At 48.4% G+C, this 71,520-nt stretch overlaps 2 protein-coding genes and 1 pseudogene across 2 annotated transcripts; all 3 read left to right on the forward strand.

Moving 5' to 3' along the window:
- Positions 1–4,929: 4,929 nt before the first annotated feature.
- LOC139839287 (uncharacterized) lies at positions 4,930–23,713 on the forward strand (annotated as a pseudogene).
- Positions 23,714–24,664: 951 nt separating this feature from the next.
- LOC127294964 (uncharacterized) lies at positions 24,665–27,145 on the forward strand. The gene is made up of 3 exons (XM_051324879.2): positions 24,665–25,164; positions 26,377–26,484; positions 26,851–27,145. The coding sequence occupies exons 1-3, from the start codon at positions 24,781–24,783 to the stop codon at positions 26,971–26,973; spliced, it is 615 nt and encodes a 204-aa protein (XP_051180839.1). The 5' UTR covers positions 24,665–24,780; the 3' UTR covers positions 26,974–27,145.
- Positions 27,146–30,619: 3,474 nt separating this feature from the next.
- On the forward strand, positions 30,620–32,536 carry LOC127347504 (uncharacterized). Its single transcript, XM_071829333.1, has 3 exons — positions 30,620–30,715; positions 31,535–31,817; positions 31,891–32,536. Exons 1-3 carry the CDS (start codon positions 30,620–30,622, stop codon positions 32,367–32,369), a joined length of 858 nt encoding a protein of 285 aa, XP_071685434.1. The 3' UTR covers positions 32,370–32,536.
- The last annotated feature ends 38,984 nt before the right edge of the window (positions 32,537–71,520 follow it).

Below are 71,520 nucleotides of genomic sequence, written 5' to 3' on the forward strand. Positions count from 1 at the left end.
TGAAAAATAGACGACCCCACTGGTCATTGGCTGCGGCAGCCCTATAGAGCGGCCCAATTTGTCATTGGCAGCACCGCGTATACAATTAGGAAATAAAACGGCCCATGCGTAAGCGATAGATGGATGGCTACCCGTCAGTACGAGACAGTCAGAGAGGAACTGCCCTCTATGCAGCCCCACCCGTCAGATTAACGGTAAGGGTAAGGCTTTTGACCTGACAGCAACCCTCCCGTCTGAACGTCTGCGAGGGGTTTCAAACTAGAGGGAGGGGAAAACTGAGGAAAAGTTAAGAGGCTGGGGAAAACTGAGCACAACTAACGAATCAGGGGCACGAAAATAGAAATCCCTGTTCAGTAACATTGTAGAGATGGCGATGGTCGTATGTTTGGACAATTTTCGAACCCTTATTAGATGGGTCTTTGTCAATCAAATAGAAGACCTTTTTAGATTGAGTAGCCAGAACATAATCCTCATCCGTCTTAGCGAGCTTTCCCACATTGATGCTCTTGAAGTACCCATTATTTTTTATCCGATCTTTGCCTTGCATAAACCAGTCACCTTTAAAAATAACAACTGACCATGTTATCATTGTACTGTAAGCAAATAATCTCCTTAAGGGTTCCAAAGTAATCGCTGTGATCATTGTTTGTGGGATTTCTAGCACCGGGTAACATGATTCCACTATTCTGTGTCTTCTCATTCGCATCACGGCTGGTAGTGCTAAACCGAACCCCATTAACTATGCACGCTGTGTATTTCTTAGCCCTGAAATCCGGAGAACATACCAACGCGAAGAGATCCGGATTTACATTAATTCCTCTTTTCATCTCCTCCTTAAGTTGCAACACCACAAGCAAAGAAATATATGACAAATCTTCAGTGACAACAGATATAAAAATAGATCTAGCAGCACGTGAACGAAGAGCAAAAACTAACCTCTTTCTCGAACCAATCCGCAAATCATGTTCTCATTGCTCTGTCGATGTCTCGAACCCTTTTCTGGGTTAATTTATTTCTGTCTCGACTTTTTTTTAAGTCAGTTGTCCAGACATAGTTAAGTATGGATGTATAAAAGTAGGCAAGCTAGCTAATATGTGAAAACATACCGTCTATATTTACCGTTTCATCACTGTTGTGAAAAACATAGCACACCATTTTTTTTAACTTCTGCAGGATCTTCAACATCATAATCGGCTGCCGAAATAAATTTAACTCCGTGCCCAAAAACTTCAACATCATAGGACTCAAGATCTTCAAAAGCTGAATTTCTTGGTTCCTTGTTATACACTGTGTGGACATCATCCATGTATCTCGAGCAAAATGTGAGACATTCATCCGCAATACATCCCTCAGCAATAGAACCTTCTGACCGTGCCTAGTTCCTCAGATAGCGCTTAAAAGTGTACAGCCGCCTTTCAACTGGGTACATCCACCCATAATGCACAGGACCTCTTAGGCGTGACTCTTCAGGTAAATGCAATGCAAGGTGCACCATCACATCAAAGAAAGCTGGGGGGGAATGCACTCTAGCCTGCACAAGATCTCTTGGATCTGTACCTCTAGATCTTTCAACACGGTCTTGTTTATAGTTTTGCTGCACAGTACCCTGAAAACCTGCCTAACTGAGCAATTGTCTCATATATATCCTTACTTACCTATCCTCTCAATCCAGCAGCTAAGATGGTTTACAAAAGAATGCGACAATCATGTGTTTTTAGGTCTTGTACTTTGGTCCCATCATGACTTACACATTTTGCAAAGTTCGAAGCATATCCATCTGGAAACCTCAACTCCTGTAGGAATTTGCAGAATGCACGCGCAAGTTCTCGAGAAAGGGCATATGGAGCCTCTGGCCACTCATAGTAGTCATGTGAGTCCTCCTTCGTTAAGTGTAGATGTTTTAGAACATTCAACTTATTCTTCGCGATGTCGAACCTAGCATTAAGGTTGTCCTTATTTTTCGAATCCATTTTGAGAATTGTTCCAAGAAGATTGTCACAAATATTTTTCTCAATGTGCATGACATCAAGATTATGTCTCAGCTTCAGGGTGGGCCAGTACTCCAAGTCCCACAAACTCATCCTCCGGCCCCAAATTAGCGCACGTTTGGGATCACTTTTCTTTGTTTTTGGTGGGCTGCCCTGGGGCTCGGAGTGGCATGATAGCTTCCTTTTACTGTTGTCTGCTTCTTTATTTTTATCTTGCTAACTGGCCGACTTCTGCTTCTTTTTCATGGATGCACTTTCCTTCCTTTTCATGGCTGATTGCGCCTTCTTTTCCATGGCTGCCACTTGTAATTCCTCGAGCGAAAGTTGTCTAACCTTCTCCAACAATTCTTTCAGCTCAACTACAGTGAAACGACATGGCTTCTGATGATTCTTATGAGCCTTTAGATACATATTTCCTTTGCGCATACGATGTTTCTTTGGAAGGAAACGAAAGTGCCCAAAATACCCATTTTTCCTTTTAGTGGTCTTGAAAGAGGATCGTTGTCACAGTGAATACAAGCAGCATAGCCTTTTGTAGTACGTCCTGAAAGAGTGCACAGAGCTGGGTAGTCGTGAATACACCAAAGAATTGCTGCTTTAAGAGAAAACATTTTATCCTCAGCTTCTGATAGAGCATCAGCGGTATCCACACCTTTCCAAAGTAATTGTAATTCTTCCATAAGAGGCTCTAGAAAACATTAAAGTCCTTCCCAGGTGATTCAGGGCCTGGAATCAGCAAGCACATCATGAAATTTGACTGCTCCATACAACCCCAAGGTGTAAAGTTGTATGGAATAACAAAGACAGGCCACATGCTGTAGCTTTTGATCATGTTGTTATAGGGATTGAACCCATCAGTAGCAAGGCCAAGTCTAATGTTCCTGGCATCTGCAGAAAAGTCTGGCCAATTTTTGTCAAAGTCTTCCCAAGCCTCGCCATCAGTTGTATGGCGCATTTCACCCAAATCTTCTCCTTCCTTCATTTGATGATTTTTTCATAGAAAAAACCCTCTGCAGCCTAGTTATCAATGGAAAATGCCTCAACACTTTCTGCGGAGTCTTCTTTGCTTCAACATTTTTCCATGTTGACTCGCCACACTTGGGGTAATTATCAAAGTCGGCATATTCCTTTCTAAAGAGAATGCAATTTTTGATGCACACATGTATTGAAATGTATGCAACCCCTAATTTACCGATAACAGCCTTCGCTTCACAAGATTACACTTTGAAGCCACCATAATGATTTCAGAACTTTGAAGCCACCATAATGATGAATGAAGAATTGGACGAAATATACAAGATTACACTTTATAATTTCATCCATAGCATAATATGGTGCTGCGTCACCTTTAGTTTTGGGCCAGGCCCATGTCATTTTCGCAGAAATTAAGTCAGCCACTTTAGAGTCCGTATTGGAGGGGGAAAGGCCTTCTAGGGTTTGGTTCGGCCACCATATGCATGGCTGGCCAAAACCACACCTTTTCCTCCTTTAAATACCCCCATAGCAGTCACGATTAGACTCGGATTTTGATTAGATTAAAAGTTAGCAATTGCTGCAACTCTCGTGTACCTCTTTTGAGGCCAACGCCCAGAACAAGACTGACTATTCGGAATCCCACCTTATTCAATAAAGCTTTCATCTATATACGCAATATTCTGATTGCATCATTAGTTCTTACTTGTTCTTGATTTCAGGTAGGAATTAAGACCCTCGCTGGTCAGGTTGATCGTGCATCCGCAAGATCAGTAACTCCCAGAGATTGTCCTAGCGATTGCATTGGCGCACAAGCTTTGCACGTGTAGTCGGATCGTCAAGCACGAACTCCACCAACAAATTGATTTATCCATGTCTCATAGAAAGATCGGCCACATTTTCCCTATCAAGTGGTATCAGATTTCAGGTTGCTCGGTGAGATTTTACAGTTTTCTTAATGTAGATTGCATCTGCCATCATACCCATAAACCATGAAAAAGCCAAAAATACATTAGGGTTTTAGATCATCGTCCCATAAACCCGCTGGCACGCCTTGCATTGTCTTTTCAGTTTTGCATAGTTAAATTTGTGTCTGCATCTTCGTGTCGAGTTGCTGGTCTTAGCGTCTAGTTCCCTTAAAGTTTCGAGTTCTGGTCATATTAGTCACGCCGCCATCGCCGCTCGCACCATACGTAGATCACCACCACCATATACTTCCGCCATCGCCATATACACTCGCCATATACTTCCACCATCGCCATATACACCCGCCATATACTTCCACCACTGCCATATACATCTTCCATATACCCTGTTTCCTACCGCGACATGATTTCGTGATGTTTCTCTGCCGCGACAGAGTCCGTATAGACTAAGGTTTTTCTGTTTTCCTTAATAGTTGTTGCCTTCTAATTTCATCCGTGCCGTAGAAAAAATTTCGTGAGATAAGTTTCGGCCGCCGGTAAAGAATTGTGAAGGAGAGCAAAAAAAAGTCTGGAACCGCCTCCGAAAATAAATTCTGCCTACAATAGTTTTCGACTGTCGAGATCACTTTTCGCCACTGGCCGTTATAGCGAAATTTTTTTATGCATGCGCGCTTTCTGGAGCACTTTTCAGAAATCCCGACAAAAAAAATTCTGAGGCTATATTGTTTTTAGACCTCTGGGATCAGTTTGAGACATTGCCATCATAGTGATTTTTCGCATCTCGGTTCGCTGCGTCATCGCCACCTCATCGCTGCTAGTTTCTTGTGTGCCGCGTCGTGACTTTGCCAGTGTTCTAGGCTCGCGCCTCTAGTACGGTCTAGCCTAGGACCAACACAATACCGTTGTTGAGCATACTTTCAATATTGCATTGCTATTTTTGAAAATTGCTGTTTTTGCTACCATATTAGCCTTCCTACAGCTCTACATATTGTCTCCATGTGCTTTGTGTCGACCCCTGGTAATCGCCTTGACAATCTTTGGAGATGCTGATCCTTGCTGGTTGCCACATCGCCTTCCTCCTGTTTGGTAAGAACTTGTAAGAGCTTCATATTTTTCTTGACGGATTACGCGTGAACCACCATATTCCGTAGTTTGTTGGCATATACATTTGTGCTTTTTGAGTACAAATCATGACAGGACCTACATCGGCCGCTGTTGATCTGGCCAAGATGACGAGTGAGGAGTTGCATGCTCACTTCACCCACCTTTTGGGCGGACATGCAACCGACGTGGATGCGCGTCTTGGTGATGTTGATGCTAAACTCACCGACGCGTTGGACAAGATGGATGGTCTCGAGGCAGCTTTCAACTCCAAGCTCGACGCCAAGTTCCAGGAGGTGTTGTCTCGGTTACCGCCGCCTCGCGACAACGTGCGACGACGCGCGCGCCGTGTTCCTCGTGTGGAGGTGCCTGCGGGTACTGCTCCTGCTGCAGCAGCCGCACCTGACGCGCCTTCTGATGAAGGATATGAAGATTATGGAGGGGACGAGGACAAGCGGGTAGATGAGAACATGTTGGACGATGAGGAAGTCGAACAACCTGCACCTGGTCATCCACGGCAACTGAACTGCAACGCTCGCCCACCTCCACGACCGGTACGTGATGATGATCATGTGTCAACATCCGGATTTTTAAGTCTGAATGCCTATTATGTCATACATCGCAATCCCAGGAATATTGTTGTTGCGAGGCATAATAGTTAAGTATCACAGTCATCATTCATTACAAACCATATTGTCTTACAACTTGAATCACATGATCCATATTACACAAATAGTTGATCTATTGATCAACGAACAAACACAAGTTCATAGCGGAAGCGTAAAGATAAAAGGACTCTCTAGTCCACAGGCCAACGCTTGACGTTAGAAGCTCCTAGTTGTGGTAGACGCCCTGCTGGTCGTCATCCTCGTACTGCTGCTCGGCTTCATATTCTGGCCATTTGAATAGCCAGGGACAAAGCCGTGAGTACTTTCAAGTACTCGCAAACTAATACTAATGTAAGTACTAACATTGCTATTTGAGAGTGTTCTAAGCTCTAAGGTTATTTGCATAAAGCCAATTTTAGTTTAGAAACATTTTAGTAAACAACTCCTCATGTGCTAACTAACTCAAGTGGGAACATTAGTGTCATTCCCACAACTCTGGTGTGATTCAAAAATTCAAAGTCACCATTCAAGTTCAAAATTCACCAGTCACAAAGATATAAATTCTGATGACGGAAACAGTATGGCCTTTCCAACTGTCCATGACCGCGGACGCGGCTATTCGAATCGGTTTACACTCTGCAGAGGTTGCACACTTGTGCCACAAAATTTGATTACATCTGTCAGGGATAAACCCCGAATAATCGTAACTCAGTACGCGGATCATCAACTGTTAACCTTTCACTTACACACTCTAGTATAGGCACCTCTCCCCATGAGCTTGGCCTCCCAGTGATAGCCAACTGTTATCCCGGGAACTGCACAGGGCTTGGCCGTACAATTCACCTCAATTCACGTCATTTCACTTTCAACGGAGGCAGCCTCGGCATAACCTCTATGACGCTTGTTTAGAGGGAACCCATACTAAGACACATAAATTTCCAGCTAAGCCTTACCCATAATCAGGTATTGTGGGGGTACTCAAACATTGGAATGGTATCGCATCCAACTCAATCATCAGTTTTTAGCCATTTCACCAAGTCAAATTCATGTCATATTCACCTTCGAAATCTTTCAATGGAAATGACTCATCATTCCAAGGTTTTCAACATCATCATTTCACAAACATAAGTTCCCATCTAGAGTAGTCAATTTTAATTTAGCACTAGCATCTAAGTGTGAGGGGTGCTAAGTAATCTGCTTTGCTTCTAGGCTAACTTTGATACTCTTGTACTAATCCAAAACTAACCAAGTGAATCATGAATCAAAAGGTACTTTGATAAAACAAAAGTAAGTAAAGCTTGTAAAGTAAAACTGGGAAGTAGGATCATAAGCATAAAGTAAATGGGGTAATGCCTTGCTCATGGTGAGCTTTGCACTTTGCAAGAGTATTATCTTGCCTTGGTTGGGGAATTGGTCAAAGTGGTCTTCTTCTCCTTGGAAGTAGACCTCCTCCTCCTCTTGATACTCCTCGGTACTAGCGTCTAAAATACGAATACGGGGTACACAATCATCATACTAAACTTATTTACTATACTAAGCTCACACATGATTCACACATCTTAAACTAGCATCACACATTACTATTAAGTTGGTGGATGTGTTTTTCTTATTTAAGAAAAATAATTTCCTCTCATACTAACTTATGTGTTATTTTCAATTACTTAGAGAAATAACTTCTTCTCATTATCTTATTAAGATTTAATTTATCTTATGCATAATATATGACCTAGGTTGAACAAAATCAACCTCTTCATACTTATCATTTAAGAAAATAATTTAAATGAGGTGTAGCACCTCATACCATTTAATCCTAACATGGTAAAGATTTAATATCATCAACAATTCATATGAGACCTAAATGACCAGAGTCTCTACCTCATTTTGAATTTCTCATGAAAATATTTAAATGAGAGAAACACTCCCATATGATTTATTAATAGTTTTGGACAATATCCTTGACTAGAATTAGCCATATAGTCCTTTAATTAAACTAGGCCATGATCATTCAAAGTAAGCATGGCATATTTTTGCATAAACAATTAGTACAAGTGAAATGTGAATTATAGGAGTTGGAATCAACTCAAAAGCATTTTTGGTTGATTTTTAATAATTATTCTAAGGCAGAAACGTCCATGTCTTGTTTATTTTTCTACTTTAATTATATAATAGATCTAGGGTTCAATCCAGTGGCATCGTATAGATAATATTCTAAGCTTTCCAAAAATATAAAATTTGTCAAATTTGGCCCAGTAGATTTGTCCCTATTAAATTTTAAAGTTTACATCAGATTGCATTATTTCTCTATTTTGAAATTTCGAATTTGAACAGATGGGCTGGCGGGAAATAAAAGGGCTGTGCCGAGCGAGAGGGAAATGTGCCGGCCCAGGGAAATAACAGCCGTGCGATTAGAGAGGAGATCTACGGCCGAGGATGGTCATCTTCTCCGGCGAGAGGAAGGCTTACGGGAGGCGGAGGTAGGGGGTCGGAGCGGTCGCCGGAGCACCGTCGATCGTCGGAGTTGTGCGCCGCGACGTTGGAGTAGATGAGGAAGCTCCTGGAAGCAGTTGCGTCATGAGGGGCGGCCTCCTTCTCCGGCGATTGCTGGCGACGGTGAGCGGCAGGGATCTTGCGATTGGTGGCCTCCGGTGGCTAATCGAGTGAGGTAAGGTGGCGAGGAGAGGCGGTGTGAGGAGAGGAAGTTGTGGGCGTGCTCAATTTGTGAAGGGGAGTGCCCTTTATATAGTGGAGGGAGGTGGCCATGGAGCTCGGCTAGGGTCGCCGTCGTCGTCGCCGTTCCAGGGCTATGAAGAGGCAAGGAGTGGGCGCGTCTAGTTGCTGGTGTCCTGGCGAAGCTGACGCGCGTGATGGTGGTGAAGACGAGGCTCGGACGATACGGCGAGGTCGACAGGAGCTTGCAGGCCCGTGGCGCGTCGTGTCGACAATGACGATGGCCACGGCGTTCCTGCGGTCAAAACGACGGTGTTTGCGAGCTTGCTGTCTGGCGCGTCTACTGGCGAGAGATGGAGTGCGGAGGTGACGCGAGCGCTCCGGGCGGCTGATGCTCTGGCGTGCCCAGGGTGAGTGCCATGCGCGCACTGGCGCGTGCATGGGCGTGTCTGGGCGTCTCTGGCCACGGCGATTTTTGCCCGTTGCGATGTGAGTCTTCGTCGAGGCAGTGGCTGGTCATGGTCAAGGGAGTGAGAGGAAGTGGCTAGACACGGCAGGGCGTGCTAGATTTGACCAGAGAGAGAGATGGCCGGTGAGTGGCATGACATGCCACAGCATGGCATGTTCTTGTCAAGTTGAGCAGCTCCAGTGCTTGGCAGGTGAGGGAGAGGGTGCAGTGAGGTGAGAGGAAGCTCCAGAGGTGCAGGGGAGAGCCAGGGCTTGGACTTGGTCCTCTCCATTTTCCAGCATGGGCAACAATTGATACCCTGCATATCAAGTGTTTGATGAAATGCCCGCAAGAAACTTATTTTTGACTTTTGCAAATCTTTTTGGTGGGTTGTGATCATATATTATTTGAAGTATATTGGTGGTGGTGGTGGTCAAAATGGAGTTGAATTGCAAAATCTCATTTTGCATATGATCTTGTATTTGTTTCAATGTCTCCACTTGGCTTGCTTCTAATTTGAATTTGAGACAGAGTTTGAGGTGATGGTTTCGGGCAAAGTTGTTATCCTTGATGGTGTCTTGGATGAGGTGCAAAGAGTTGGCAAAGTGTAGAAGAGAAATCTCAAAAACCAGGGGCTCAAAGTGTGTATCATGCTGAAATTGTCACAAATGACCATAATCACATGTGAGCTCAAATTTGATTCAAATTTGATTTGAATTGAGTTTGATTGTTTCCAAAAGTGTTAATAAGTGTTTAGTATCCATTTGCAACCAATGGTGCAAACCAAAATGGTCTAGGTTAGAGATTTGCAAAAATGGCATAGGCCATATGTGTGTGTGGAATTGATTTTTATATTTTCTTTGTTCTTGGATGATCATGAGATCATGGTGAGGGTTTTAGAGTAATTGTAAACACACAAGCAATCATCATGGAAGTGCACACTCAAATAATTAATAAGGTGAGCTATATGCATACTCCTATATGATGAGAAAAAGTTTTTGTTGGCTCTGATTTTTGGATTCTTGGAAACTCTCTCTTGCTTCTTTTATTGAAAACTTGGGATGTTACAAACCCTTCCCCCTTACAAAAGATCTCGTCCCGAGATCTAAAGAAAACTAGGTACTAAAGAGATCTGGGTATTCCTTCTTCATATCTTCCTCGCGTTCCCAAGTGGCTTCTTCTTCGGTGTGATTGTTCCATTGAATTTTCAGGAACTTGATACTCTTGGTGCGGGTGGTCCTGAAAGCTTCTTCAAGGATGCGAATAGGCACTTCACGGTATGTTAGATCCTTGTTGATATCAATGGCTCTGTGGTCGATGTTCTTGAACACTTCGGTCTTCTCCGGTACTTCTAGGCACTTCCGAAGCAGTGAGATGTGAAACACATTGTGCACAGCGGACATTTCTTCCGGTAGTTCAAGCTGATATAAAACTTCTCCTCGGCGACTCAGAACTTTGAAGGGTCCGACATATCTAGGGCGAGCTTTCCTCTAAATTGGAATCTCTGCATTCCTTTGAGGGGTGAGACTTTGAGATACACAAAATCTCTGATCTCGAATGTCATATCTCGGCATCTCTTGTCGGCGTAGCTCTTCTGTCTTGACTGGGCGGTCTTGAGGTACTCGCGGATCTTGTGCACCTTCTCTTCAACTTCTCGAAGAATATCGGGGCCGAAGACTTGACTATCTCCGACTTCCGACCAGTTCAGAGGGGTACGACACTTCCTTCCGTGCAGGGCTTCAAAGGGAGCCATCTGTAAGCTGGCTTGATAGCTGTTGTTGTATGAGAATTCTGCGTAAGGTAGGCAGTCTTCCCATTTAGATCCATACTCTAGCACACAGGCTCTCAACATATCTTCCAGTATCTGGTTGACTCTCTCGGTCTGTCCGTCAGTCTGCGGGTGATAAGTTGTGCTGAAATTCAGAAGGGTTCCTAGTCCTTCATGCACTTTCTGCCAGAATCTTGAGGTGAATTGCGATCCTTTATCTGACACAATTGACTTGGGGGTTCCGTGCAGGCTGACTATTCTGGAGATGTATAACTCAGCTAGCTTTGGGCCTTGGTATGTGGTCTTGATGGGGATGAAATGTGCAACTTTGGTTAACCTATCGATGACTACCCAAATGGAGTCATTTCCTCTGCTAGATTTGGGCAATCCTGTGATAAAGTCCATACCGACAGAATCCCATTTCCACTCAGGAATCTGTAATGGTTGCAACAGTCCGACGGGTCGTTGATGTTCTGCCTTGACTCTTTGACATATATCACAATTGGCGATGTAGCTTCCTATCTCTCGCTTCATTCCGTGCCACCAGAATTGTTCCTTCAGGTCTTGGTACATCTTGGTTCCTCCGGGGTGAATGGAATACAGTGTATCGTGAGCTTCCTTCAGAATGACTTGCTTCAACTCTGAATCTAACGGTACACACAGGCGTTCGTTGTACCAAAGAACTCCTTCTTCATCTATGGTGAATCCCGGTGCCTTTCCTGCAGCTATCTGACTCTTGATTCCGTCAATGCTGGCATTTCCCTTCTGGGCTTATTTTATTTGGCTCATCAAGGTGGGGCTTATTTTATCTGGCTCATCAAGGTGGGTTGGAGCTCAATGCTGGCTAAGAATCCTTCGCTCACTAGCTCTAGTCTGAACTGTTCAAACTCTTGATACAGGCTGGGTTGCTCTATTGCGATCATGGAGTTCAACTGACACGGCAGTCTGCTCAAAGCATCCGCTACCACATTGGCCTTGCCGGGGTGGTAGTGAATTTCCATGTCGTAATCCTTGATTAACTCTATCCATCTGTGTTGTCTCATGTTCAGCTCCTTCTGGGTGAAAATGTACTTCAAGCTCTTGTGATCTGAGTATATCTCGCATCGATTACCCATGAGGTAATGACGCCAAACCTTCAGGGCTAAAACTACGGCTGCTAACTCCAAATCATGAGTTGGATAGTTCTGTTCATGTTGCTTCAGTTGCCTTGATAGGTATGATATCACCTTGCCTCCTTGCATCAACACACATCCAAGACCAATCTTGGATGCATCACAATAGACATCGAATGGCTTGGTGACATCGGGCATGATCAGTATTGGGGCTGTGGTTAATCTGAGCTTGAGTTGCTGAAAGCTTTCTCCACATTTGACATTCCAGTCAAACTTCTTGTCCTTCTTCAGCAGTTGAGTCATTGGTCTTGGGATGCTGGAAAATCCTTCCACGAATCTGCGGTAATATCCCGCTAATCCCAGGAATGCCCGGACTTCAGTCTGGGTGGTCGGGGCTTTCCATTCCTCAACGGTTTTGATTTTAGCGGGATCTACGACAATACCTCCTGCAGACAAGATGTGTCCCAGGAATCCTACTTCCTTCAACCAAAACTCGCACTTGCTAAACTTGGCGTACAACTGATGCTGCCTAAGGGTTTCTAGGACCACTTCCAAATGTTGCTCATGGTCTTCTTCTGATTTGGAGTAGATAAGAATGTCGTCGATGAAGACAATGACAAACTTATCTAGGAATTCCATAAAGATCTTATTCATGAGATTCATGAAATAAGCGGGGGCATTGGTCAGTCCAAATGACATGACATTGTATTCATACAATCCATATATGGTGGTAAAGGCAGTCTTCGGAATATCTGTTGCTCGGATCTTCAGTTGATGGTAACCTGTCCTCAGATCAATCTTCGAGAATACTTGGGCACCGGTGAGCTGATCAAATAGGTCTTCTATCTTTGGCAAGGGATATTTGTTCTTGATGGTGACATCGTTAAGCTTACGGTAATCCGTAACCAAACGAGTGGCACCGTCCTTCATATCCACAAACAAAACTGGTGATCTCCAAGGTGACGCACTTGGTCAAATCAGACCTTTGTACAGCATATCATCCAGTTGCTTCTTCAGTTCCACTAGCTCTGTGGGGTTCATGCTATAGGCTCTCTGGGCTATAGGTCCTGTTCCAGGGATTAACTCGATGATGAACTCGATATCCCGATCTGGGGGCATACCGGGTAGATCCTCCGGAAACACATCAGGGTATCGGCAAACGACCCTGATCTGATCCAAGGTTGGCTTGGCTAGACTCTGGTTGCAGGTGAATTTTCTGGGTAGTCTTTCAGACACATGTTCTATTATTATTCCGGTTCTACTAGTCATGGTGATGGCCTTCTTGGCGCAGTCTATCAATCCATGATGTTTCGACATCCAATCCATACCCAGTACTACTTCCAATCCTTTTGTTCCCAGAACAATCAAGTTTGCATAAAAATCTATTTCATGAATTCTGATGGGTACATCTTTGCAAAATTTTCTAGCTTTAGTTGTTGATCCAGGTATTTGAACTATCATGACATGTTTCAAGCTGATTGGTTGAATCTTACTAGTGCACACAAAATCTTCTGTGACAAATGAATGCGATGCTCCAGAATCAAACAACACTTTTGCTGGTATTGAGTTAACAGAGAACATACCCAGCACCACGTCTGGTGCTTCCTGGGCTTCCTCGGCGTTCATGTGGAAGAGGCGACCTCCACGGTTGTTCGGGTTGTTGGGGGCGAACTTCTTGCCGGTGGAGACACGGCGTTGCTGCTGAGCAGGTGCAGCGGTGTTGCCTGCGAGCTTGGCCAGCCTTTTGGGGCACTCATTGGAGTAGTGTCCCACAACTCCACATTCATAGCAGGTGATTGTGGCCTTGTGCTTGGTTGCAACGGGGATGGCGTTGCTCCCAGTCCTTGGTGCGGTGTTGGTGTTGTTTTTGTTGTTGGGGGCTCTCGGCGGAGCGCGGTTGAAGTTGTTGTTGTTGTTGTAGTTGCTGTTGTTGTTGTAGTGGCCTCCTGGCCTGGGTTTCCTCCACTCCGGTTCTGATAACCCGGACGTGATATTTGTGCATTGGGCTTGTTGTTCCTGGAGGTGAAACCTCCGCTTGAGTTGGGGCGATACCTTGGGGCATTGCTGGGGCCACTCTGATTCATCATGCGGCGCTTGCGGTTCTCGCTGGCTTGATGCAGTTTGCCCTCCATGTGGATGGCGGAGTCAACAAGGGCTTCGAGGTCGGCGAAGGAGATGTTGATCAACACGGTCTGCATCTCATCATGCAGGCCGTTCAGAAACCTTTCCTTCCTCTTCTCAGTAGGATCAGTCTCATCCGGGGCGTACCTTGACAGAGTTAGAAACTTGTCGTGGTATTCCACCACGGACATCCGGCCTTGCTTCAGTTCACGGAATTCATCTCTCATCTTCTTTATCAGACCCGGGGGCACATGGTACTTGCTGAACTTGAGCTTGAAATCTGCCCAAGTCATGAACTGTCCCGCGTTCATGGCACGGGTGCTTGTCCACCAAGCTCTTGCTGGTCCTGCTAGGTAGTGCGTGGCAAACATCACTTTCTCATTTTCCTCAACTCCAGCTACTTCTAGATTGTTCTCCATAGTTTGGAGCCAATCATCTGCATCCAGGGATTCCTCAGTCTTGCTGAAAACTGGCAGGTTTGTATTCTGGAAGTTCTTAAGCTTTGATCCTGGGTGATCATGATGGCCTTAATTGTTGTTGGCAAGTTGTTGAAGTGCTGCAATGTTGGCTTGCCTTTCAGCTCTTTCTGCTTCTCTATCTTCCAACATAACTTGCAACATCTGCATCATCGCGTCTTGATTCGCGTTGCGAGTTGGAGGGGCCATCTGAGCATTGAGATAGATCATGAGATAAGAGGGAAATTCTCTATGGCTTGTTTTGAGTTCAAGTTAAAAAGTTTGAAAATTGAAGTCTTTTCATGATAACACAAACATACATTCATTCATAACAACACACATTACAAGGTAACACACTAAGGGTTTTAAGAACCCTTCTTCTCCAAGCTACAATACATGGGGCGGGATACAACTTACACCTATGATAGTGCACAAGTGAACTACTCCTCATCCTCATCAACATCTATGGGGATGTGGTCATCCTCTCCGGCGTCCAGGAACTCGTAGTATTCCTCCTCGGTGTTCTCATCCTCCTCGAAGTCGTCGTCGTCACTCAGGAAGGCGCTTCCTCCCTGAATGTCTTCTCCATCTTCCTCCATCTTCTTCATCTGCTCCTCCTGGTTCTTGACAGTGGCCTCAAGTGCTGCTATCTTCGCGCGGAGGCGAGTGATGGTGGCGTCCTTCTTCGTCCGCTGCTGGCGGAGGGCCTTGCGATCATTGTTGAGTAGCTTGATGGCTTCGCCTTGCTCGATGATGTGGGCGTGAGTCTGGTTGGCGTACTCACGCGTGTGGTCGAGGTCCTGCTGAGTGTGGTACAGGATGACGTCGAGATGCTCCACATGGTGCTTCAGCTCCGGGTGGGGCTGCATGTCCATGGGCTCTCCAGCAGAGTTACGCCTCGCGAGGTGAGAAAAGCGAGGGCTCTTGAGTGCCTCCCCGCTCATCCCGCTCAAGCGTGCGAGTCCCTCATGAAGGGCGCGGGCAAGTCCGTCCAGCCATTTGCTCTCCCTGAAGGAGAAAAGGATCCTCTCAGAAGTGGGAGGCTCCATCTTGCCCCTCAAGTCAGCGGTGATGATCCACTGCAGCTCTCCTCCTGGCTGTTCCGTGACCTGAACTCCCTGGAACTCCAGGTGCGGGCGATCAAGATGATCGGAAAGGGCGTTGAGGTCGTGCTCGAAGATCAAGTTTCCCCCATTCCCGAGCTGGTAAAACTTCGCGTTCACGGGCTCCATCTGAAAGTGAAGTGAAGGATTAAGTTAGAGAAGTGAATAAGTGTGGAAAAATTTTAGGTACATTTCTAAGGAAGAGCATGACTTCTTATTTTCCAAAGAACTCAAAGAGAAGGCAAAGACTTAGTTTTTCAGAAATACTTCATTCGTTTTTGAAAATAAATTTTCAGAACGTCCATTTCTAACTAGGGTCTCCTAAGGTCAAACAATGGCTCTGATAGCAACTTGTCAACACCCGGATTTTAAGTCCGAATGCCTATTATGTCATACATCGCAATCCCAGGAATATTGTTGTTGCGAGGCATAATAGTTAAGTATCACCATCATCATTCATTACAAACCATATTGACTTACAACTTGAATCACATGATCCATATTACACGAATAGTTGATCTATTGATCAATGAACAAACACAAGTTCATAGCGGAAGCGTAAAGATAAAAGGACTCTCTAGTCCACAGGCCAACGCTTGACGTTAGAAGCTCCTAGTTGTGGTAGACGTCCTGCTGGTCGTCATCCTCGTACTGCTGCTCGGCTTCATATTCTGGCCATTTGAATAGCCAGGGACAAAGCCGTGAGTACTTTCAAGTACTCGCAAACTAATACTAATGTAAGTACTAACATTTCTATTTGAGAGTGTTCTAAGCTCTAAGGTTATTTGCATAAAGCCAATTTTAGTTTAGAAAATTTTTAGAAAACAACTCCTCATGTGCTAACTAACTCAAGTGGGAACATTAGTGTCATTCCCACAACTCTGGTGTGATTCAAAAATTCAAAGTCACCATTCAAGTTAAAAATTCACCAGTCACAAAGATATAAATTCTGATGACGGAAACAGTATGGCCTTTCCAACTGTCCATGACCACGGACGCGGCTATTCGAATAGGTTTACACTCTGCAGAGGTTGCACACTTGTGCCACAACATTTGATTACATCCGTCAGGGTTAAACCCCGAATAATCGTAACTCAGTACGCGGATCATCAACCGTTAACCTTTCACTTACACACCCTAGTATAGGCACCTCTCCCCATGAGCTTGGCCTCCCGGTGATAGCCAACTGTTATCCCGGGAACTGCACAGGGCTTGGCCGTACAATTCACCTCAATTCACGTCATTTCACTTTCAACGGGGGCAGCCTCGGCATAACCTGTATGACGCTTGTTTAGAGGGAACCCATACTAAGACACATAAATTTCCAGCTAAGCCTTACCCATAATCAGGTATTGTGGGGGTACTCAAAAATTGGAATGGTATCGCATCCAAGTCAATCATCAGTTTTTAGCCATTTCACCAAGTCAAATTCATGTCATATTCACCTTCAAAATCTTTCAATGGAAATGACTCATCATTCCAAGGTTTTCAACATCATCATTTCACAAACACAAGTTCCCATCTAGAGTAGTCAATTTTAATTTAGCACTAGCATCTAAGTGTGAGGGGTGCTAAGTAATCTGCTTTGCTTCTAGGGTAACTTTGATACTCTTGTAATAATCCAAAACTAACCAAGTGAATCATGAATCAAAAAGTACTTTGATAAAACAAAAGTAAGTAAAGCTTGTAAAGTAAAACTGGGAAGTAGGATCATAAGCATAAAGTAAATGGGGTAATGCCTTGCTCATGGTGAGCTTTGCACTTTGCAAGAGTATTATCTTGCCTTGGTTGGGGAATTGGTCAAAGTGGTCTTCTTCTCCTTGGAAGTAGACCTCCTCCTCCTCTTGATACTCCTCGGTACTAGCGTCTAAAATACGAATACGGGGTACACAATCATCATACTAAACTTATTTACTAAACTAAGCTCACACATGATTCACATATCTTAAACTAGCATCACACATTACTATTAAGTTGGTGGATGTGTTTTTCTTATTTAAGAAAAATAATTTCCTCTCATACTAACTTATGTGTTATTTTCAGTTACTTAGAGAAATAATTTCCTCTCATTATCTTATTAAGATTTAATTTCTCTTATGCATAATATATGACCTAGGTTGACCAAAGTCAACCTCTTCATACTTATCATTTAAGAAAATGATTTAAATGAGGTGTAGCACCTCATACCATTTAATCCTAACATGGTAAAGATTTAATATCATCAACAATTTATATGAGACCTAAATGACCTAAGACACGTAAAGATTTGTCCCTATTAAATTTTAAAGTTTACATCAGATTGCATTATTTCTCTATTTTGAAATTTCGAATTTGAACAGATGGGCTGGCGGGAAATAAAAGGGCTGTGCCGAGCGAGAGGGAAATGGGCCGGCCCAGCTTCGCAGCGGGCCAGCTGACAAGGTGGGGGCCACCTGTCTGTGGGTTGTAACGCGTGAAGCAGTACGGGGAAATAACGGCCGTGCGATTAGAGAGGAGATCTACGGCCGAGGATGGTCGTCTTCTCCGGCGAGAGGAAGGCTTACGGGAGGCGGAGGTAGGGGGTCGGAGCGGTCGTCGGAGCTCCGGCGATCGTCGGAGTTGTGCGCCGCGACGTTGGAGTAGATGAGGAAGCTCCTGGAAGCAGTTGCGTCCTCAGGGGTGGCCTCCTTCTCCGGCGATTGCTGGCGACGGTGAGCGGCAGAGATCTTGCGATTGGTGGCCTCCGGTGGCTAATCGAGTGAGGTAAGGTGGCGAGGAGAGGCGGTGTGAGGAGAGGAAGCTGTGGGCGTGCTCAATTTGTGATGGGGAGTTCCCTTTATATAGTGGAGGGAGTTGGCCGTGGAGCTCGGCTAGGGTCGTCGTCGTCGTCGCCGTTCCAGGGCTGCGAAGAGGCAAGGAGTGGGCGCATCTGGTTGCAGGTGTCCTGGCGAAGCTGACGCGCGTGATGGTGGTGAAGACGAGGCTCGGACGAGACGGCGAGGTCGACAGGAGCTTGCAGGCCCGTGGCGTGTCGCGTCGACGATGAGGATGGCCACGGCGTTTCTGCAGTCAAACGACGGTGTCTGCGAGCTTGCTGGTCGTCTGGCGCGTCTACTGGCGAGAGATGGAGTGCGGAGGTGACGCGAGGGCTCCGGGCGGCTGACGCTCTGGCGCGCCCAGGGTGAGTGCCATGCGCGCACTGGCGCATGCATGGTCGTGTGGCGTCTCTGGCCACGGCAATTTTTGCCCGTTGCGATGCGAGTCTTCGTCGAGGCAGTGGCTGGTCGAGGTCAAGGGAGTGAGAGGAAGTGGCTAGACACGGCAGGGCGTGCTAGAATTGACCAGAGAGAGAGATGGCCGGTCAGTGGCATGACATGCCACGGCATGGCATGTTCTTGTCAAGTTGAACAGCTCCAATGCTTGGCAGGTGAGGGAGAGGGTGCAGTGAGGTGAGAGGAAGCTCCAGAGGTGCAGGGGAGAGCCAGGGCTTGGACTTGGTCCTCTCCATTTTCCAGCATGGGCAACAATTGATACCCTGCATATCAAGTGTTTGATGAAATGCCCGCAAGAAACTTATTTTTGAATTTTGCAAATCTTTTTGGTGGGTTATGATCATATATTATTTGACGTATATTGGTGGTGGTGGTGGTCAAAATGGAGTTGAATTGCAAAATCTCATTTTGCATATGATCTTGTATTGGTTTCAATGTCTCCACTTGGCTTGCTTCTAATTTGAATTTGAGACAGAGTTTGAGGTGATGGTTTCGGGCAAAGTTGTTATCCTTGATGGTGTCTTAGATGAGGTGTAAAGAGTTGGCAAAGTGTAGAAGAGAAATCTCAAAAACCAGGGGCTCAAAGTGGGTATCATGCTGAAATTGTCACAAATGACCATAATCACATGTGAGCTCAAATTTGATTCAAATTTGATTTGAATTGAGTTTGATTGTTTCCAAAAGTGTTAATAAGTGTTTAGTATCCATTTACAACCAATGGTGCAAACCAAAATGGTCTAGGTTAGAGATTCGCAAAAATGGCATAGGCCATATGTGTGTGTGGAATTGATTTTTATATTTTCTTTTTTATTTTCTTTTTCTTTGTTCTTGGATGATGATGAGATCATGGTGAGGGTTTTAGAGTAATTGTAAACACACAAGAAATCATCATGGCAAGTGCACACTCAAATAATTAATAAGGTGAGCTATATGCATAGTCCTATATGATGAGAAAAAGTTTTTGTTGGCTCTGATTTTTTGGATTCTTGGAAACTCTCTCTTGCTTCTTTTATTGAAAACTTGGGATGTTACATCATGTTGCTAAACTTAAATTGAATATTCCGCCATTTGAGGGTAGATATAATCCTGATGCATATCTTACTTGGGAATTGGAAGTAGAGCAACGCTTTGCATGTTTACGATATCCTGATCATTTGCGTGTTAGTGGTGCTATTTGTGAGTTCACATATTTTGCATCTATTTGGTGGTTTGAACATTGTAGAGTACATCATGCTAATATTCGTACTACCTGGGTTGGTTTAAAACTTGCTATGCGTACTCGTTTTGTTCCTCCACTATCAGCATAATTTGCTTAAAAAATTGTCTCGTTTAGAACAAGGAAAAAATTATGTAGAGGACTATTATCAAGAATTGCAAACTGGCATGATTCGCTGTGGTATTGTAGAGGATAATGAAGCTATGCTTGCACGTTTCTTTGGTGGTTTGAATAAAGAGATTCAATATATTTTAGATTATCAGGAGTACAACACTATTACTCGCTTGTTTCATCTTGCTTGCAAAGCTGAACGTGAAGTGCAGGATCGTCAACCACCATGGAGAAGAACTAATATTTCTGCAGGTCGTGCATCGTCGTGGTCTCCGCGACAATCAACGCCACCATCTCGTGGGACTGCATCAACACCTACTACCTCCAAGTACACTGCGCCTATATCACGAGCACCACCTGCTGCTACTCCACCACCATCAGCTGGTCCTCCTCAGAGTTCCTATTCGATGGCTTCTACGGGGAAGATGCGTGACATTCAGTGTCGCAAATGCTTGGGTTTTTGTCACATAGAAAGAGAATGCAGGACCAAACGTGTCATGTTGGTGCGTGAAGATGGAGAATATGATTCTGCAAGTGACTTTGATGAAGATACATTGGCCCTTATTGTTGCACGTGATGGAACCAATTTTGATTCTGAGAGAGAGATGGAGGTAATGGAAGCTGACAATGCTTATCAGTACAACAACTTAGTTGCACAACATGCGTTGAGTGTGCAATTGAGCAAATCTGAGCATGATCAACGCCACAATATGTTTCAAACAAGAGGCGTTGTAAAAAAGCGAGCTATACGGATCATCATCGATGGAGGGAGCTGCAATAATCTGGCTAGCGTTGACATGGTGGAGAAGCTTTCTCTACCTACGAGACAGTGCACATATCCATATTACATTCAATGGTTTGAGAGCTCTCGGAAGCTCAAGGTAACAAGAACTACACGTGTGCATTTTACTATTGGTACATATTCTGATTTTGTTGATTGTGATGTTGTACCTATGCAAGCTTGTTCTTTGTTACTTGGTAGACCTTGGCAATTTGATAGAGAATATGTTCATAATGGTAAAACTAATCAGTATTCTCTTATGCCTGATGGTAAGAAAATTGGTCTCAAACCTATGGCTCTTGAACAAATATTAGAAGATGATCTTACTAGAGCTAGTAGAGTAAAACACGAGGAGAAACATAAGAGTGAAAATCAGATTGTTGCTGCAGATTTTGTGCCACATAATCCTTGTTTGCTTGCTAGAAAATCTGATATTGCTGAACTTGATGTGAACACTACTCAATGTTGTGTTATTATTTGCAAAGAAGTTCTATTTTTATTTGAGGATATGCCTCCTTCTTTGCCACCTACGGTTGCTAACCTTTTGCAGGAATTCATTGATGTGTTCCCACAAGATGTTCCACCTGGACTACCACCTATCTGTGGGATAGAACACCAGATTGACTTGATTCCAAGTGCTTCTCTGCCGAACCGTGCGCCATATCGCACCAACCCTGAAGAGACGAAAGAGATTCAGTGACAAATTCAGGTCCTCCAAGATAAAGGTTACATTCGTGAGTCTCTTAGTCCATGTGATGTTCCTATTATTTTGGTACCTAAGAAAGATGGTTCTTCGCGCATGTGTACTGATTATAGAGCTATTAATAATATTACCATTCGATACCATCACCCTATACCACGTTTGGATGATATGCTTTATGAGTTGAGTGGTTCTATTATGTTCTCTAAAGTTGATTTGCGTAGTGGTTACCACCAAATTCGTATGCAATTAGGAGATGAATGGAAAATAGCGTTTAAAACTAAGTTTGGTTTATATGAGTGGTTAGTAATGCCTTTTGGTTTAACTAATGCACCTAGTAATTTCATGAGACTGATGAACGAAGTTTTACGTGCTTTTATTGGACGTTTTGTGGTGGTATACTTCGATGATATTCTGATTTTTAGAAAATCTTTGAAGGATCATTTGGATCATTTACGTGCTATTTTCAATGCTTTACGTGATGCACGTTTGTATGGTAATCTTGAGAAGTGCACCTTTTGCACCAATCGACTTGCGTTTCTTGGCAATGTTGTTACTGCGCAGAGTATTGAAGTTGATCTAGCCAAGGTTGAGGCAATTGAGAGTTGGCCGTAGCCCAAGACGGTCACACAAGTGTGAGGAGTTTTTTTTGCCTCGTGGGTTTCTATAGGCGCTTTGTGAAATATTTTGGATCCATTGCTGCGCCGCTGAATGAGCTTACAAAGAAGGATGTGCCCTTTGTGTGGGGCGATGCACAACAAGAAGCCTTCATGATATTGAAAGATAAGTTAACACATGCTCCATTACTCCAACTTCCTGATTTCAATAAGACTTTTGAGCTTGAATGTGATGCTAGTGGAATTGGTTTGGGAGGTGTGTTACTACAAGAGGGCAAACCTATTGCATACTTTAGTGAGAAATTGAGTGGGCCTAGTCTGAAATATTCTACTTATGATAAAGAATTATATGCGCTGGTTCGGACATTAGAAACTTGGCAACATTATTTATGCCCTAAAGAATTTGTTATACATTCTGATCATGAATCTTTGAAGCATATTTGTAGTCAAGCTAAGTTGAATCGTCGCCACGCAAAGTGGATTGAATTTATTGAGTCTTTTCCTTACTAGTGTCTACTAGGCTTGAAATTGTGCCGGCTCTTTTTGGGGCGCGCTGGTGCGAGCCTATTTTTGATTCAGCCCCCCAAAATGCTACCGGGGCCGCCGGTGGAGATGCTCTTAGAACCCATATATTATCCCATTTAGAGCATCTCCGGTCCCCTCCCAAACGAGATCTTAACTTTTTGTTAGATTATTCGAAAATACAACCATTTTATTAAACATAGCATACAAACAAATATGTTTACTAATTTGTTTTTCAAATTAAAATACAACAAACAATAACAAACTAAACAAATATAATAAAACTCGGGCTAGATCAAGATGCCGCCGCATTTGCTGATAATCCTTTGACCCTCCACAGATTCTCAAGGAGATCATTTTAAAGTTGCTCAGGAACATTGCTGTCACGGATCTCTACGTGCATGGCGATGAAACCAGCAAAATTCACAGGCACCTCATGACGAACCTCCGTAAGAGGACCCTGTGACATGTGTGCTCACGTGATTCTTGTGACCATCCTCGATGATCATTTTGTGCATGCATCAACTCCCATATTTGGTCGTGAGACCAGTTTAGAGCAGGGTACTGAACAATAGCAAATTGAGCTTGAAGCACACCAAATGCCCGCTCGACATCCTTCCTGCAAGCCTCATGTCGCGAAGCAAAATGGTGACCTAATGGCACCGGGATTATTTTGACAAAAGTTGCCCATTTTGGATATATATCATCGGCTAGATAATAGCCTTTGGTATATTGGTGGACATTGATCTCATAGTTGTATGGTGGAGCATGAGTTTCCACTAGTTTGCTAAATACCAGAGTCCGCCGCAACACGTTGATGTCATTGTGAGATCCCGTCATGCCAAAGAAAGAATGCCAAATCCATTGGTTAGAATTTGCCACAACTTCAAGCACCACACTGCAATATCCATGACGCTCTTTGTACATACGTTGCCAAGCAAACGAGAAGTTCTTCCATGACCAGTGCATACAATCGATGCTTCCAAGCATCCCAGGGAATCCTCTCGCTGCATTTTGAACCATGATCCTTGCAGTCTCTTCTTTAGTTGTCCCTCCGAAGTAGTATTTACCAAACTTTTCCACCACACCTCGGCAAAACTTATACATGCACTCAATGGCAGTATACTCATTCATATGAAGGTAGTAGTCCTGTGTATCAACAGCTGATCCGTATGCAAGCATCCTCATGGCGGCAGTACTTCTGAATCAACGAGAATCTGGCTGTGCCAACAACATCGTGCTTTAGCTTGAAGTAGGGGTCGAACTCTCGAACATCATTGAGGATATTCATGAACAAACCCTTGCTCATCCTATACCGGCGCCGAATTTTTTTGGTCGGTGTTGCGCCATCTGTGAAGTAGTCATTGTGCAGCAAGGTATGCCCCTCCATCCTCTGCCAGGCTTTGACCTCTTTCTTCCCGCCTTTGAACCTCTGCGGCGCAACCCTTCTCCGTGTCGGCGTAAAGCATGTTTTGGAGGGACGTGATGATCGACAAATGCTCCCGAAGGTCGTCGTCGAAGGCTTGCTCGTCCTCCATCATTTGGACGATCATCTCGTCCCCGCTATCCATTTCTGAAGCAAAACAAATGGTTAAAATTCATCCGTGGACGAGGAGGCAACGAACAGCGACCTGTCGCGCCTACCAGACAAGCCGCCGAACACCTTCTGTGCGCGGAGGAGGGACAGATTTGCTGGCGCGTTCTTGAACACGTTGGCAAAGCAGCATCGGCGAAAAAGACGTCGAGGGAGCCATCCGTCATGATGGTGCCCGACTCAGGAGAGACTGGCTGTCGAGGCGGCCAGCAAATCGAGCGGCGATGGAGGGGATAGGCGCGACAAGAAATAAAAGGCGGGAACCAACCGTTCTGGATTCAGTCGCCAACAGATGGGTACCCGCCTGTTTTCTTGTTCTGTCTGGCGCGCCTGGAGTGTCCCTGTGAAGCGGGACAGACTTGAGGCACCGAACATCGTATTGGATCTGCATGAGTCCGATAAAATGTCCGGCGCGTCCAAAAATTCATTGCGGGAATGGCAGTCTTCCGCAGGCACAACCCCGACCAACCATACGCGTACACGTGTTTCTCCCGCTTCCTTGCGTTCTCTCCATTCGTCGCCAGCCGCACGGACCCTCTGCCGGATCCCACCATCCATCCCGCCGCACAGCGAATCTTGACACTAAACCAACGGTACGATCTCTCGCCGGGAGGCCACCAGAAGTCGCCAAGTCCAGCCGGGCTTGCCCAGTTGCCCTCCTCCGACCTCCACGCAGCAGAGATCGAGCAGCACACGAAACCAACCGAAGGAAAGCAACCATGGCCATGGCCGTGATCCACCTCGTGCGACCGGCCCTCACGCCGTCGCCTTTGCTGGGGCCGCGTGGGCGGCGCGTGTTGCGCCTACGCGTGAGGTGCCGCGTCGGTGGGGACGAGGGGGATGGGGGCCGGGGCGGCGAGGATGATGCGCCAGAGTCGCTGTTCGCCAAGGAGCTGAGGCGAAGGGGGATGTCGGCGCGGTCAGTCCCTTCGGGGGAGAAGGCGGGGGCAGCGGCAGAGGCGGAGGCGGAGGAGGGAGGGCTTGGGGGAGAGGAGGGGAGGAAGCGTGTGGTCGGGGCGGCGGCCGCGGAGTTCGAGAGGGCCGCAGCCGGGGCTGACGGGCAGAGAGAGCGGTCCATGGCGCTCAACAGCGAGGGCATTGAGGTGCGGCTTTCTCCTTATCTGGTTACTTCTTAGCTTCCATTCTGAATTTGTAGTAATGGCAGGCCGGTAGTAAACTGAAACGCAAACTTAAACGGGCCTGTTTTAAAAATTAACTGAAAATGGAGCAGCCAATGCTTTGCTATCTGGAGATGGTAATACATGCAGTTGAAATAATCTTGATTCACTGGGCTTGCTTAGTTTGGCTGACGAAATCTGCAAGTGCTTCTGGATTACTTCAATAGATACACAAGCATTAGTGTCCAAAGAATTTGGCATGCACCAAATGAGAAAGAGAATCTTTTTTGTTGTGAAATTGTCATATACAGTTCTCTGTGCTTTTGAAGAACACCACAAAATGAGCCAACTATTGAACCAATGTTGTAGCTTTTTTATCAAGAAATAATCTTCATGATCCCAACAGAGTAGTGACCTTTTTTCTTTCATCGGTATATTGGTCTTGGTGGGACAGTGTGTATCTTTGTTTCCCGCAAAACGCTTTTCAATAGTTGAAATCATGCACTGGAGTTAGGCCATATGCAGCGCGTACTACTTGATATTTAGCATGTTTCTCGCATTGTCCTATTCTCCATTTTACCATCTTGCAATAATTTTTCCCTTGTTATGAATATGATTTGTTCCTCAACCAATATCATCTAGCATCAGCATTTACTTTGTTAAAAAAAAAGATGCGGCTAGTTCTCAGTTGACATAGAACTAACTTAATTCACGGTCACCCAATTTCATGTGCAATTAATGTGTAAGTTGGAAAAAAAAAGTGCAATTGCATACCCACGTGTAATTGCACACCCATGTGTAATTTTGATATGCACGAATCTCCACACAAATCTAATGGTTTTGGAGTTGACCTACAACTAACTTAATTCTCGGTTAACCTAGAACTAACAAAATGGTAAAAAAAATCCATGAATATTTCCGGAACATTTGAATACGGTATCTGATTCAAGATGTTTTCTATATCAACTGTAGATTAGTAACCACTGGTTCAGTGATATAATTGCTTCAATTTGTTCTAAATGATGTGTGCTAAAAATTGCATATGTAAACAGTAAACATTCATGTTTCGTTACTTCATAGCCACTGAGCCACTACTATGAATGTCCATCATAATTTCTTATCAGTTTGCAATGATGATATGATAATGATACAATCACCAAGTAGCCTTCCCCTTATCATATATTTATCTATTTTCAGGGTCTAGTACCACGGGCAAAGTTGTTATTATCACTAGGTGGTACTTTCTTCCTGGCATTTGGCCCTCTGATTATTGTCACAGTTTCTCTTTTTGCTGGCCTTTATCTGGTAAGCATCTCTTTTTCGGTTAGCCCGCACTGAAATATGTAGTACTTATGTGATTTTCCTCAAATTTATCTGTGTGTATGTAGCAATTCCTGGATCCTATTATGAAATGGCATACATATACGTTGTAAACCTTCAGTTAGTATCTAATTATATGCAAATAAAAATCAAGTGAACACCTTAAGATCATATACAGACTTTTTCAAGCTCAGATAGACACCTCAGATCAGTATAATATCACCAGTGTGTGCTTTGCTCTTAATTTACCTGTGTAGTACTTCATGGACTGTACTCTGAGCCTCTGATATTGAGTCTCAGAAACCCTAGAATATCCTGTGACACTATGGTTGCTTTAAATTTTTATTGCAGTGTTTTGGGCAAAGCTTTATACATGATGGGAGCAAGAAACCCGTGACACCACCACCATACATCGATCCATATGAGCTACTGGAAGATGATAGGATCTCCCGGCCCTCAATGGATGTGTTCTGAATCTCAAGGACACAAGAACAGTTGTCATAGATAGCTCAATATTTTTCTTGCTTTACTAGATATGTAGCTGTAAATGCAATGCTAGCTGTAGACCTGTTATTATCTAACATTTCAACATAATATATGTGATAAATCTCGCGCCAAAACCCAACAGTAGGGAATTCCTCTGCAACCTCTTATGTTACGACAGTCTTCTCTGCTTTCTATTATGATATATACGTAGAAATCCATAATAACTGTCAAGTTTCATCAAGTTGGATCTCCGTTTGCAGCAATATCAATCGTATCAGAAGAAAAATATGTAGGGGTTTGCCCATTATTTGATCCAATTCAGACCATTTAGTTTATAATGGAGAAGAGGAAACTGGAAACATTCAAAACCTAAAGAGTGGCTGTTCCATACATATACCCACAAACTGCAATTCTACTGTCTCATTCTCCCCATTTAAGCAGCGGGATGTTGTCCCAAAAAATGATGTTTAAAAGGTCTAGAAACAAATATGTTTCGGCACAGTTACACCCAAATGAACATCCATTGTTAGTAACGAGAGTGCTTTTGTAGAAAAAAATATGGCAACGGAGTTATGTGGAGATATTCAGATGTTAGTAAGCACACGATTACTTAGAGTGTTTGCAAGACTTGATGTAGTCTAGATGCGTTTATTAACTAGATACTAGATACATTTGTATCTAGATAAAGTTGAGTCAATTAATATGAATCAGAGGGATTAGAACGAGGTGCAACCATGTTTTAGATGAAAAGGCCCCGGCCCCATTCCATTCTAGAAAGAGACAAACGAGTCTTTTGTTCACCTAACAAAACTACGAGCAACATGAAGTAAAACGAAGATCTGAAAAGAAAACTACGAGTGTTTTTTGGAAAAACCCTCTTCTCCCTCCCCCTCCCATTTCTCCTCTCCCCGTCTCTGAGCGTTGACCAACTCTAGCCGGGCCGATCCCAAGCTATTTCCGCCGGATTCGCCGGCCGGAGATGGCGGAGGAGAGGCGTCAGAATAGGATCTAGGACTAGGAGTAGGGTTTTCGGCTGTTTGCCGGTTTTTAGGAGTAGGGCAACTAGATCTCTGGCCAGCTGGTTCTTCCGGAGGTGGAACTGCGACGGCGAGCTCCGGTTGTCGGAGCAAGCTCGGAGGTTCTTCTGGTCCGGGATCTCCTTCAATAAAGGGCTCTTTAGGCGTCTCTCTCGGTGCAAGCGGTTGGAGGCTTCCTTGCTTCATCTGGCCGGCCGTGGTGGCGAGGAGAAGAAGTGCGGCGACATTGAAGTCATCAGGAAGCTTTGTTCCCTGGCCGGCCATGGAGGCGAGGAGGGATCTTGTTCTGCTGCTGCTTCTTCTTCTTCCCCTGCTAAGAGTGCGACTTGTAGGGTTGGCTGGTGCTATCTTTGGAGATGCTGCAGTGCCTGTCGAGGGTACTCGCCAATGCCCTCCGATAGGGGCTTAGGGTTGATGGAATCCTGTAGGCTGACACGAGACATCGGTTCACAGACAAGCGGGGAGAGCGATTTACCCAGGTTCAGGGTCCTCGATGAGGTAAAACCCTTACGTCCTGCCTGTCTGTTCTTTGATTATGATGATAATGGGTTACAATGGGGTGCCGAATAGTTCGGCTGAGATCTAGTCGAGATTGCTATTGCTAGGGTTACCTAGCTCTAAGCTTTTCCTGGCTAAGATTGCTAAGATTGTTCGTATCCGTCGGCGGCCCCTCTCCTAGTCTTTATATAGGAGGCCAGGTCTCAAGGGTCCTAACCGAGTACGACTAGGTTTACAGTACTTTTTAGATCTAATCTTTCCTTGTTGGCTGCTTCCTTGTCTTGCCTGCCAAGGTTTCCTCCGGTGCGCTGTCCAGGTGGCCCATCTAGCCTTCGGGTGTCTTCATGCGCCTCCAATTAGTCAATACTGGATAGGGCAACGTCGGTTACTCGAAGGGTAGTGCCCACGTCAGTAGCCCCCGAGTGTCTAGCCGAAGTTAGTTCGGGTAGAGACTAATGCATGTCTTCTCATGATATTCTTCTCCTTCATTGTTCTTGTTCATCTTGAATTTGCTTCATCTTCTTTTTATCGGGTGCGCGTCAGCGCTCCCGATGGGAGTAGCCCCTGAGTCTAGGTACGGATGCTTGCAATCCGTGTGTAGACTCAAGTTGTACTACTCGAATACTTTCCTCTGCCGAGTTTATCGTAAGTCTTCATGGGTCATCCGATACATTTTCTTTACGCAAAGGATAATGAGTAACGTGCTCAACTTTTTGCTGGTTAACTTTTAACGGGTGTGCACCACGTCCTCCCGATGGGAGTATTTGTCGAGTCTGAGTACAGACTCAAACCTTATTCCTTCGACTGCTTATTCTGTCGAGTCTTCTTTTTATCGGGTGCGCGTCAGCGCTCCCGATGGGAGTAGCCCCCGAGTCTAGGTACGGATGCTTGTAATCCGTGCGTAGACTCAGGTTTTTCACCCAACAACTTTTCATGTTTCCTTCGAGTGCTTCTAGTTTCTTTTTTTATGACGTCATGGTTGTGGGCCGATTGATGGGATTTGACTTGACGTGTAACTGCCGTGGGCCAATTGATAGGACTTGACCTGACAGGCCCACCCTAGCTCTGCGCAGGCAGTTTTTAGGTCTTGACTAGTGCACGCGCGGCGATCGAGGTGTCTCCTCAATTTTCGCGCGACGTGGGAATAATGGGCCGCCGATTCCACTCCTTCAAGCGCCACGTGTACAGTCAGATCTGCTCCTCCCCCCACGATGTATTGTGGAGTTATGGCCACGTCGGGGCTCAAATTCTTATGGGATAAATAGAAGGCCCCCTTTCTTTTTTACCTTTTACCCCGTTCACTGCTCATCTTCTCCTTCAAGCCTCCTGTTCTTCCTCCTCTCCATCAGAAGCTTCGTTCACCATGGGCAAAAAGAAGAGTGGTAGCACATCGGAGGCGGCCAAAGTTAGCCGTGACTGGAACGCCTCTTCCATTACCAACCGCGACATCAACAAACTTCGTGCCCTCGGCTTCATCTTCGCATCTGAGGATGACATTCATCTCCCAGGTTCGGTTTCTCGCCCAAGTCTCCCAAATGGCTTCACCGTCATGTTTGTCGCTTTTCTGTTCCGTGCCCTCTCTCTTCCGGCGCACGAGTTCCTTCGTTCCCTCCTTTTCTTCTACGGGATTCAGCTCTGGCAGCTGACCCCAAATTCCATCCTCCACCTTTCCATTTTTATCACCGTCTGTGAAGCCTTCCTCGGCATTGAGCCCCACTGGGGCCTTTGGAGGAAGATCTTCTATGTGAAGTCATAATGATAGCAACGGCCCCCCCGTTGTCAGCGGCGTTGGCTTCGTTGTCAGGAAGGAGGTCGACTACTTCGACTATCCGATGAAGGAATCCGTCCAGGGCTGGCGCAACAAGTAGTTCTACCTTCGGGACCCTGTTGTTCCTGGGCGGCGTTCAAATCTCCCTCTTTTTGACGATGTCTTGGTGGCTCACAAGAAGAAGTCTTGGAACAACGCCCTTTCTCCCGAAGAAAAGGCGACATCCGATGAGCTATTCAAGCAAATTGTCACTTTGAAGAATTCAGGAGGCATGACGATGTGCGGTACTGAAGTAGTTTCAGTGTTCCTACAACGTCGAGTGCAGCCGCTGATGTCTCGCCCTCACCAGCTGTGGCTTTTCACTGGCAAAAACGACAATTCGAGGGTCAACTCTGCCGACCTATCGGCAGATGAGCTCCAGAACGAAGTTCGTCGCCTAACATGCCTCAGCACCAAGGACACCATTGTCTTGACATCGGCGCGCCCTCCTTATGATTTCAAGCATCTTCCGTCCGAGGTAACCTTATCGTTCTTCGTTTACTGTCATTACTTCTTCTTTATGTTTGTGCCTTACACATTTTTTATCCTTCCGCAGGTTCCCGCTGTCGCCCAATGTTATCCTCCCTCACCCGAGAGCGGAGTGGTATTAGAGGATGACGATGACGATTCTGAGGGAACCGAGGATGCTCAGCACGCCCTTCAGGACGGCGATGTCCAAGAGGAGGAAGCTGCTGAAGATGACGCCTTTCTCAAGAGCAGACGTCGCAAGCAGGTACATGATGATCTTATCACTTCGGCTGAATCAAGTCCTAAAGGAGGAGATAATGATGCCGACGAAGCTGCTTCGCCTCCTCCTGCTAAGAAGGGTTCAACAAGTTTCTTCGTGGACGAAGATGATCTGGACCTGTGAGCATTTATACTCTTGTTACTTTTATTTCTTGTCACCTTGTATGCTAACTGCGCGTCGTACTTAAACAGCTCTGTCGATGACGATGACGATGTTCCTCTCGCAAAGAGGGCTAAACTAGCTTCTGAGAGAGCAGCATCGGCTAAGGAATCGAACCCTTCTCCTGCCAAGTCGACACCTCCATCCCGAACGGGTGTAGAGAAGGTCCCATTATCGAGAGTTATTCCTCCTGATGATGCTCCCACCCCGCCGGCTGGCCGTGATCACGTAAGTACTTAATCTGTCTGGCTTTGCTGAATTTCCATCACCTGACTCCTCTTGATTTTTTCCTAACTGCAGCCAATTTACGCTACAGTCGATGCTGTGGCGGATTTTGCTGAACAATTTACTCGCCTAGAGGCCGAAAACGCCCAACTTCGGAAGGCCGTCAAGTCTTCGGCTGATCAAGCGGTCGAAGCCAACAGGATCGCTACTGATGCCAAGAGTGAGAACGCATTGTTGAAGGAGGAGGTAAAGAGGCTGAAGCGTCAGATGAAGGATGATCAAGATGCCAGGCGTGCAGCGGCGGCTGCAATTGACGAGAAAGAGGGTGTCCTCCGCGAATCCATCAAGGATTTACTGGGTAAAAATCCTTATGGTGTTCCGCTCCTTTCTTAATGCTTTTTCCATTGATTACTGATACATCTCTTTTTCAGAGGCCGCCAACTTAACTGTCAGCCGACGCCATCAGCTTCGGGAGGATTCCACAGCCGACGCTTTGTCACTTGCTGCTGAGTCAAATGTCCAGATTCTTAGGTTACTGCAGAAGTCCAAGGGAGCTCTGTCGAAGTTATACTCGATGATCTTCCCAAAGGCGAAGCTGGACAAAACTCTCGACGAGATGGCGGAAGCTTTCCTTGTCGATCCTTCCGAGCCTGTAGAGGTACTGAAACGTCGCAGCCGCTTGATGGGTGCAGTTCTTACTTTCCAGTTGCTTATGGGCCACGGGATGGGATCGGAATTGGAAGAGTTCTCTAAGGCGCTGCCTGTTGATGATGAAAATCATCTAGTCAACCTTGAGCCTTTCAAGAGATCGGCAATAACTTGCGCCAACCGGCTTCTGAAGTTGGTGGATGAAGCACAAGCCGAGCCCGTCCCTGAGTCAGCCCCTGGTTCATCGTCGGCGAATCCTTGAACCGTTATTTGATTTGTTGTACATAAGATTATCGTAACTCTTTCAAATTCGGCTCTGTTGCCAAACATCCTTTTGCCTGTATGATGTGCACTCAATACTCCCGATGGGAGTTTTTTATATTAATGCTTGGTCTGAACTGAAGACGTACTGCAGATTCCTTCATCTTCTTCCCGTGCCGAGCTTTTTCCGAATTCTTCGGGGAATGACGAATCAGGCCTTGTTCGTCAGTTACGCGACCAGGTGTCTAGTTTGAATAAAGACATTACTTCCCTTCGCGCGATGGCTGCCTTGGTGAAAAGAAGGGAGAAATAGCGACTGCCGTCGAACAATACGCTCTTGATGGTCTTCATGTTGCTTCCGAAAGCTTAGGCTGTGAGTGTTTAGCCTATCTTCTGACTCCGGGTATAACTTGAATGTTCTAACATTCGTTCCTTTTCCAGTCGTAGCTTCGGATGCAGCTGAAGAGGACAGGAGGATTCATGAAGAGGTTGAGGCGATGACCGACGTTGCGCACCCAACGCACGGTTTATGGCTGCATCGTCCGAAGGCCGTCATCATGGCAAAGTTTAAGTACCGGGTGATGAAGGCACATTACTATTTTGATAAATACTATGCCCTTCTTACGATGGTTTGGCACACCTTATTTCCTCTGGATCAGGCACCCGAAACTTTGTCTGGTTTGTTCACCCGATTCAAGTCTCCCGAGAGGATTCGGCTGCTGGTGCGGAAAGAGCTTCTAGCTGGTGCTGAGCTTGCCTTTGCTTCAATACTGGCATGTCATCCATCTTTGGATTTAAGAGCCGTGGCAACCACTGAAAGGGATTTAGGCCAATACTATGATGTTGCTCGAGGTCCTGCTCACACCATTGTTTCTCGGATGGAATCATGCCTCGAAAAGGAACTAAAGGCCCATTGGGACCGGGGATCCCGATTATAAACGTAATAACCTTGTATTCGCATAAGATTGTTTACTGCGTACGCTGCACGCTTATGTTATTTTGATTGATATTTTGTTGTCGAGTGCGGCTGAGTGATCAGTTCAACCTGCTTACTCGACGACTTCGTTGTATTTTATGCAATGTTATTGCGAAGTCGATATGTAATTTATGCAAAAGCTCGGCTTCGTCACACGGTGCACCGGTTTGACCCTTGTTTTAATGTAACCATCGACTGTAGCACTCGCGTATTTTCCGAGGCTTGGATTGGTTGTTTTTTATGTGTCATTAATCTTAGCTCTCGCTGAGAGTATTTAATTAATGTCATCGTGTAAACACGTTTCTTTAGGGCCAATGCTCCCGATGGGAGTTAGAGCCGAAGGAAAAGGTTCCGAACGTTACGTTCGGGTGTCAAAGCCTGAAGCAAAAAAGGGTAACAGAAATCTGATTAGATCTTTATTCATAATGTAAAGCAACCTTGTAGGCCGTTGACTGAAAAAACAATCGTATCCTATGTATAAAACCGTCGCAATTGCGCGATGTTCCACGGATTTTCGACATCTTTTCCTGAGGCTGGATTTTTGAGCCGATAGTCTCCTCCTGGTATCACTTCGGTGATGATGTATGGTCCTTCCCATGGGGATTCTAGCTTCAAGGGTCTTTTTTGCTTCAACCGAAGTACCATATCTCCAACACTAAAATTTCGACTGCGTATTCGTCGGCTGTGATAATTTCTCAGCGCTTGTTGGTAGACTGTTGTTCTTGCCAAGGAGATATCTCGTGCTTCGTCAAGGAGGTCGACAGCATCTTGTAGCGCAATATTGGAGGAGGACTCTGTGTACGCTGTTACTCGAGGTGCTTCAAATCGGACGTCGGCTGGCAGGACTGCTTCGGCTCCGTACACCAAGAAGAATGGAGTGTATTGAGTCGACCTATTAGGGGTGGTACGCAAACTCCATAGCACATATGGTAACTCTTCAACCCAGGCTCCGGCTGCACCTTTAAGGCGTTTCTTTAAACCGTCCCCTATTAAACCATTGATCCTTTCCACCTGGCCATTGGTCTGGGGGTGAGAGACTGATGCGAACTTCAATTTGATTCCTCCATCATCACAAAATTTCCTGAACTCCTCGGAATCAAAATTGGAACCGTTGTCTGTGACGATGCTGTGTGGCATACCGAATCGACAGGTTATTCCTTTGAAGAATTGAACCGCCGTTTCAGCCTTTTGGTTGCGCACTGGTACTGCCTCGATCCACTTAGTGAATATGTCGACTGCAACCAGTAAGTACGTGTGTCCTCCGGGTGACGATCTTGGCAACGGTCCAACTTGATCGAGTCTCCATTGAGCAAACAGCCATGCCAAGGGTATTGTCATTAAATCCGTTGCAGGAGCGTGTGGTTTCGACGAGAAACGTTGGCACGCATCGCACTTCATGACTAGATCCCTGGCATCCGATGCTGCCGTTGGCCAGTAAAATCCTGCCCTAAAGGCTTTCGCCACAAGGGCTCTGCTTCCTGCATGATGCCCACAGGTTCCTTCATGTATCTCGCGCAACAATGCTTTTCCATCGTCAATGGCGATGCACCTTTGGAAGATTCCTGAGATGCTACGCTTGTAAAGCTCGCCGTTTATCACCGTGAAATCCTTTGATCGTCTGATGATTCGCTTAGCTTCCACAGGGTCTTCCGGCAGCTCTTGCTTTGACAGGTACGCTAGTAATGGTTTGGTCCATAATGGCTCGAGGAGGAGAACTTGTTTGGTTGGGAGGCCTGGAGGTTCTTCAGTCGAAGGCTTTTGTAGTGAGCTTTTCTCTTCAGCTGATGGTTTTGCAGACGGCTTTTCTTTGATTGATCTTTGGGCGATCACTTCGTAAAAAACTCCATCTGGAATAGGAGAGCATGTGGACCCGATGTTTGCCAGAGTGTCGGCTTCCTCGTTACTGGCTCTGCCGATATGCTTAAGCTCACATCCTTCGAATTTAGCCTCCACATTCTGATACAGCTGTCGATAGGCAACCATGTTGTCGCTTACTGCATCGCACAGGTTCATCGACTGCTGGACCACCAGGTTTGAGTCTCCGTAGATTTCTAGACGCGTAGCACCACATGCCTTCGCCATTTTCATCCCGTGTAGCAGTGCTTCGTATTCTGCTTCATTGTTTGTCGGCAGGGGGAAATTCATGCGTAGTATATACTTCATCTTATCTCCCTGTGGTGATATCAGTACCACTCCTGCCCCCGCGCCTGTACTCCGTTTTGACCCATCAAAGTACATCACCCATGACCCTGACATATCGGGTGTTGCTGGTGTTTGTGATTGGATCCAATCTACCACAAAATCTGGGAGAATTTGGGATTTTACCGCCGTTCGATTGACGTAAGTTATGTCGTGTGGCGCTAACTCGATGGCCTATTGAGACACTCGACCCGTGGCTTCCGGATTGGTCATTATGCTTTTCAGGGGTGCTTCGCTCACAACTTTAATCGGGTGCTCCGTGAAGTAGTGCCTCAGCTTGCGAGCCGACCTCCATACCGCATATGCCAACTTCTGGTGATGAGGATACCTCTGCCTTGCGGGGGTGAGTACTTCACTGAGGTAGTAAACGGGCCTCTGCACGCCATGAACTCTCCCTGCTTCTTCTCGTTCGACAACCAAAACGCTGCTGAAGACTTGAGCTGTAGCGGCTATGTACATCAGCAGTGTCTCCTTTTCGTGCGGAGTCACGAGCACCGGGGAGGTCGATAAGATTGTCTTCAAGTTGTCGAAGGAGTCTTGTGCTTCCTTTGTCCACTCGAACTTTTCTGACTTTTTCATCAAGTTGTAGAAGGGCAGAGCTTTCTCTCCTAGTTTTGCGATAAACCTGCTAAGTGCTGCCAATCGGCCTGCCAACTGCTGCACTTGGTGCAGATTCTTTGGCGGCTCCATGTCGAGAATGGCTTTGATCTTCAAGGGATTAGCCTCGATCCCTCTGGCTGATATGAAGTACCCGAGTACTTGCCCTCCTGGCACTCCAAAGAAACACTTCTTGGGATTTAGCTTAATTTTGTATCTGTCCAGATTGTCAAAGGTCTCCCGCAAGTCATCGATGAGTGTGGCTGGGTGCTTTGTTTTTACCATGATATCGTCGATGTAGACTTCAATGTTCCTTCCAATCTGCTCCGCGAGGCAGGCTTGCATGCAGCGTTGGTAGGTAGCTCCTGCATTTTTTAACCCGAAGGTCATGACGTTGTAACAGAAAATGCCGTGTGGAGTGATGAATGCGGTTAGCTCCTGGTCCTCCTTCTTCAGTTTGATCTGGTTGTACCCGGAGTACGCATCGAGGAAAGAGAGACGATCGCACCCGGCTGTAGAATCGACTATCTGATCTATTCGAGGCAGTGGGAAATGATCTTTCAGGCAGTGCTTGTTAAGGCTAGTGTAATCGATGCACATGCGGAGGGCGGTTGTGTCCTTCTTCGGCACCATGACTGGATTAGCCACCCATTCAGATTCCTTAAGCTCTTAGATAAATCCCGCCTTGCGGAGTCGATTAACTTCTTCGCCGATTGCTCTTCTTTTAGGTTCGGAGAATCGCCGCATCGACTGCTGTACTGGCTTGGCCGTCGGGTCAACATTTAGGGCGTGCTCAGCGAGTTCCCTGGGGATACCTAGCATGTTGGATGGCTCCCATGCAAATATCTCCCATCGCTCACGGAGGAACTCGATGAGCGCGCTTTCCTATGCGACAGCTAGGTCAGCCGAGGTGTTGACCGTTTTCTTCGGATCAGTAGGGTGCACCTGCAGTTTCTTGGTTTCCTTTGCAGTATCGAACTCATCGGATCTTGCGTTTCGATTGTCGGCTGGTGGCTGTGTGTGATCTGTAATGGCGTCGATCGCGTTGAGTTCTTCCTTGGCTCCAAACTTCGAGGCGATCTTCTGAAATTCCCTGTCGCAGTTGTCTGACCGAGCGAAGCTGCCGTGAACGGTTATTGGGGTCCCGTTGTTGCCTGGCATCTTTAGTTTCAGGTATGCATAATGAGGCACGGCCATGAATTTGGCAAACGCAGGTCTTCCGAGGATGGCGTGGTACTGAGATTCCCAGTCGATTACCTCGAACTCGACCCTTTCTTTCCTGAAATTACTGGGCGTGCCGAAGACTATGTCCAACGATGTTTTGCCCAGCGAGTAGGCGGGTCGAGTCGGTATAATGCCGTGGAACCCTGTGTCGGATTCTTTTAGCATGTCGACTGTTAAACCCATTGCCCTCATTGTGCTGGCGAATAACAGGTTCAAGCCGCTTCCACCGTCCATAAATACTTTGCCCATATTGTATCCTCCAATCTGTGCTTTCAGGACAAGGGCCGCGTGGCCGGGCCTTGGGACGGCCTTCGGGTGATCCACCCTGCTGAAGGTGATGCTCTGATCTGACCAATCGATAAAATCCGGCGTATCAACCATGGCAACTTCCGCGTATTTTACTTCTCGGGAGAACTTTTTGATTTCTCTTTTCGAAAAGCTGGTTTTGTGGATCATGTTGATCTGTCCACGCAGTGCTGGGAATGCCTCGACTGGTTCATATTCGTCTTTTTCCATTGGCTCATATGGTTTTGGTACATATGGCTCTGGCTGATGACCATAGGACCTTGCTTTCTCTTCCATTATGCGAACTCTTGATGTGGCTTCAGCTCTAAGATCGTCGCAGAACTGCCGAATCTCTAGGAAGTGTCGGCAGTTCCTTAACAGATGGCTGGACTTCTCCCGACCATCCTTAGGATCGAAATAAGAGTGGAGATAACATGGCGTCTCAAGTTGCTCTGTAGCTGAGAGGTGTGGAGAACGGGTGCGTCCTCTGATTGATGACATGTCATAGCATCGAGAGTGGACTACTGTTCTGCCTTCCTCTTCACGGTGCGAACTCCTTCGTCTCTTTCTTTGCCCAGCTGCGGCGTCGAGATTTTCCCGGTTGCTCTCTTGTATGCTTCTGGACGAAGCCTTTAGGGTTGCTGCCGAAGGGACACCCTCCTGAGGCACGGCCTTTGAGTGGGACGCGCCGGCCCCGGGGAGGCGAAGAAAACCTCCGGAGTCGACGACGAAGTGGACGCCACCGAAAACAGCTTCCGTGTTGCGAGATGATGCCATAGAGTTCGGGTGAAGCTCTTCACGGCGCGGCACGAATTCGAAGGATCCGCAGCGGATCGGATCTCTTGGCTTTGCTGGTGTCGGCGACTCGAGTAAGAACGCCGCGGACGTAACTGGTGCTGCCGATGACCTGCCCTGTGCCGACAGATTTCCCACAGACGGCGCCAATTGTCGAGGGTACTCCTCGCCAATGCCCTCCGATAGGGGCTTAGGGTTGATGGAATCATGTAGGCTGACACGAGACATCGGTTCACAGACAAGCGGGGAGAGCGATTTACCCAGGTTCAGGGCCCTCGATGAGGTAAAACCCTTACGTCCTGCCTGTCTGTTCATTGATTATGATGATAATGGGTTACAATGGGGTGCCGAATAGTTCGACTGAGATCTAGTCGAGATTGCTATTGCTAGGGTTACCTAGCTCTAAGCTTTTCCTGGCTAAGATTGCTAAGATTGTTCGTATCCCTTGGCGGCCCCTCTCCTGGTCTTTATATAGGAGGCCAGGTCTCAAGGGTCCTAACCGAGTACGACTAGGTTTACAGTATTTTTTAGATCTAATCTTTCCTTGTTGGCTGCTTCCCTGTCTTGCCCGCCAAGGTTTCCTCCGGTGCGCTGTCCAGGTGGCCCATCTAGCCTTCGGGTGTCTTCATGGGCCTCCAATTAGTCAATACAGGATAGGGCAACGTCGGTTACTCGAAGGGTAGTGCCCACGTCAGTGCCCTACTTCATTCTTTGTCCAGCCGTGTAGGCGAGTGTTGAAGAAGGGGTGGAGCGGTGGTCTTGCCTAGATGGCGCCGACACTTTCCACGGTGGTTCATCGACGACGAGAGCAACCACGCAGTCGGCACCATGGCCCCGCTGCGGTCTACGACCGACAAGGCAGCCCTTGTTCAACCTCCATGGTGGATGCATTTCTCCGTCTCTGCTGAAGCTTGACGCATCCTCGCCACCAAGTGATTCGTTCTCGTCGGCTAGGAGCTGACTAGGGCGGCAGTTTTTCGCCGGAAGAAGGAGTGCGAGTGACCTCTCCCTCTTCCTTGGCGGCGACTCTTCAACGATGCCGGCGAGCGGTGGTGGAGAAGTCCCAGGACCTGATTGATTTTGTACTTTTTATTCTGGGGTGTGTTTTGTAAATATGCAGGCCTTATCTTCAAATACTAGGTTCTATAGAGCGAGTGTTGTAAGGGGCCTCTCTGCAATTTGTACCGGCCATATGTTACTTCAATGAATTACCACCTTATTGTTCAAAAAAAGAAAAGAAAACAGTACTCCTAGTTTTAGCTACCTGCCGACACATAAAGGAGCTGCCAACCAACGGACCAGAACAAGGCCGAGGAACAACGAGGAAAGCTAATGCCGATCACAAAAGCAGGACCTTAGAGCATCTCCAGCTGTGTCCCCCAAAGGGATTTGGGGTGCGCCGGACAAAAAGATGTTCCCAACCGCGTCTCCCAAAGCCTCTTTCTGTCCAGCGCGGCCCGATACGGTATCCGGCGCCCCGAGCCCGTCCGCGCCCCACAGGGGACGCTCCAGGCACGTCAGACACAACGAAAAGCGAGGCGGGCTCCCACCTGTCAGTGACTATTTCCATGAACCATTGGTTCGCGCCTTTTATTTGTCGCCACGCCTTCCCTCCCGCGCCTCCCACCCCTCTGTCGCCGCTGGATTTCTTGGCTGTTTCGACGGCTGAACTCTTCTGAGAGTCGACACCATCATTGCAACTAGCACTCTCGCCGGACGTTTCGCCAGCGCGTTCCAGAACGCGGCGTCGAATCCGCCCCACCTCCACGCACACAAGGTGTTCGACGACTTGCCGGGTAGGCGCGATTGGCCGCTGTTCGTTGCCTTGTCTGCTGCGGCGCAATTTTAACCATTGATTTTGCTTCAGACATGGATAGCGACAACGAGATGCTTGTCCGACTGCTGGAGGACGAGCAAGCCTTCGATGACGACCTCCGGGAGCATTTGCTGATCATTGCGTCCCTCCAGGACATGCTTGACGCCGAGGCAGAGAAGAGGAAGAGGCCGCGCCGCGGAGGATCAAGGCCGGGGAGAAAGAAGTCGAAGGCCCAGCAGAGGATGGAGGGGCATACCATGATGCACAACAACTACTTCGCAGATGACGCAACACAGGCCGACAATTTTCGGCGCCGGTATAGGATGAGCAAGGGTTTGTTCATGAATATCCTCCACGGCGTTCGAGAGTTCGATCCCTACTTCAAGCTCAAGCACGACGCTGTAGGCGTTGCCGGGTTCTCTTCAATTCAGATGTGCACCGCCGCCATGAGGATACTTGCATACGGAGCACCTGCCGATACACAGGACGACTACCTTCGCATGAGTGAGTCTACTGCCATTGAGTGCATGTACAAGTTTTGCCGAGCTGTGGTGGGAAAGTTTGGCAAATACTACTTGAGAGGGCCGATTGAGGAAGAGACTGCAAGGATCATGGCACAAAATGCTGCCAGCGGATTCCCTGTAATGCTTGGAAGCATCGATTGCATGCACTAGTCATGGAAGAACTGCCCGTTTGCTTGGAAAATTCTATACAAAGGGCGTCATGGATATTGCAGTGTGGTGCTTGAAGCTGTGGCAGATTATGACATGTGGATTTGGCATTCTTTCTTTGGCTTGGCGGGATCATACAATGACATCAACGTGTTGCAGCAGTCTCCGGTGTTCAACAGACTAGTGGAAGAACATGCTCCACCATGAAACTATGAGATCAATGAACACCAATATACTAAAGGCTATTATCTAGCTGGTGGTATATATCTAACATAGGCTACTTTTATCAAAACAATCTCGGCTCCATCAGGTCAGAAGAATTCCCACTTTGCTGCACGAGAGGCTTGCAGGAAGGATGTCGAGCGGGCATTTGGTGTGCTTTAAGCTCAATTTGCAATTGTCCGGTACCCTGCTCTAAGCTGGTCTAACGACCAAATGTGGGAGGTGATGCAGGCTTGTGTGATCATGCACAACATGATCATCGAGGATGACCGCAAGAATCATGCCATGACACATGTTGGTCCCTATGAGTGTCAGGACCCTCTTGCGGAGGAGGTTGATCATGAGTTGCCTGCAGATTTTGCTGATTTTCTCGCCAAGCACGCATAGATCCGTGATAGCAATGTTCACGATCAACTTCAAGCTGATCTCGTTGAACATATGTGGAGGATCAAACGATTATCAGCAAATGCCGCAGCACCTTGATCTAGCCACATTTATTACATTTGTTTAGTTGTTTTATTATTTGTTGTACTTTAATTTGAAAACAATCTCCGCAAACATATTTATTTTGTATGCTATATATAATAAATGGTTGTGTTTTCAAAAATCCTTTAAAAAAAAGTTGGAGCGGCGTTTAGGGGACGCGGCTGGGGAGTGACGTCCCCCAAACACGATACAAACAAAACATGTTCCCCAAATACTCTATCCAACGCTGTTTGTAGATCGCGACTGAAGATGCTCTTAGAAAACCTATCTACTCTCAGGCTAGTGGGACATAAGACTACCACCATGCCAACGAAGCCAACTCCTCAGAATGCTTTTTGTCTTCATCTCGCAGCACCTTGATGAACAGCGACAATCACAACACCACGTGCTCGGAGTGATCTTCCGGAAGGGCCTTGATATACTCCGGTGATGCACCCACACCATTGAGACTTCATCAGAGGAGTGTCAGGTCGAAATCCAACCAAAACCATTGCAGGTCGTCGTGCCGGCAGGCAGAGAGGCTATTTTTTTGTAGCTTGGTGAGGCCCGTCTAGATCTTTAAAGGTCACCTTCCAGTTTCTCAGGAAAGAGAGAACCAATCGCCACTCGTGTTTTATACTAATCCAAGTAAAGTCAAGAGTTGCTAGACCTAGGATAGTGTGGCGGGACTTTTTTTTTCCTAGTTTTTTTTTCTTTTGGTTGTGTGTATCCGTACTGCCATTAAAATGTTGCGTTGTTGTAGAGACTGAGTGTAATTGATATTTTTTTATATTAATATATTCTCTTTATCGAAAAAAATAAAGTCAAGATTATTTCTATTTATGCACATACACCCCAAAGGATGGTAGAGGAAACTACAATAAAATGCATAAATCTCTTATTCCATAGCCGTTATTCAAAGTTAGTGATATAAATACGAAATACTTGTAAAACATTATCCCATAGCAGTCTAGAGATAAGGGCATCTCCAACACGGCGACCCACCCCGCGCCAGCGCGTCCGGATGGGTTCAGTCGGACAAAAACCCGGCCCAGCGCGCGGACCCATCCCTAAAACGGATGGCCGCGGCGTCCGGGACGATCCAAACCCGGCCCAAATCTGGGGCGAGTTTGCGTGGCCGTGGACGGAGATGGCTGGCCGCTCGCGTCCGCCCCTTGTCCGCCCCTAGCCCGCGTGTCATACACATAAATATTTTTTCATTAAAAAGTACCCATTACATTTTTTAGCCTATTACTTCTATCCTAATACGTACGGGGCCGGCGGCCTCGCCGGCGACTCCTCACCGGCTCGCCGTCGGGGCCATGGATTTCACTCGACGCGGGCGGCCTGTACGCGTGAGGATTCCACTCCAGCTTACGAGCTGGGTGGCGCGGCGGAGGCCTTCATCCTCCTCCTTTCCGTCTGCGCGCCTCGGGCGCGCTCGCGCTCCGCCTCCTGCAGCGGCACCATCCGCTTCCCGCATAGCTCAAGCTCCTACAGGGCGGCGCGTTCCAAAGCGGTGCGCGCCTCCAGGCGGACGCGGCCGGCGGCCTGGGCCTCGTGGTTCTCCTTCCGCCGGCGCATGCGCTCTTGCCGGCAGCGCTCCGCCGACGCAGCAGCCTCCCGGGCGCGCCGCTCGGGCGAGGGCATCTGGATGAGGTGACGGGCTGCTCGCATAGCGAGCAGCTCGTTCTTCTAGCCGAGGAGGTCGCCTAATCGGCGGCGGCCGGCCCGATAGGTGGCCTCGTGCTCCTTCGTCACGCGCGTGAGGTCGGCGAGGCGCTCCTCGATGGCGGCGTTGATGTTCACCAGCGCGAGGTCCTCCTCGTCGACGGGCTCCTCCTCCGCGGCGGCCGCCCCCTCCTCCGCGGCCTCGTACCAGCCGTTCGCGGTCTCGTGCCAGCCGGCCATGGCCGCCTCCACCATCTCCGCGTCCCCTTCCTTTTTCTTCGCCGCCGCCTCGGCAGCGACGTGGAGCGCCTCGTCGTCGGCGACCCACCGCGAGTCCGCGCGCTCCTCCTCCTCCGTCCGCGGGAACCTGGCCCGGGCGGCGAGGGAGAGCTTGGCCCATGTGGCCTGCAGGGTGCGCGGCATGGCGATGGAGAGGGCGCCGGAGAAGGTGGAGGGGGAGAGGACGGCGGAGCGGGTGTGATGCGGTCTGTGAGACCGCCGCCGTCTTTTATAGCCGACGGCCTGGCGGGAAACTTGGGTGCGAGCGCGCGCCAATAGCCTTTTCGCGTGCGTGGGAACCTTGGTGCGCGCGGGAACTTTCCCGCGCGTTCCACCGCCCACCATTGCTGTCCCGTCGAGGCCTGCCATGGCGCAACGCCGCGCAAGGAAGATGAACCACGTGGCGTCTTTTTGGGCCGCCGCGATGGGCAGAGCGTGCGACCAAAACGGACACGCGGACGCGGGCCGCTATCCGCGTGTCCGCTCGGCCACCCAAACGGCCCAAAACGGACGGCCCAACGCGTCCGTTTGGGTCGCTCGGTTGGAGATGCCCTAATGCATTCAAACATGAGATGCTTAGCAGTTTCAATTTCTTTGCACAACTCGCACTCCATATGTTTAGGCACGCCCCTAGCTCTAACATTGTTCCTAATCATAATCTTATTCTTGGAAAATAGCCAAGAAAAAACCCGAATCCTGGTACAAATTTTAAGATTCCAAAGAGAAGGCACATAGAACAGTTTGATCCTTCTAAAGTTAATAATGGAGTACATCTATTATATAATTAAAGCAGAAGACAAAAGACAGTGGGGATTAAACGATGTAAAACCAATGGATTAGATTAAAACTCTACGCAAGAAAGAAAAAGAGAACGTGCACCGCTTAGAAGTACGTCCGCATACGTACGTGATAAAAGATCCAAAATAATTGATCTCAACAAAAAGAATATCCAATCGATCTATCCGGAATTCCCGACTAACTTCAAATCTTCTCTAAACTAATCGGTGCAGTCAGAACTGCACCTAAATATCTGGCCTACCCCAGAACTCCACCCTTACTATCGATGCCATTCAATATATATATAGCTACCAGATGCGAGACCACGAAAACTACCCAAAACGTCATCATGAGCAGCACCACCGCTGCCGCCATGGATCTGTTGTTGCCACGAAGCCGACAGCCGATCCCCTGTTCATCTCCCATGAAAAGCGCATGCGCGTTGCCGTTAAGCGTCGCCCCATCGGCCAGAAAAGATGGCGTAGGAGCTGGAGGCCGGTGATCATGGAGCAGTATCTCGGGTCGCCGATCCAGCGCCGCGCCTCCTCTACGATCGCGGCTCCCTAGCCAGCATACACCGCCGTGAGCACAAGTTGTTGGCCAGGCGGACCGGCGGGGCGCCGTCCACAACGTCAAATAGAAGAAGTCAGTTGGGTGGATAGCGGGCATGGGGCCGACTGCTCTGCACAAGATGTCCTCCGTGCTGCTCAGCCTCCGCGGGCGCGTCGTAATCGGCATCGCCCAGACGGTATCTGGTAGGATCGCCGCCTTATCTGTTTCCTCCGTTTGATGCCAACTGCCAAGTCGTGTGGCTGCTGAGATCCGTTTCTTCCGTTTGATGCCAACTGCCAAGTCGTGTGGCTGCTGAGATCCGTTTCCTCCGTTTCGTGTCTGGTTGGCAAAGGAAACTGCGGATTGTATCAGCGCATGTTTCATTTCCTGCTTGCATCCTTCGGCACGAGTGGAAAACGGTCACAGCAGCACGGGACCTGGCCCTGCAGAATTTCACGCAGATATGATTTGAGCCTTGATAACACTATTGAACGTTCTAAAGACCTAGAGCAAAGAATCGATAGCAATCCAGCTCTTGGAGGATCATAGACTGACACTTCCAACTTCCGGCATCAAGGCCGGCGTGAACGCGGTGGTCGATCATATCATATGCATGTTTTAAAGGTTTCAAACAGTTATAGGCCCCACAAAACGCCCGGCAGCGGCCGCGTCCAAGGCATGGACATCGGCGAACCCAAAAGCTCAAGACGCCAGGGCACTCAATAGATCAAAGGCACAAAAAGCAACATCGTTGGTTTTGGGTAATATCTGCAAGTCTTCCTTGGTGTGTGATTAGCTGTTCCAATCCCTACATGTCTTAACAATTTCCATATGGTAGCAAGATCAAAACTAATCAACAATTGATGGATGGTTCCAATGTAAATGAAAAAGAGCTAATATAGAACAAAAAGTTGAGGCAGACGATCGAATAGAAGGACACGCACATTAAGGAATTCGCTCCGGCTTATATGTTCCTTGGCTTTCAGTTTCCTGAAGCAAACGCAAGACATGGTCAATCGCCAACCCATGCGTCGGGATCCAAGATCAGACCGGCACATGTCGGCATGCCGCCAGGCTCGCTGTCGCACACTTAGTCCACTGTCTGGCAAGCGATAGTCTAAACTGTTATTAACAGTCCAATCTGAATTTCCAGCCGCACTTGAACGACCCAAATGATTTAATAGCGTCGACTAATTAGCATCTGCAAGCATGTACCAGCTTGCTGCTAGCCTACATGCATGTACTTGAAATATGCATGGACGTGGTTTAATTTTCTACTCGGATATGCATGAATGCATCATGCATGTGTGAGATCATTTGGTTTTGAACATTTATGAAGGCTCATGCGTTAGACTTTGCCTTATAAAATGTACCAGATTAAAAATTAATTAATTGCACGTGCCAGCTAACATGTTATGAGGTGAAGGAAAGCATAACAATGATGTGGCAGTGATTCGAAGTAACAACATGATCAGTAAGACATCTCATCCCACTTTAAAGATCCTTAGCAATATTCTAATATACTAATATATTTTCACCAAAATTTAACTATGTTGATTACAATTAACATTTTTGCAATAATCTTTTTGTTGTAAGTATAGTATGAATTCTTTACAAATTCTATTGGAACAATGAATTGAATTGAGTAATTAATTCCAGAGAAATTCATGAACTCTATGTTTAATTATATGATAATAACTAACAAAATAAATCACATATATAGAATAAAACATAGAGCAAATCTAGCCGCGCAAATGCGCGGGTAACCCAGCTAGTTGAGCTAGAAGAAACACACCTTTAGACTTACACTGCCAGATAAACTGATCTTCTTCATCAAATAAAGTAATAGTCCTAGGTATTTCTAACACTTCATGCCACTAGCATATCATTAGTAAAGGTTCTCCTAAAAGTACCTCTCCAGCCAGCCTGCTCAAAACCTTTTGCCCCGGCACTATCCTGCCTATGACCGTTCGGCAGCTTTGCTGGCCGGCTAGAACTTCTGCACCTAGGAGGAGAACGTCCAGACCTCGCGTTTTCTACATATAATAGTTGCATTTTATGGGCACCTATTTAAGGGGTTATATTCCCCAAAGGCACACTACTTTTTGAGCTTGGTTTTTGCACCCACCATTGAATCTCTTGAGCTTGGTACCTCACTCTCCCTCACATGATTTTTGCACCCATTTGAGGGGGAAAAGAGAGAGGGGATGTAGATCTACAAGTATACCAATCAATATCTCCTCATAGTAAGGGGATCCACTGGATCAAGCTCTTGGAGAAATTTGTTGTTATCCTTTGTCCGTCCTCTCTTATCACCCCCCCCCCCCCCCCACAAATAGATTTTGTAGTTTTGGTGGAATTTGTCGCGGAACTCAATCATTGAAGTGTAATGCTCACAGTGGATTTAAAAGCCTCTGATTAAATTGTGGAGATTGCCCCAATCTTGTACAGGTTCGGTGACCACCCTCAAGGGTCCCCTAGTGGATCGTGGTGTCTTGCATTGTGCAAGATTTGGATGCATCATTGTCTCCGCGCTCCCTCTGTTATTCCTATACCCAAGCTCTTACTTGTGCACTTTACTTTGTGATAGCCTTCATGTTTGAAGTTATATATCTTGTTATCACATAGTTGCTTGGCATAAGTTGTTGGTGCACATAGGTGAAACCCTAGTTTATTAGGTTTTGTGGTTGACAAATTAAACACTAGGTGTCGAGGGTACACCTCGGCAATGCCCTCCATATGGGGCTTAGGGTTGATGGAATCCTATAAGCTGACACGAGATATCGGTTAACAAACAAGCGAAGAAGGCGATTTACCCAGGTTCGGGGCCCTCGATGAGGTAAAACCCTTACGTCCTGCTTGTCTGATCTTGATTATGAAAATATCGGGTTACAATGGGGTGCCGAAGGTTTCGACTGTGATCTCGTCGAGAGTCTAGGTTTTGTTGGGGCGTGGCCCTAGATTTACGGTGGCTATGGTTGCTAAGATTTGTTGTGTCCTCGACAGCCCCTCTCCTGGCCCTTATATTGGGGGCCAGGTCTCAAGAGATATGTCCGGGTATGTCTAGGTTACAAAGAGTCCTAGTTCTAAACTTTCCTTCTATTCTTCGTCTTCTTGCCTTGTTCTTCAAGAATTGTCAACACCCGGATTTTTAAGTCCGGATGCCTATTATGTCATTCATCGCAATCCCAGGAATATTGTTATTGCGAGGGATAATAGTTAAGTATCATAGTCATCATTCATTACAAACATAATTGTCTTACAATTGGAATCACATGATCCATATTACACGAATAGTTGATCTATTGATCAACGAACAATCATAAGTTCATAGCAGAAGCGTAAAGATAAATGGACTCTCTAGTCCACAGGCCAACGCTTGACGTTGGAAGACTCCTAGTTGCCGTAGGCGTCCTGCTGGTCTTCTCCTTTTTCATCTTCATACTCTGGCCATTTGAATAGTCAGGGACAAAGCCGTGAGTACTTCAAGTACTCGCAAACTAATACTAGTGTAAGTGCTAGACAAATCTAGTAAGGGTTGCTAAGCTCTAGTTTATTTGCATAAAGCCAATTTTAGTTCACAAGTATTTGAGAAAAGACTTATTCATGTGCTAACTAACTCAAGTGGGAACATTAGTGTCATTCCCACAACATTTGTTGTGATTCACCACAAGTCACAAATTCACCATTCATTTCACCATCATTTTCAAGAATCTAACATCGGAAATTGTATGGCCTTTCCAACCGTGGACGCGGCTATTCGAATAGATTTACACTCTGCAGAGGTTGCACACTTGTGCCACAACATTTGATTTCATCCGTCGGGATTACCCCGAATCATCGCAACACAGTACGCAGATCATCAACCGTAACCTTTCACTTACAAATCCTAGTATGAGCACCTCTCCCCATGAGCTTGGCCTCCCAGTGAAGACCAACTGTCAACCTGGGAACTACACAGGGCTTGGCCGTACAATTCACCTCAATTCACATCATTTCTCAACAATGGAGGCAGCCTCAAGCATAACCCCTATGATGTGTGTTCAGAGGGAACCCATACTAAGATGCATAAATTTCCAGTTAAGCCCTACCCATAATCAGGTATTGTGGGGGTACTCAATATTGGAAAGGTATCGCATTCAAACCAATACCAGTTTTATCAAAAATCACCATCTTCTCTTGGTCATATTCACCTTCAAAAATCATTCAATGGAATGACTCATCATTCCAAGGTTTCAAATTCATTTCAAGTCACATGTTCCCATCTAGAGTAGTCAAGTTTTAATATTTAGCACTAGCACTAATCATGAGGGGTGCTAATCTTGCTTGGCTAGCTTGAGACTAACTTTACTACTCTAGTAACCTTCTTTCAATTAGACCAAAGTTAACTATAAAAGTAACTCTTTGAATAAACAAGTAAAAACTTGTAAGGTAGAAACTTGGGATAGGCTTATGGTAAGAAAGGTAAGACTAATGGTGCCTTGACCCCAAGGGCTTTGCACTTTGCAAGAATATTAGCTTGCCTTGGTAGTTCTCAAAGTTCTCCTCCTCCTCTTGGTAGCAACCTTCTTCCTCCGGGTATTCTCCGGTGCTAGCGTCTAAATTTGAATACGAGGTATGATCACTCAACCAATTCATTGGCTATTCCAAACATCACATATATTCACACAAACTATTCTAAGCACACAATTAATACAATTAGGGTGCATTGGTTGTGTTGCTTGAGGAAAAATAATTTCCTCTCTTTACATATGTAAATGATAGATTCCATATGGTTCTTGAGAAATAATTTCCTCTCATTGAATCTTCTTAAGATTTAATTTCTCAAACAAATCATACATGAATTTATGTTGACCTAAGTCAACCCTTCATCATCATCATTTGAGAAAATGATTTAAATGAGGTAGACCACCTCATACTATTTAATAATTCTACAAATGATTTAAAATCTCCAAGTACTTCATGTGAGAGTATTTGACCAGGGGTTCAAAGTTCATATGAAAGTACTTGGCATGAGATTTAAATGAAGTAAAATAATTCATATGATTTCCATAATAGTTTTGGACAATATCACTTAAGTAAACTAGCCATATTGTCCATTATTTAAACTAGGGCATGATCATTCAAAGTGACCACACCATTTTATTGCAGAAACAATTAGTGTAAGTTAAATTTGAGCTATTGGAGTTGGAATTAATGAAATATCAATTTTGGTTGATTTTTAATATTTATTTGAATGTGCAAAAGTCCCTGACTTAATCTTTTTGTCACTTTATTTCTACAACAGATCTCAAGGTGAGACCAGTGGCAAGTTGTAGAACTTTTCACTAGCTTTCCAACAATATAAAATTTGTTAAATTTGGCAAAGCCAAACAGATTCTATTTAATTTCTAATTTGGGTCCAGTATTGAAATTGATTTGAATTTAAATAAACCGGATTTGAATTTAACGGGCTGGCGGGAACTAGTTTGGGCCGAAACGGTTTGAATTACAGCAAATCGGCCCAGTAATGCATCCAGTGCGTGTGGGCTTGCTGACAGCATGGGGGCCACCCGTCATCGAGTTATAAACCCGAAACGGTATGAATCAAAGGGGTGCGTTGGATTAGAACGTGATCTAACGGCTCACGTGCATCGTCGTCTCCGACGAGATGCCGTAGCTTCTCCAGCGAACCTAGGGGGTCGGAGAGTTAACCAGAGGTCCGGCGAGCGACGGCGGTGTTCAGGGCGAGGTTGTCGATGATGAGGAAGCAGCCTGTAGCAGTGGCGGAGCTCGAGGTGGCCTGGATCAACGGCGATTTCTCCAGGGCTTCCGCGGCTCCGATCGTCCAATTGTGGCGGCTCCGGCGTCGATTGAGTGGGTGGAGTGGTGGTGGAGAAGCAAGGATGGGAGGAGAGGATGATGGTGTGCTTGGATTGCTCAGGGAAGGCCACTATTTATAGAAGAGCATGGGTGCCGTGGGGCAGGGTTAGGGTTGACATGCGCGCGGTGATTCCGGCGAGCTAGGGAGCTAGGCGCGGGTGCAGGACTGTTCAGCGTGTCCAGGCAAAGCTATTGGCGGCGACAGCGCGGTCGGGCGGCGTCTGGATAGCTCGCATTGTTTCCGTGTCTTCCGCGGCGGCTGCGGGATCGTGTTCGTCGTCTCCGGCGGCGGCGGTCCAGGGTCTGGTCTTGCGCGTGTCTGGCGGGGTTGTGGTGGCGCTGCGATGCTCAAGGCGTTGAGAGAGGGGCTAGGGCTTGCTCGTGATGGTGGGCGGCGCGTGGCCAGGGACGTCCACGGCGTGCGCATGCGCGACGTGAGCGGCATGCTGGCGGTTTTTGGGCGCGCGTTCTCCGGCGATGCTACGGCGTATACCTCGATGCTGGTGGTGCTAGATGGTGTAGAAGGGTGAGGTGGCGAGCTAGGGCACCAGGGCCAGGGCAGGGAAGGAAGGAGAGGAGGTGGGGTGCGGCAAGGTGGCGACATGGCCGGCATGGCCATGCACATGATTGCTAGGCCTCTCTCCTTAGGGTTCCTATGCTGCATTTAGGGAGAGAGGGAACCAGGGGACCATTAGGAGTGAATTGGGGCAGTAGCTTAGGGTAGATCACTATTTGCTATAGTGTTTCCATTTATTCCATATTTGTAATTTGCAAATTTTGCCCAAATTCGAATGAGTTCAAAAGGTTGCAAAATTTGGAAGTGGTGTGTTTGATTGAGTTGTAATTGACCAGAGACAACTAGGTGTGGTGCTGAAATTTCAAAAATCAAAGAATTGCAAAATTGCAAAGTTGGAGATTGTTCCACATAATAAAAAGTCCCAACTTTACATGAGCATAGAATTTGATCCAATATGATTTTGGCATGATGTTCTTTACCAAAGTTGTTCACCTTGATGTGCTCTTGGATGAGGTGCAAAGAATTGGGAAAGTTTAGTTTGAAAAATTTGAATTGCAAGGGCTCAAAGTAGGGATCAGACTATAAATGGCAGATTTGACCATTATCATATGTGATCCCATTTTGAATTTGAATTTGATTTATTTTGTGTTTCTTTGATTCCAAAAGTTGTAATAAGTGTTTAGTAACATAATACAACTAATGGTGAAGACCAAAATGGTCTAGGGTAAAGATTTGTAAAAATGGCATAAGCCATATGTGAGGGTTTTAGGGTTTTAGTTTTATTTGATTTCTTTCTTCTTTTTTGATTTATTTGGGATTGTGATCTTCACTTGATCACATTAGGGTTTTAGGGTTTATAACATAATCATAATAACAATCATCATGGCATATCACTCAAATGCACAAGTCCCATGCATGGCACTATATGCAAATAAAAGTTTTTGTTGGCTCTGAATTTTGAATTCTGGAATTCCTCTAACTTTCTTTTTATTGAAAATTGGGATGTTACAAACCCTTCCCCCTTACAAAAGATCTCGTCCCGAGATCTAAAAGAAAGTTAGGTACTAAAGAGATCTGGGTACTCCTTCTTCATGAAGTCTTCGCGTTCTCAGGTGGCTTCATCTTCGGTATGGTTGCTCCACTGTATCTTCAGAAACTTGATGCTTCGGGTGCGGGTGGTTCTGTAAGCTTCCTCCAGGATGCGAATCGGCACTTCGCGGTACGTCAGGTCCTTGTTGATATCCACCGATCGGTGATCGATGTTCTTGAACACTTTGGTCTTCTCAGGGACTTCAAGGCACTTCCGGAGGAGTGAGATGTGAAACACGTCGTGCACAGCCGACATTTCTTCTGGTAGCTCCAGTTGATAAGATACTTCGCCTCGGCGACTCAGGACTTTGAAGGGTCCGACATATCGGGGTGCGAGCTTTCCTTTCAGCTGAAATCTCTGCATTCCTTTCAAGGGGGATACCTTGAGATAGACAAAGTCTCCGATCTCGAAGGTCATCTCCCGGCGTCTCTTGTCGGCGTAGCTCTTCTATCTTGATTGCGCCGTCTTGAGGTACTCACGGATCTTTTGTACTTTCTCTTCGGTTCACGAAGAACATCTGGTCCAAAGACTTGGCTTTCTCCTACTTCCGACCAGTTTAGAGGGGTACGGCATTTCCTTCCGTACAAGGCTTCAAAGGGGGCCATCTGTAGGCTGGCTTGATAGCTGTTGTTGTAAGAGAATTCTGCATAAGGCAGGCAGTCTTCCCACTTGGATCCCTATTCCAGTACACATGCTCTCAGCATGTCCTCCAGTGTCTGGTTGACTCTCTCAGTCTGTCCATCGGTCTGCGGATGATAGGCAGTGCTGAAATTCCGACGGGTTCCTAGTCCTTCGTGCACTTTCTGCCAGAATCTTGAGGTGAATTGTGATCCTCTATCTCGAACTATCGACTTTGGGGTTCCGTGCAGGGCGACTATTCTGGAGATGTACAGTTCAGCTAACTTTGGGCCTTGGTATGTGGTCTTGACGGCGATGAAATGGGCTACCTTGGTCAGTCTATCGACAACTACCCTTATTGAATCATTGCCTTTGCTGGATTTGGGCAAGCCTATGATAAAATCCATTCCTACGGAGTCCCACTTCCATTCTGGAATCTGCAGTGGCTGTAGCAGTCCTGCGGGTCGCTGATGTTCTGCCGATTTCTCTCTTCATTCCATGCCACCAGAATTGCTCCTTCAGGTCTTGATACATCTTGGTACCTCCGGGGTGGATTGAGCAAAGGGTGTCATAGGCTTCTTGCAGGATGACTTGCTTCAAGTCTGAGTCCAATGGCACACAAAGGCGTCCTTTGTACCAAAGAACTCTGGCTTCATCTACGGTGAATCCTGGTGCTTTTCCTGCGGCTATCTGTTTCTTGATTCCATCGATGCTAGCGTTTCCCTTCTGGGCTTCCTTGATCTGGCTAACCAAGGTGGGTTGAAGCTCTATGCTGGCTAGGAATCCTTCGCTAACAAGTTCCAATCGAAACTGTTCAAACTCTTGAAACAGGCTGGGTTGCTCGATTGCGATCATGGAGTTCAGCTGACACGGCAGTCGACTCAAAGCATCCGCTACCACATTGGCCTTGCCGGGGTGGTAGTGAATCTCCATGTCGTAATCCTTGATCAATTCTATCCATCGGCTTTGTCTCATGTTCATCTCCTTCTGGGTGAAGATATATTTCAGGCCCTTGTGATCGGAGTAGATCTCGCATCGATTACCCATGAGGTAATGACACCATACTTTCAAGGCTAGGACAACGGCTGCGAGCTCTAGGTCGTGGGTCGGATAGTTCTGCTCATGTTGCTTCAGCTGTCTTGAAAGGTAAGATATGACTTTGCCTTCTTGCATAAGCACACATCCAAGACCAGTCTTGGAGGCGTCGCAATATACGTCAAAGGGCTTGGTGATGTCTGGCATGATCAGGATTGGGGCTGATGTTAGTCTACTCTTGAGCTGTTGGAAGCTCTCTTCACATTTGTCAGTCCATTCGAACTTCTTGTCCTTCTTCAGCAGTTGGGTCATTGGTCGAGCGATGCTCGAAAAGCCTTCTACAAATCTGCGGTAATATCCGGCTAATCCAAGAAAAGCGCGGACCTCGGTTTGGGTGGTTGGGGCTTGCCATTCCATAACAGTTTTGATCTTGGCGGGATCTACGGCAATTCCTCCTGCAGACAAGATATGTCCCAGGAATCCTACTTCCTCCAACCAAAACTCAGACTTGCTGAACTTGGCATACAACTGGTGGTGTCTAAGGGTTTCTAGGACAGTTTCCAAATGTTGTTCATGTTCCTCTTCAGGCTTGGAGTAGATAAGAATGTCGTCGATGAAGACAATGACAAACTTGTCCAAAACGTTCATGAAGATCTTATTCATGAGATTCATGAAATAAGCGAGGGCATTGGTTAATCCAAACGACATGACGTTGTACTCGTACAACCCATATCTGGTGGTAAAGGCAGTCTTTGGAATGTCGGTGGCGCGAATCTTCAGCTGATGATAACCAGTTCTAAGGTCTATCTTGGAGAAAACTTTGGCTCCTGTCAACTGATCAAACATGTCTTCTATCTTGGGTAGAGGGTATTTGTTTTTTATGGTGACATCGTTAAGCTTACGGTAGTCCGTACATAAACGAGTGGCACCATACTTCTTGTCCACAAACAAAACTGGTAATCTCCAGGGGGATGCACTCGGTCGAATCAAACCTTTGGCTAACATATCATCGATCTGCTTCTTCAGCTCCACAAGCTCTGTGGGGTTCATGCTATAGGCTCTCTGGGCTATAGGTCCAGTTCCAGGGATTAACTCGATGATGAACTCGATATCCCGATCTGGGGGCATACCGGGTAGATCATCCGGAAACACATCAGGGTATCGACAAACGACCCTGATTTGATCCAGAGTTGGCTTGGCTACACTTTGGTTGCAGGTAAATTTTCTGGGTAGTCTTTCAGAGACATGTTCTACTAGGATACCGGTGCTGCTAGTCATGGTGATGGCTTTCTTGGCACAGTCAATCAATCCATGGTGTTTTGACATCCAGTCCATTCCTAGTACAACTTCCAAACCTTTGGTTCCCAGAATGATCAGATTGGCATAGAAATCTACGTCATGGATTTTGATGGGTACATTTTTGCAAAATTTTCTGGCTTTGGTGGTTGATCCGGGAATTTGAAGTATCATAACATGCTTCAAACTGATAGGTTGAATTTTACTTGTTGATGCAAAGTCTTCGGTGAAAAAAGAATGAGATGCTCCGGAATCAAACAACACTCTGGCAGGGATGTGGTTGATAGAAAACATACCCAGTACAACATCGGGTGCTTCCTGGGCTTCTTCGGCGTTCATGTGGAAGAGACGGCCGTTGCGGTTATTGGGGTTGTTGGGGGCGAACTTCTTGCCGGTGGAGACACGTCGTTGTTGCTGAGCAGGTGCTGCGGTGTTGCCTGCGAGCTTGGCGAGCCTCTTGGGGCACTCATTGGAGTAGTGTCCCACTACACCACACTCATAACAAGTGATGGTGGCCTTGTCCTTGGTCGCAACGGGGATGGCGTTGCTTCCGGTTCTGGGGGCGGTGTTGGTGTTGTTGTTGTTGTTGGGGGCTCTGGGCGGAGCGCGGGTGAAGTTATTGTTGTTGTTGTGGCCTCCTGGCATGGAGTTTCCTCCACTCCGGTTCTGATAACCGGGGCGCGAATTCTGCATCTGAGACTTGTTGTTGTTTCTCGGAGTGAAACCTCCGCTTGAGATGGGGCGATACTTCGGGGCGTTGCTAGGCCCATTCTGGTGCATCATGCGGCGCTTGCGGTTCTCATTGGCTTGGTTCAGCTTGCCTTCCATCTGGATGGCGGAGTCTACAAGGGCTTCAAGGTCGGCGAAGGGGATGTTGACGAGGATAGTCTGCATCTCATCATGCAGTCCGTTCAGGAATCTCTCCTGCCTCTTCTCGGTGGTGTCGGTCTCGTCGGGGGCGTACCTTGACAGTGTAAGGAACCTGTCGCGGTACTCTACCATCGTCATGCGACCTTGCTTCAGTTCGCGGAACACATCCCTCATCTTCTTGATAATACCCGGGGGCACATGGTACTTGCTGAACTTGAGCTTGAAGTCTGCCCAAGTCATGAATTGACCTCCGTTCATGGCACATGTGCTAGTCCACCAGGCTCGGGCTGGTCCAGCAAGATAGTGGGTTGCAAACAAGACTATCTCATTGGCTTCCACTCCGGCTACTTCCAAGTTGTTCTCCATAGTCTGGAGCCAGTCGTCGGCGTCGAGGGGTTCTTCAGTCTTGCTAAACACCGGAGGTTTGGTGTTCTGGAAGTTCTTGAGCTTGGATCCGGGGTGGTCATGATTTCCATGGCCTTGGTTGGCAAGGTTTTGCAGTGCTACGATGTTGGCTTGGCATTCAGCTCTTTCAGTCTCCCTGTCGGTGAGCAGGGTTTGCAGCAGTTGCATCATCGCATCGTTGTTGGTGTGATTGGGAGGGGCCATCTGAATATAGAGAAGATCATGAGATAAGAGGGAAATTTCTATGGTTTATTTCGTGTAAGTTCATAAAATTTGAAACTTGAAGTCTTTTCATGACAAACACAACATTCATTCATTCATTCATTCAACACACATTACAAACTAACACACTCATACTACCATGGTTTTAAGAACCATTCTCATGCTACGATACAACGGGCGGGATACAACTCACACCTACATAAGTGATCTAGTGCAACTACTCCTCATCCTCGACATCGATCGGGACGTAGTCGTCAGGTCCTGCCTCCAGGAACTCGTAGTCCTCCTCCTCGGTGAACTCGTCCTCCTCAAAGTTGTCGTCGTCACTCAGGAAGGCTCCTCCTCCCTGAAGGTCGATACCTCCGTCGTCCTCCTCCATCTCTCTCAGCTGATCCTCCTGGGCCTTGACAGTGGCCTCAAGAGATGCTATCTTGGCGCGAAGGCGCACAATCGTAGCGTCCTTCTTGGCACACTGTCGGCGAAGGGCCTTGCGGTCGTTGTTGAGGAGCTTGATCGCCTCACCCTGCTCGATGATGTGAGCGTGGGTCTGGTTCGCGTAAACGCGGGAGGCGTCCAGATCCTTCTGAGTCTGGTAGAGCATGAAGTCAAGGTGCTCAGCATGGTGCCTCAACTCTGGGTGCGGCTGCAGCTCCATGGGAACTCCCATGGCATCACGCCTCACAAGATGCGCGAAGCGAGAAGCGAGGATGCGCACCAAGTTCTGTCCACAGAGACGCGCAAGTGCCTCCTGAAGGCCACGTGCGAGTCCGTCGAGCCAGTTGCTCTCGCGGAAGGAGAAGAGGATCCTCTCCGAGGTGGGAGGCTCCATCTTGCCCCTCAAGTCAGCAGTGATCACCCACTTCAACTCTCCTCCATGGGTGTCGTCCAACTAAATCCCGTGGAACTCAGGGTGTGGGCGTCCAAGGAAGTTCGAGACAGCGTTGAGGTCGTGCTCGAAGATCAAGCTTCCCCCATTCCCAAGCTGGTAGAACTTGGTGTTGATGGGTTCATTCGGCTCCATCTGAAAGTGAAATTGATGATTAAGTTAGAGAGTGAACAAGTGTGGCAAAATTTTAAGTAGATTCAAATAAGAAAGAACATGATTCATCACATTTTGAAAAAGTCTCAAAGAACAGAGTGTAAGTAAATTTTCACAAATATTCTCTTCATTTGATTTCAAAGTTAAGTTTTTCTGAACGTCCATTCTAACTAGGGTCTTCTAAGGTCAAACAATGGCTCTTATACCAACTTGTCAACACCCGGATTTTTAAGTCCGGATGCCTATTATGTCATTCATCGCAATCCCAGGAATATTGTTGTTGCGAGGCATAATAGTTAAGTATCATAGTCATCATTCATTACAAACCATATTGTCTTACAATTGGAATCACATGATCCATATTACATGAATAGTTGATCTATTGATCAACGAACAATCATAAGTTCATAGCGGAAGCGTAAAGATAAAGGGACTCTCTAGTCCACAGGCCAACGCTTGACGTTGGAAGACTCCTAGTTGTCGTAGACGTCCTGCTGGTCTTCTCCTTGTTCATCTTCATACTCTGGCCATTTGAATAGCCAGGGACAAAACCGTGAGTACTTCAAGTACTCGCAAACTAATACTAGTGTAAGTGCTAGACAAATCTAGTAAGGGTTGCTAAGCTTTAGTTTATTTGCATAAAGCCAATTTTAGTTCACAAGTATTTGAGAAAAGACTTATTCATGTGCTAACTAACTCAAGTGGGAACATTAGTGTCATTCCCACAACATTTGTTGTGATTCACCACAAGTCACAAATTCACCATTCATTTCACCATCATTTTCAAGAATCTGACATCGGAAACTGTATGGCCTTTCGAACCGTTCGTAACCGTGGACGCGGCTATTCGAATAGATTTACACTCTGCAGAGGTTGCACACTTGTGCCACAACATTTGATTTCATCCGTCGGGATTACCCCGAATCATCGCAACACAATACACGGATCATCAACCATAACCTTTCACTTACAAATCCTAGTATGAGCACCTCTCCCCATGAGCTTGGCCTCCCAGTGAAGACCAACTATCAACCTGGGAACTGCACAGGCCTTGGCCGTACAATTCACCTCAATTCACATCATTTCTCAACAACGGAGGCAGCCTCAAGCATAACCCCTATGATGTGTGTTCAGAGGGAACCCATACTAAGATGCATAAATTTCCAGTTAAGCCCTACCCATAATCAGGTATTGTGGGGGTACTCAATATTGGAAAGGTATCACATTCAACCAATATCAGTTTTATCAAAAATCACCATCTTCTCTTGGTCATATTCACCTTCAAAAATCATTCAATGGAATGACTCATCATTCCAAGGTTTCAAATTCATTTCAAGTCACATGTTCCCATCTAGAGTAGTCAAGTTTTAATATTTAGCACTAGCACTAATCATGAGGGGTGCTAATCTTGCTTGGCTAGATTGAGACTAACTTTACTACTCTAGTAACCTTCTTTCACCTTGACCAAAGTTAACTATAAAAGTAACTCTTTGAATAAACAAGTAAAAACTTGTAAGGTAGAAACTTGGGATAGGCTTATGGTAAGAAAGGTAAGACTAATGGTGCCTTGCCCCCAAGGGCTTTGCACTTTGCAAGAATATTAGCTTGCCTTGGTAGTTCTCAAAGTTCTCCTCCTCCTCCTCTTGGTAGCAACCTTCTTCCTCCGGGTATTCTCCGGTGCTAGCGTCTAAATTAGAATACGAGGTATGATCACTCAACCAATTCATTGGCTATTCCAAACATCACATATATTCACACAAACTATTCTAAGCACACAATTAATACAATTAGGGTGCATTGGTTGTGTTGCTTGAGGAAAAATAATTTCCTCTCCTTACGTATGTAAATGATAGTTTCCATATGATTCTTGAGAAATAATTTCCTCTCATTGAATCTTCTTAAGATTTAATTTCTCAAACAAATCATACATGAATTCATGTTGACCTAAGTCAACCCTTCATCATCATCATTTGAGAAAATAATTTAAATGAGGTAGACCACCTCATACAATTTAATAATTCTACAAATGATTTAAAATCTCCAAGTACTTCATGTGAGTGTATTTGACCAGGGGTTCAAAGTTCATATGAAAGTACTTCGGATGAGATTTAAATGAAGTAAAATACTTCATATGATTTCCATAATAGTTTTGGACAATATCACTTAAGTAAACTAGCCATATTGTCCATTATTTAAACTAGGGCATGATCATTCAAAGTGACCACACCATTTTATTGCAGAAACAATTAGTGTAAGTTAAATGTGAGCTATTGGAGTTGGAATTAACGAAATATCAATTTTGGTTAATTTTTAATATTTATTTGAATGTGCAAAAGTCCCTGACTTAATCTTTTTCTCACTTTATTTCTACAACAGATCACTAGCTTTCCAACAATATAAAATTTGTTAAATTTGGCCAAGCCAAACAGATTCTATTTAATTTCTAAGTTGGGTCCAGTATTGAAATTGATTTCAATTTAAATAAACCGGATTTGAATTAAACGGGCTGACGGGAACTAGTTTGGGCCGAAACGGTTTGAATTACAGCAAATCGGCCCAGTAACGCATCCGGTGCGCGTGGGCTTGCTGACAGCGTGGGGGCCACCCGTCAGCGAGTTATAAACCCGAAACGGTATGAATCAAAGGGATGCGTTGGATTAGAACGTGATCTAACGGCTCACGTGCATCGTCATCTCCGACGAGATGTCGTAGCTTCTCCGGTGAGCCTAGGGGGTCGGAGAGCTAACCAGAGGTCCGGCGAGCGGCAGCGGTGTCAGGGCGAGGTTGTCGACGATGAGGAAGCAGCCTGTAGCAGTGGCGAAGCTCGAGGTGGCCTGGATCAACGGCGATTTCTCCAGGGCTTCCGCGGCTCCGATCGTCCAATTGTGGCGGCTCCGGCGTCGATTGAGTGGGTGGAGTGGTGGTGGAGAAGCAAGGATGGGAGGAGAGGATGATGGTGTGCTTGGATTGCTCAGGGAAGGCCTCTATTTATAGAAGAGCATGGGTGCCGTGGGGCAGGGTTAGGGTCGACATGCGCGCGGCGATTCTGGCGAGCTAGGGAGCTAGGCGCGGGCGCAGGGCTGTTCAGCGTGTTCAGGCGAAGCTATTGGCGGCGACAGCACAGTCGGGCGGCGTCTGGATAGCTCGCATTGTTTCCGTGTCTTCCGCGGCAGCTACGGGATCGTGTTCGTCGTCTCCGGCGGCGGCGGTCCAGGGTCTGGTCTTGCGCGTGTCTGGCGGGGTCGTGGTGGCGCTACGATGCTCAAGGCGTTGAGAGAGGGGCCAGGGCTTGCTCGTGCTAGTGGGGCGGCGCGTGGCCAGTGACGTCCACGGCGTGCGCATGCGCGACGCGAGCGGCATGCTGGCGGTTTTTGGGCGCGCGTTCTCCGACGATGCTACGGCGTCTACCTCGATGTTGGCGGTGCTAGATGGTGTAGAAGGGCGAGGTGGCGAGCTAGGGCACCAGGGCCAGGGCAGGGAAGGAAGGAGAGGAGGTGGGGTGCGGCAAGGTGGCGACCTGGCCGGCATGGCCATGCACATGCTTGCTAGGCCTTTCTCCTTAGGGTTCCTATGCTGCATTTAGGGAGAGAGGGAACCTGTCAACACCCGGATTTTTAAGTCCGGATGCCTATTATGTCATACATCGCAATCCCAGGAATATTGTTGTTGCGAGGCATAATAGTTAAGTATCACAGTCATCATTCATTACAACCATAATGTCTTACAAATTGGAATCACATGATCCATATTACACGAATAGTTGATCTATCGATCAACGAACAAACACAAGTTCATAGCGGAAGCGTAAGATACAAGGACTCTTTAGTCCACAGGCCAACGCTTGACGTCGGAAGACTCCTAGTTGTCGTAGGCATCCTGCTGGTCATCGCCTTGTTCCTCTTCATACTCTGGCCATTTGAATAGCCAGGGACAAAGCCGTGAGTACTTCAAGTACTCGCAAACTAATACTAATGTAAGTTCTAGACATTTCTAGTAAGGTTTGCTAAGCTCTAGTTTATTTGCATAAAGTCAATTTTAGTTCACAAGTATTTGAGTAAAAGCGTATTCATGTGCTAACTAACTCAAGTGGGAACATTCGTGTCATTCCCACCATTCAAGTGGTGATTTCAATTCAATTCACCACAAGTCATTTCACCATCTCATTTCAACATCATTTTCAAGAATTTGACATCGGAAACTGTATGGCCTTTCCAACCGTCCGTATCCGTGGACGCGGCTATTCGAATAGATTTACACTCTGCAGAGGTTGCACACTTGTGCCACAACATTTGATTTCATCCGTCGGGATTTCCCCGAATTATCGTAACACAGTACGCGGATCATCAACCATAACCTTTCACTTATTAGTTAACAGTATAACTCAACCATCTAGGAGCAACCACAGCCATTTCGCGTCCTGAGCTGTTGGATATGCTCAGCCAACGCTCCAGATCAAACCCAAATTTCCACAGCGTCGTGTTTCCCGATTCACAGTAAATGGGCCAGCCCATTATGGCCTTGTTTGGTACTAGTGTTTCAGTGGGGATTAGTGGGGATAATACTCTAGAGTATTGGGTGAATCACTGCTGTCACCCAATCCCCACAAAACCCCATCCCCAATCCACTAGGTAGGGGTAGAGTATTGGAGATTGAAAAAATTACACTAAAAATTTGGGGAAAAGTGGGGATAAGTGGGGATAAGTGGGGATTAAACTCTCTCATACTCTAGCACCAAACATGCATTGGGGATAAGTGGGGATTTAAAATTTGGAGCGGATTATCCCCGCTAATCCCCACTAAAACTCTAGTACCAAACAAAGCCTATGGGGGCTGCTACTCCACAAACCAAGCTAGGCTACTCCTAGTTAATCGGGCTGCGACGCGCTCAATGGGCTATACCAGTTGGGCCTTAATGTTCTTTTTCTCTCCGTAGAAGTCGAACGATCCAGACATACGAGAGATGTTCGTCCCCCTCCCCTCCCGATGCCAGATTTGTCGTGGTATCGTCACGGCATATGCCATAGGGTGGCTAATCGAAGGTGGTTCCTGAGAGATCTCACGGCGGTATCCGGATGCGGGTATGGGGACGAGCGACACGGCGACGTACCCAGTTTCGAGGCCCTCCGATGGAGGTAAAACCTCTACTCCTGCTAGAGTGTATATGATGATCACACAATACAATGGTGCTCCTAGAGCTGTGTCCGGCAGCTCCTGGGAGGCTAAGGGAGACGATGGTCTCTCTCACAGGGCAGCGCTAGGGGTGGAATGAAGTGAGAATGATCGATCCCCTGCACGAGAGGGGGTAGTGCGGCTTATATAGGCACCGGCACTTTACATATAAGACCCTATAGTTTACTGGCCGGCTTGGCCGGCTCCGGCTTCCGCTCCTTCCCGAGGCAGTGACGTCAGGAGCCGTTGAGGCCTCATGGCCTGTCCCATCCGGCTGCCAAGGTCAGCGTTATGGAGAGGAGGTGTCCCTGTCGCCATCAGCCACTGTAGCCAGTACGGATCGTCGTAGACCACGATGGCCTGTCCGGCGCGTGGCACTATTGCTCCACAGTGCCCCGCGCTTTACGGAGGATGAAGTCAGCGTGGACTTCGGGAACCCGGATCACCAACCCGGTTCCTTCCAGTGCAAGACTCGCCAGCCTCGAGTCGGTCTGAGGTACAAATCCCCAGTCGGATATGGCTTGTAGAAGCCGGCCCAGCTACAACATTGGCGGCCGTAGCCAGGCCGACTAGGACCTAGAGCCAGCCGGCTTCCGGACCAGCCGGCCACGGCGCCAGCCGGCTGCTCCTCAGCCGGCCTTTGCCGCGAGCCGGCCAGTGGCCAGCCGGCTGCTCCGCGTCCATTGCCCTACCCGGGGTCTTCCCCCCGACATTAGCCCCCGAAGATGGCAAGGTCCTGCGTTTAGAAGGACCTAGGCAGGTTTTCCTGGCTTCTCGAATATACTTGCCGGCACTTGGAGGGGCCGACTGAGAATTTCCATTCAGCCGGCTGCGCCCTCATCCGGCTCGTTCCTGCCGGCTGCTTCTAGCCGGCCGCTATTTACACTTATGCAGCTTTTGCTTTCTCGCAAGTTTTGGTGGTGTCTCCGCCTTGCTGGAGGACTTTTGATCCGAGTTGAACTTATTGTCCGGCTCCGGCTTGCGGCGCGCCGGAGTCTCCGCCGCCTCGGGTCCTGCACCCGACTTGACCGGTCTGACGCCTGGGCTCTGCCGCCGGTTCGTATGGTCACATCAATGTCCCCACCGGATCCGGTGCGGTCGTGGGCGACGTGGTGCGGCGGTTTCTGGTAACGGCAGCGGTCGTGGGGGGAGTTAACGCGCAGAAGATCCGGGCGACGTGGCCACGATCGCCACTTGGAGGCTAACCGTCCGCCGCGGTCAGCTATAAATGCCGCGGGGGAGGGTACCGAGGCGGCCACTGCCTCACTTCATCTTCCTCGCGCTCCCGTTCCTCCTCGCTCTCTTCTTCGCGCTCGAGCCCGTTGCTGCTCCGGCGAACGTCTCCCGCTGGCGAACTCCGGCGAGCGAATCTCCACCGATCCGCCGCCTCTACTCCGACGAGCCGGTGCCACGGGGCCCCGCGTTTCGACGGAGCGTCCTTCGCCGCCGTCGTCGCCGCCGCCATCGCAAGGCTCTTCTTCGCCCTTCCGCCTTTCGTGGTCTTCCCCTTCTTCTTCCTCGACGATGGCCTCCGCCAGCAGATCATGGAGGGGCTCGTACATGAAGGAGGACGACATCGAGCGGCTGGTGCGCCTCCGCTGGATCCCGTCATCGGTGGTCACGCGGGCGCCCGGCGAGGAGACGGAGCCCGAGCCGGAGCCCGGCGAACGCGTCGTCTTCGGCGCGCACCTCGATCGCGGGCTGGGCCTGCCGGCCTCCACCTTCTTCCGCCGGTTCCTCGACAACTTTGGCCTGCAGCCGCACCACCTGTCGGCCAACGCCTGCATCCTCCTCAGCTGCTACGTGGCCTTCATGGAGGCCTACGCCGGCTTGTGGCCGGATATCGACTTCTGGAGCCGGCTGTTCTACCTCAAGGCGCAAACCACTGAGGGCCGCCTGCGGGCCTGCGGCGCCGCCTCGATCTACACCCGGCCGGGTACGCCCTTCCCCAAAATTCCGACCGTTGACTCGGTGAAGAATTGGCAGATTTCGTTCTTCTACGTGCGCAACGAGGGCCAGCTCGTCGACCGGATCAACCTGCCGGAGTTCAACCCGGCTCCTCCAGTCGGCCGGATCAACTGGAGCTACAACGCCCGCACGACGGATCCGGACGCTGAGGTGAATCAGCTCTGGGACTTCCTGGGGGCGGCTGTCGCGAACGGGCTGACCGCCGAGGACCTCCTCTGCACCATCGCCGAGCGCCGGGTGCTGCCGCTCCAAATGCGCACCCACAAAATCGGGCACATGTCCGGCCGGTTCGACCCGAACCGGACGTCCAAGGCGCTGCTCACCAAGGCCCAGGTGGCCCACCGGGTGAATAACATCACCAAGGCGAACATGCCGGACGAATGGAACTACGGGCTGGCGCCCCACGGCAGGGACCACCAACCCGAGCTGGTAAGCTTTGTGTTTTCGTCGGCTTCCGGCTTGCGGCTGCGAGGCCAACTTCCTTTTCCTCTTGCCGACTTTCGGCTTGTTGTTTGCTCATATTTTCTGTTTTTCTAGCTCTTCGACCGCCAGAACGTCGAGGACGGCGACCCGGCGACAAGGAGGTGGACGCCGGATCACGTCGATCCGGCTGACCAAGCCGGCGACCAGGCCGGCGACGACGACCTGCTGCAGGCGCCTGATCTAGGAGGCCAGGGGGAGCACAATCCGCCCCCTTCACCGGAGCAGCAGGAGGACGAGGAGCCGGCGACGTCCGCCACGGGGCCAATCCCCGCCGTGCCCCTGCGCGCGAGGCCGCCAAGCACCACGGCGACTTCGGCGCCCAAGGGGAAGAAGCGGGTTGGCGACCCCCGCTCTACTGCCGCCTTGGAGGCGAAGGCGAAGAAGCTCCGCCGGTAGCAGCCAAAGAAGGTTCCGGAGCAGGCCGGGTGAGTTCTCTTCTTCTCTTGCGTTTGATTCCTTTTCTTTCCTTACTCTTTATGCTTATTTTCTCCTTGTTTGTCCGGCTAGGGCCCCCATCAAGTTTGCCCAGGGCGGCGGCTCCCGGCAGACTCCGCGCGTCGTGTCGCCGCCTCCGCGCCAAAGGAGAGAGCCGACGCCGCAGCCTCCATCGCGCGCACCTACGCCGCCGCCGCCTGCGGGTACTCTGCCTCCCACAGGGGCGCCTTCCTTCGCCGTGCCGCTGGCCTCAGCGCCTGATCGCGGCACGCGTGCCGAGCCGACGCGCCAGCCGACGGCTGGACGACATGTTCCCGCGCCGGACTCGTCTTACGGACCCAGCCGCCGGGGCCGGCCGGGGCATGCCGCCTTCGACCGGAGCCGGAGCCGGCAGGGCTGCACCGCCCGCGACCGGAGCCGGAGCCAGGCCAAGCGTGGTGGTGTTGGATGAGAGCCCGGAGGGGGCACCTCAGGCACCGGAGACGGCTGCGCCGACCGCCATCTGCTTCGCCGGAGCGCCGCCACCGCCGCAGCCGACGACGGAGGAGCCGGCCAGGCAGGAGCCGGCAAGGGATGAGCCGGCGCGCACGGAGGGCGCCGACTCGCGCGCGCTGGTGAGGACGGGAGCCCCATCGGCGCCGCAGCAGGGCCTGCACGTGGCCAAGGGCGCCCTGCTTCTGCATGTGCCGTCCGCCTCCGACTCCAGCCTTGGCTCGGCTGGCACTATGGAGCAGGCGTGGCTCCGCGCCGACTCCTATGAGGTGACCAGCCGGGAGGGGAACCCTGGCCAAGCATCGGTGGAGATGTTCTTCTCCAGCCTGCAGGCCAACCTCAAGGCCAGGGCTGCCGAGGCCGCGGCCAACGTCGCCAAGGTGGAGGAAGCCAACAAGGTAAGCTTCATCTGTTTTTCGATTTGGTTGTCATCCTGGTAGCCCTCCGAGGCATGGGCCGGCTGCTCGGAGCCGGTCCGGGTTTCGCCTAGCATACTGATTTTTCTTTTTTTCCTTAGGCTGTGTCGGATCGGCGCACTAATCTGTACAACCGCGCCGTGACCCACTACCACAAGGCCAAGCTGGACCGGGCCGACTTGGCTCGCGAGCTGGAGGCCGTCAAGGGTAAGATCTTGCTTCTTCCGACTTGATGTCTTCTTTCTTTTTAGTCTTCATTGGCTAACGTTTCTTTCCGGCTGCCTTGCAGTTGAAGCCGCCAAGGTCCCGCGGCTGGAGGCGGATCTCCGGGCTGCTCGCGCCCAGTGCGCCGAGAGCGAGGAGGCGGGCCGATCTGCAGCCGCCAAGCTCAAGGTGGCTGAGGGGGAGCTGGTGCGGCTGCGCCTGCTTGAGCAGAACCATCTAACTGAGCTCGCCTCCCTTAGGACGGCGGAGAAGGAGAAGGTGGAGGATCTGAGCCGGCGGCTGACTGAGGTGGAGAAGCAGCGGCTTGCGCTTCAGGAGGAGGTCACCACCAAGTCCACGGAGCTGTCGGCCACCGCCAAGCGCTGGACGGACGAGATTGGCGCGCTTGATCGTGGCTTGTCAGGTGAGTGCATTTCTTTGCTCCTTTCCCTTTGCCGGCTTTCGGCTGTCGGCTGCCGACTTTCGTTGGCAGCCGGCGGCAGAAACTCTGATTTCTTCGCTGTCTTCATCTTCGGGCTGGGGGCAGTCGGTTCTTGCCGGCTGCCGCCAGGCTTTTCCTTTTGTCTTAGGACTTCGAAAATTTGCATTTTTCAGCTTATTTCGGCTTCGATGATTTCTGACTTGCTTCTTCTTGCAGCGGCCTTCCCGGAGACGCAGGATGCGGCGTTAGCAGCCGTTGGCGTTGCGCGCGAGTCCAGGAGGCGGGCGACTGGCGAGGGCAGCTCGGAGTACTTCACCATGGAGGACTATATGGCGTCCATGGCTGCCCGCGTCGAGCCCATCACCAAGCTTGGCTGGGAGCTCCGGAAGGCGGCTGAGGAGCTGGTCCCGATGCTGTGGCCCGCGGAGGCGGTGCCGCAAGATATCTCCAACCTCACCTCCTTGATGGAGCGGGCGCCGGATCGCTTCCTCGACTGGAAGGAGTCCGCCACGCGCGCTGGTGCCGACATGGCGCTGTCCTTTGTCCTCTCCTGGTACAACGAGGTGGACCTGAGGCAGCTCGAGTACCGGCGAGCCGGCGTGGAGGACAAGCTCCCAGCCGAACACAAGACCGCCCGGCTTGCCCGAGCCAGCACCATCGCCGACTTCGTCGACAAGGGCGTCTTCGTCGCGGACCCGAACCCTCAATCTGATGAGGAGTACGAGATGGAAGACGAGGAGGCGGAAGACGCGCCCGAAGACGACCCGGCAGCCGGCTCTGCCGACGCTCCTCCGGCTGGTCCTTCTCCAGCCGCTGCTTAGTTTACCTGCTTCTTTTGTTGCTTTTGCAAGACAATTTATTAAATCCCCGGAATGCCGGGTGCACATGTATGAACATTATCGTCCTTTTATTATGTCACACTTTAATGTGTTTGTTAATCATTTGTGTGCCGAGTTGTTTTCTTTCGACTTGTTCGCTTTTTCCCATCCGCCCCACTCTTTGGCTGTGCTCTTGCCGGTCGTACGTCCGACTTGCGATCCGTCGCCGGATCAAGAGCGGGCCGCTGAGTGAGGCCGACAGTATTTCAGTCGAACGAGCTGAATTCGGCAATCCGGCACTTATATGAAAAGTTGCAAGTCAACTCGCTTTTACTCTTTCCCTTAGTCGTTTTTCGCGTGCCGGCTCCCTAGGCCTTACTCCCGCCAGCCGGACAGCCGGGTTGCGGTCTGTAGCTGGATCGGAAGCCGGCTGGCGGAAACCGGATCACGTTACTGAGCCGACCGCGTGAGAGGGTTCAAGCCAATTGGCGAAACAAAGTAGAGTACGCGAAAAACTTGTCGGAAACGGCGCTCTTGGCGCGTGCTTTTTCATAGCTTACAAAAGGGGTACAAGGGATACATACATTCCTGCTCTCATGTGTAAAATGGGCGGAGTAAGTTGACATTCCAGGGACGTTTAGTCTCCTCGTCAGCCTTGTCCGGCTTGTTTTTCTTAGCCTCTTGGGCATCTATGAGATAGTAGGAATCATTGCCTACTGCCTTGCTCACGATGAAGGGACCCTCCCATGGGGATGACAGTTTATGCTGTCCGGCTGTCCGCTAGATCAGCCGGAGCACTAGGTCTCCTTCTCGGAATGCTAAGGGCTGGACCTTCCGGCTGTGATAGCGTCGGAGGCTTTGCTGGTAGATAGTAGATCTGGACGCAGCCAGCATCCGGGCCTCTTCGACCAGGTCAACTCCATCTTCGCGAGCTTCTTTGGCTTCGGCTTCAGTGTACAGCTTGATCCTTGGCGCGTCGTGCTCGATATCAGTCGGTAAGACAGCTTCGGCCCCGTATACGAGGAAAAATGGCGTGAAGCCGACTGAGCGGTTTGTCGTTGTGCGCAGGCTCCATAGCACATTGGGCAGCTCTTCAATCCAGCAGCCGGCTGCTCGCTCGAGCGGCTCCACCAGCCGGGGCCGGATGCCGGCTAGGACCAAGCCGTTAGCCTTCTCCACTTGTCCATTGGATTCTGGGTGCGCCACAGAGGCTAGGGCCATCCGGATCCCCATTTCCCCGCAATAGCGAGAGAAGATGCCTTGGGAGAAGTTGCTGCCGTTGTCGGTGATGATGCTGTGGGGGTAGCCGAATCTCACGATGATTTCCTTGAGGAATGTGACAGCTGTGGAGCCGTCCAGCTTCTTGATTGGCTTGGCTTCGATCCACTTGGTGAATTTGTCAATCATCACCAAGAGGTGTGTCATGCCGCCTCGCGCTGTTTTGAACGGACCCACCATATCCAAGCCCCATACGGCAAACGGCCATGTGATGGGGATGGTCTTCAAGGCGGAAGCCGGCTGGTGTCTCTTCTTTGCGAAGCGCTGACAGCCGTTGCACTTCTTCACCAACTCTTCTGCGTCTCTGAGCGCAGTCGGCCAGTAAAAGCCGTGCCGGAAGGCTTTGGCCATTATGGCTCTGGATGAGGCGTGATGTCCGCACTCTCCCTGATGGATTTCCCGTAGGAGTTCAATCCCTTCAGCCGGCTCGACGCACCGCTGGAACACCCCACTTACGCTGCGTTTGTACAGCTGGTGGTTGATGATTGTATAGGCCTTGGCCCTTCTCTCAATCTGCCTGGCCTGGACTCTGTCATCAGGCAGCACACCGTCGGTGAGGTAGGAGAGGAATTCTTGTGCCCATGAAGGTACGCATCTTATCTCGAATATGCTGACCAACAGGGCCTCCTGCGTGGGAGCTTCCGGATTCGACTGCATGGTCGCCGGGTTCGGCTTGCTAGCCAGCGGGTTCCGCTTGCTAGCCCCCAGGTTGGCGATGAAGCCCCCGGTTTGGACTGAGAAGTCCCCGGGTTCGGCATGGTAGCCGGCGGGTTCGGCTTGTTAGCCCCCGACTTGGGCGATGAAGCCCCCGGGTTCGGCTGAGCAGCCCCCGGGTCAGCCGGCACGAATATTGAGTCCGAGTCCGGTGACGGTATGATGGACGGCTTCTTGAGGACCGCCAGGGCGATGCCCGGCGGAATGGCTTGCCGGGTTGAGCCAATCTTGGACAAGGCGTCAGCCGCCTCGTTGTTTGCTCGTGGCACATGATGGAATTCACAGCCGTCGAAGAAGCCGGATAGCTGCTGGACATGGAAGCGGTATGAGGCCATGTTGGCGTCCTTCGCGTCCCAGTCGCCAGATGCTTGTTGTATGACCAAGTCGGAGTCGCCGAAGCAGAGTATGCGACGCACGCCAATCTCCTTGGCCAGCTTCAGCCCATGAATGAGCGCTTCATACTCCGCCACATTGTTGGATGCGGCGAAGTGGATCTGCAGGACGTAGTCCAGTCGGTCTCCCTTGGGAGAGGTGATGACGATGCCGGCTCCCAAGCCGTTGCGCATCTTCGAGCCGTCAAAGTGCATCTTCCAGTGTGTGGAATCCGGCACAGGCGGCAGGTACTGCATCTCAGCCCAGTCGACGAAGAAGTCCGCGAGGATTTGCGACTTGATGGCTGTGCGCGGCTCGTAGAGGATGGTGTGGGCGGCTAGCTCCAGGGCCCACTTGGCAACCCGGCCGTTGGCATCCTTGCTGCCGATGATTTCCGCCAACGGCGCTGTGGCAACCACCTTGATGGGGTGCTCTTGGAAGTAGTGCTTGAGCTTCTTGGCCGCCATGTAGACGCCGTAGGTGACCTTCTGGTAGTGGGGGTAGTTTTGCTTCGACTGGGAGAGCACTTCGCTAAGGTAATAGACTGGGCGCTGGACCAGCTGCTCCCTGCCGGCTTCTTTGCGCTCCACCACCAGGACAACGCTAACCACTCGGTTGGTGGCTGCGATGTACAACAGCATCGGCTCCATTGAAGCCGGCGTTGCAAGGATTGGCGCGGTTGAGAGCACGCGCTTCAAGTCACGGAAAGCTTCATCCGCCTGCGGTGACCAAACGAACTTGTCCGCCTTCTTCATCAATTGATACAGGGGCAGTGCCTTCTCCCCCAGCCGGCTGACGAAGCGGCTCAAGGAGGCCAGGCAGCCAGCGAACTTCTGGACGTCCTTGAGGCACTGCGGCAGTTCCATCTTCTCCAGGGC

Source organism: Lolium perenne, chromosome 4, assembly GCF_019359855.2.
Source record: "Lolium perenne isolate Kyuss_39 chromosome 4, Kyuss_2.0, whole genome shotgun sequence".
NCBI classification, from domain to species: Eukaryota; Viridiplantae; Streptophyta; class Magnoliopsida; order Poales; family Poaceae; genus Lolium; species Lolium perenne.

Coding starts and splice junctions, on each gene's coding strand:
- LOC127294964 (XM_051324879.2), top strand. CDS start 24,781: ATGGCCATGGCCGTGATCCACCTCGTGCGACCGGCCCTCACGCCGTCG. Junction 25,165..26,376: donor TCAACAGCGAGGGCATTGAG/GTGCGGCTTTCT, acceptor ATCTATTTTCAG/GGTCTAGTACCACGGGCAAA. Junction 26,485..26,850: donor TTTTTGCTGGCCTTTATCTG/GTAAGCATCTCT, acceptor TTTTTATTGCAG/TGTTTTGGGCAAAGCTTTAT.
- LOC127347504 (XM_071829333.1), top strand. CDS start 30,620: ATGTCTCGCCCTCACCAGCTGTGGCTTTTCACTGGCAAAAACGACAAT. Junction 30,716..31,534: donor CAGATGAGCTCCAGAACGAA/GTTCGTCGCCTA, acceptor TCCTAACTGCAG/CCAATTTACGCTACAGTCGA. Junction 31,818..31,890: donor ATCCATCAAGGATTTACTGG/GTAAAAATCCTT, acceptor TCTCTTTTTCAG/AGGCCGCCAACTTAACTGTC.